Source organism: Oncorhynchus mykiss, chromosome 27 (genome assembly GCF_057628025.1).
Source record: "Oncorhynchus mykiss isolate SJ-2025 chromosome 27, ASM5762802v1, whole genome shotgun sequence".
NCBI lineage: Eukaryota > Metazoa > Chordata > Actinopteri > Salmoniformes > Salmonidae > Oncorhynchus > Oncorhynchus mykiss.
In genome coordinates, this window is record NC_143048.1 from 2,160,579 (window position 1) to 2,227,545 (window position 66,967).

The 66,967-nt window shown below is 42.1% G+C and overlaps 1 protein-coding gene across 2 annotated transcripts; it reads right to left on the reverse strand.

The window, feature by feature from the left end:
• Window positions 1-17,241: 17,241 nt before the first annotated feature.
• ostn (osteocrin) lies at window positions 17,242-57,917 on the reverse strand. Of its 2 annotated transcripts, XM_021587202.3 has the most exons (6): window positions 57,468-57,776; window positions 24,677-24,781; window positions 21,109-21,201; window positions 19,590-19,810; window positions 18,101-18,223; window positions 17,242-17,649 (listed from the first exon to the last, which is right to left on the reverse strand). In XM_021587202.3, exons 1-5 carry the CDS (start codon window positions 57,495-57,497, stop codon window positions 18,139-18,141), a joined length of 534 nt encoding a protein of 177 aa, XP_021442877.1. In that variant the 5' UTR covers window positions 57,498-57,776; the 3' UTR covers window positions 17,242-17,649; window positions 18,101-18,138. The 2 variants fall into 2 exon arrangements, with proteins under 2 accessions (XP_021442877.1, XP_021442878.1); XM_021587203.3 differs by lacking the exon at window positions 24,677-24,781 and having other exon boundaries at window positions 57,468-57,917.
• Window positions 57,918-66,967: the final 9,050 nt, after the last annotated feature.

A 66,967-nucleotide genomic window follows, 5' to 3' on the forward strand; every position in this document is an offset into this window, starting at 1 on the left:
TCGAAACTCACCAAACAAAACAATAAAGCACAAACAAAACATGCCGCTACTAGGCAACTATACATAGACAAGATCCCACAAGTCACAAATGAGGAAATGGCTGCCTAAATATGATGCCCAATCAGAGAAAACGATAAACAGCTGTCTCTGATTGGGAACCATACCAGGCCAACATAGACAAACAAATCACCTAGATGACCCGCCCTCGTCACTATCACTCCCCAACCAACATAGAGAATAAACAGCTTTCTATGGTCAGGGCGTGATAACTAATATAGGTTTACTGTGATGTTGCTTGCACAATCTTTTTGCCATGTTGATAAAATGTCAAAAATCTACAAATACTACATTTTAAGGCGGCGATAACCCTTTATGCTGTATTTATTCTATTTAACATGTGTTCAAAAACACTGCTCTGTGTCTGCTCCACCCACACACAAACATAGGAGACTTTTCAACCTATGAGACAACAATCTTAGTCTCAGTCCATTGAGCAAAATAAATTAAATAGTCATTTTGAAAATCTTTATGAGAGATATGGACAAATACCGGGCTTCTATCAGTCTTCAAGCTTAGTCACTCCAGAAGCTTGTTTTTTTAGGAATTGTGCCTTGGACAACACCCTCTGCCCATTCAGATTCAGAAGAATATTCTGTAGGACTTCAAAAGTGCATTTGAGCTCTTGTGGGTAGCTTAGATTCAAACAGTATATCAGTCCAAATAACAGAGCACAAGCCATCGCAATGTTCCCCAAACCACTTCGGGTATTACACGTTTCTAATTTTGACAGAAAGAGGTTTAATTTCCAGCTAAAGTGTACTGTTAGCTTGCTAGATAATGTTAGCTGGCTGGCTCCCTAGCTAACATTATTGTTTGTTTTCCAGAGCCGTTTGCTTTTCTAGTTAGAGCCTAATGTTAGCTAGCTAGCTAACGTTATGTGACGTGTGTACAACACCTGTTGAATACGGTAAACGTCTGCAAAAAAGCATAATGAGATCGTTGCCAGCAGAGCTGGCTCAGAGTATACGTAACAGGCATAATTAAAAAACTCGACTTCAAATCTGTGTGTGGTTCGCTCACCTTTTTCTTTAAAAAAAACTCAGTTCGAGATGTGGTATCCACTCGGCTCGCTTCCTCTTAGATCAAAGGTTGGTCCATCTGCTTGGTCCAAGCTTAAGAGGGTGTGAATGATGCTGAATGGGTGTAGACAAAGCGGAGCCCTTCCCTAGATACCAAAACATTCAAAGGCGATTTTCTCAAAAGTGAGTTTACAAGTTGATTAACTTTCAAATCAGAATGACTTTCCCATTGTTCCTCAAATGAAGGGTATGATATACAATTTTGTAGCTCTGAGTCTCTACTTTTATCCGATGTATAAAACACCATTTCACATTTTGTTACATACTGTAAGACCAAATCCAGGTGGTGAGTCACATACAGTGGGGCAAAAAAGTATTTAGTCAGCCACCAATTGTGCAAGTTCTCCCACTTAAAAAGATGAGAGAGGCCTTTTCATCATAGGTACACTTCAACTATGACAGACAAAAAAGAAAAAAAATCCAGAAAATCACATTGTAGGATTTTTTATGATTTTATTTGCAAATTATGGTGGAAAATAAGTATTGGGTTCGGGCTAGGCCCCTTAGTTCCAGTGAAGTGAAATTCTAGACAATTCTGTGCTCCAACTTAGTGGCAGCAGTTTGCATTTAGGATTTTTCCTGTTTCAGCATGACAATGCCCCCGTGCACAAAGCGAGGTACAGACAGAAGTGGTTTGTTGAGATTGGTGTTGAAGAACTTGATTGGTCTGCACAAAGCACTGACCTCAACCTCATCGAACACCTTTTGGATGAATTGGAAGGCAGACTGCGAGCCATGCCTAGTCGGCCAACGTCAATTCCCGGCCTCATCAATGCTCTTGTGGCTGAATGGAAGCAAGTCCCCCTGCAATGTTCCAACATCTAGTGGAAAGAGTGGAGGCTGTTATAGTTGCAAAGTGGGGACCAACTCCATATTAATGCAAATGATTTTGGATTGAGATATTTGACGAGCAGGTTGTCGTGGAATAATCAGAATTTGTTGGTAACATATGTAAGATGTTTTACATTCATCATATGTTTGTAAATTACTTCTCATCAAGAATGTTATTTTTGTATAATACTGTGGCAGGGTTGCAGTATCTGTTCTATGTCAAGACTAAGTTGCATGGGCCTCAGAGAGGGGAGAGGTCAAGGGGTCATCATGTGTAAACATATATTTTGCTCCACTGTGTTTGTGTGCCAGTTCACTCCCTACTTTTCCCATCGGGGAAAGGAGGATGGCAGTGTCTGGAATCATTCTATCCTCTCCGTGAGTTTGTCCAGGATTGGTTGTATTTAGAGTTGGTTGTATCTAAATGACAATTTGATATATGCCTGTTGATATGGAGGGTTGGTTTATGGTTCTGGGGTTTGAGTAAGGAGATAAAGCTGAACGATTTATTATGTCTATGCTGTCTGACTATGTGTGTTCTTTGCTATTAAAGGATGGCAGTTGCAATGCAGAGGGGGCTCTCAGGGAATTCATTGATAGACACTGAATTTATCTGAGAGTCACAGGGTTGTGATAGAGCTGATATAATTAAAGATGGACTTTGATAACTAACTCTGACGTGTGTGTGGTTTGCGCTCATGATTTGGTAAATAGAGGAAATTTCCACGACATTTGGCGACGAGGAGGGGATGTGAATCTTCACTCGGTGACCGTTCCTACGATCTAGGTAAATAAATCGTGCACGAGGGATCCCCTAAACTTGGGATCTCAGGGAGAACCACACTTCGGGAACGAAGCAGATGGACCAACCTTTGATCTAAGAGGAAGCGAGCCGAGTGGATACCACATCTCGAACTGAGTTTTTTTTTAAGAAAAAGGTGAGCGAACCACACACAGATTTGAAGTCGAGTTTTTTAATTATGCCTGTTACGTATACTCTGAGCGTGAATTCCTTTGTAAGGAAGGCACCTTGGCGGCGTAAGCAGGGCCGAGTCAGAGGAGAGTAATCTGGGGGTTTTGTGGACTCAAAAGATACTCTGCACTGTCCGGTTGCCAGTGACCAAGAGCCCTCCTGACACTGAATTGACCACAGTGGGGATTTGGTGATAGTCTGTCGGGGTGATGGGCCAGGGGGTCTGTGTGTTCTAGGTGAAACACGGCACTTGGTGAAGCCCTATTGGAAGAAGGACCTCATTCTGTGCGTCTGTGTGATTTGTCTAAGTGTTTCTCAGATGTGGTCAATTCCAATTATTTTAAATGTGCTAGCCAGGTATGCCCTGGGTTACTCTGTGTGAGTATTTTCTTATGGGATCACTAGGTAATAGTTGTCGGACCGTTCTGTGTGAGCGGGGTAGGGTTGACTCTGTGTGGGCAAACCTTTTTTATGATGTTCTGTGTGGACGTCTGACCAGTTCTATGTGAACATCTGACCAATCCTGTGTGGATGATCCTGAAAGTTCTGTGTGAGTACCTAAGATTTCTTAAGTTTTATATGGATTCTGTGAATTATTTGAAATGATGATGAATTGTATGTGTGTATAATCAATTACTAGAAAGTTGATAAAGTAATGCTGAGAATCATTAGATACAATTTAAACCACCCATTCGTAGACGTACGTAGGTTTTGAGTTGGTATCTTAAATGGATAATTTGGTAAAGATGAAGTTTTTAAGCACTATTAAAATAATCTACAAAATCTGGGAAATGAGCTCTAGAAACTGATTAGAGTGTGTCCACTTTTGGTTATCTTACCCTAACGATGTAACTACAGAACGCATATTGGATTATCTCCGTCTGGGTGAAACATTTCAAATGAAACTACCCTTAAGGTCTGAACATGTTATAATTTTTCTTCCCAGTATGAGAGAAGTTGCGGGATTCATTGAATAAACCGTTTTCCATAAAGTTAAAGAGAATTCGAGGGATGCTCGATGTAATTTATAATGTCGTACAAAGCCTAAGGTTTTCCATCAAACTAATTATCATTGCGTGATTAATGTGATGTAGTAAAGTAATTGAAAGACGTTGCATAAGTAAACATAATCTATTTTTGACGTTGCATAAGTAAACCTAATCTATTTTTATTAAAAGGCGCAATATCTGTTTCCTAGTCATTAACTGTCAATTTTATTCTTTGATTGCTAATATATTCATTTGGAATTTGAGAATCATAGCTGGAGTAACGTTTGTACTATTAAAATTGGGCTATTATTATTCTTCTGGGAATTACCGATAGTGACGTGTTTTGATTTTACTTTGTAAATGGGTTTTATATGCGGAGAATCTTAGTTTTTCGCAATAGCATTAGTTGTTCAGTGGTAGAATTCTCGCCTGCAACACGGGAGGCCTGGGGTTCCATTCCCAGTCATGGCGCTAGCTGAATTCTGAGTTTTTGATTGTAAATAATCTATTTGTATGTTTTGCCTGGAAAGTTATGGTCGCTAGTGTTTGTATAGGAGATAAATTGAACGTTTTCAATAGATTGTTTAGGTTAAATTGATAGACTAATTCAACTTAAAATTAATAACGAAGCGAATTCTGATGCAAGACGATGTCTGTTCACTAAATTATCTGCTGGAAAAAATGTATTGAGAATTGGGTCGTATTTAAATTACTGTATCAATAGAGAAGACAGTTACCTAAGTTTAAAGAAATTCTGAATAATAGCGGGGAGAGAATGGCGATGGAAAGTGGTTACCGAAATGTTTTTCATTCTTATAGATTGACTGACGCATGTTATAATTTTGGCGCTGTGTGTTATTTTTAAAGAAATAGGATACATTTCATAAGTGTGGAGAGCAAAGAGTTATACAGTTGGGGTTATAATGTTACGATAGAGGTAAGGAAAAAACGTTGAAATGAGAGGGGTTATATTTTTGCCCAATGAGAAAAAGAAATAGGAAAGATGAGTTGAAAGTATGGAAGAGAGTTAGTTACTGTGTTGACTACTAATTGTCAGGGAAAGTTGCTGGAGGCAGGTAGATTGTTGCAGAATAACGAAAATTTGCGTTATTAGTTTGAATATACAATAACCTTACTCTAATTGTTTTGACCGTTGTTCAGGTACATTTTTTTCTGTATTTCTAGCAGCTGATTCGCTAGGTGGGCATCATAGATTTGTGGGAGACTGGATGTCTGAATCATAAAACATCGTAAGAATAAGATTCTGATGGTTATTGATTCTTGGTTTGATTGTTTAAGTAACACCAGTTAATTTGCACAGGAAAGTTAATGTAGTCTAACATTATAGTATGTTTCCATTATGTGGAACAATGTCAGGTCATTAAAGGTGATTGCTGGATTGAATAGTATGAGAACCTGTTGACAGAAGACTGAATGGGTATGAATGTTGAAAAGCAAGCTTGGGCCAAACTAGTAAGCTAATATGTTAAGTGGGGGAGTATCATAGATTTTAATTATAGTGTTGTTACTGCAATAGTCAAAACAATTTCATGGAATTATCATTAGGTTTGGTTTATAGTTCACGTTTGAGTTTCTGAATTGATGTAGTGTAATGAATACTAAGTGTTTTTGTGTTTTCTCCGGGAAAATTGATATTTCACTGTCTCTCTCTGGAATGTTTCCAGGGACTATACTCTTGGGGAGAGTGAGTGAAATTGAGGCCATAAACTACCACATTGGGATTTTAATTAGTTTTTATTTTCTGACTTTTCATTACACACGCAAATTCTTTTGATAAAGGAATGTTCTGGGAACATGGAAATACAAAAATGTTTGGAACTAGTTGATTATTGTTTGCAAATAATCAAATAATTGTTTTATATAGTGAAAAACACTGCTTTGAAGGGTTTTGTATGGCCTATGACCTTCTGATGACTTTCCGTTGTGGCTTGATCACCCGCATTGGAAAGCCATTTGGATGATAAATGTATGGTCATTTGTAATACTGCTTTCAAAATAATTTGTGTAATTGGTAAATATGTTTCTTATCCATATTTGTAATTTGGACCAGTGTGAAGAGGGAGTAGGGCATTGCTTTTAACTAAGGGTATGCTGCTTTAAGTCTATTTTCCTATGACCATAGGGGTTAAATAATTTTTCTTTGTGGAGTTTTTTTTTCAGTTTAGTGATTTTAATTTGATTAGGTTAGCTGAAATTTTGTTTTACATTACTCTCCTACGGAGAGATGTGTGCAAAACATGGGGGAGGATTCCGTTTTTTGAGGGTTTGAATTTGAATTTGAAGTTATACAACTTAAGTGATATGTGAATGAGTGTATTGTATTGTTGAGTGTATTGTATTGTTGTGTTTGTTTTGTTCTATTCCCGAGGGGTATAGGTCTAATTTCTTGATCCTTGGCTCTGCGATGGAGTTGACAGTGAGATGGGGAGTATAAGCCAATTTGAAAGAATAGTTTCAATAGAATGTTTTGATATTCTCTGTGAAATATGTTTAGATATGTGTGTTAAGAATAATTGGTAAAAGTAATCATTTATCATGTAGTTAATGAACTGAACTAAACTGTTGTTCTGATCTGTTCTTTCAAGGTTATTGTCACGTTCTGACCTTGATTTCCGTTGTTTTGTATTTATTTAGTATGGTCAGGGCGTGAGTTGGGTGGGCAGTCTGTTTGTTTTTCTATGTTTTGGGGCTTTTCTATGTTTCGGCCTAGTATGGTTCTCAATCAGAGGCAGGTGTCATAGGTTGTCTCTGATTGAGAATCATACTTAGGTAGCCTGGGTTTCACTGTGTGTTTGTGGGTGATTGTTCCTGTCTCTGTGTTTGTTGTCACAGGATAGGCTGTATAGGTTTTTCACGTTCCGTTTGTTGTTTTGTAGATTTAAGTTATTTCATGTATCGTTCATTTTCCATTAAAGAACATGAGTAACCACCACGCTGCTTTTTGGTACGCTTCTCCTTCTACAGACGAACGTTGTTACAGTTATCATGAAAAGTGACATCAGACGGTATCTAATGCATGGAAGAGATCATTTGGACCGAATGGTGTGTGTACCTCAAAACCCCCTCTAACTGGCTGAAGAAGAGAGACAAAGGCATTGAAGGAGGCTTTCCAAACCACTTCTACCGAGAGAAAAGAACCAAGCCAGATATTGGTGTACAGCAGGGGTGTCAAAGTCAAATGGACGGAGGGCCAAATAAAAAAATCAGCTACAAGACGAGGGCCGGACTGTTCGAATGTTCATTGAAAAATTTTTAAATTACGCATATAGTCTAGTGAACCTAATTGAACCTACTGAAAACCTAACAAATATATTACAATATGATCAGATAAATAAAGCAATATTTTCTTATGGCTCTGTCAGTAATCTTTAATTTTCAACAGACACAAAAGACAAATTTCCTTTATATAAATATCCCCATAACATGAACATTAAATGAAAGAAACCGGTATTCAAGGCACCATCAGTAGACTATATTTTCTATTTTAGCAAAAGTGGGCTAAATTTACTTCAAAGAAAAAACAATAATAGCAATTTTCTATCATCCACTCAACTGAAATATTTTTAAAATATAATTGGATTGAAATACAAAAAAATAAAGTGCAAAAATCTATTAATCAAAAACAACACTTTGTTTAAGGAGAAGTAACATGCAGTGAAAACAAATATTAAATTTTAACTTTTAAACTTGAACTGAGTAAAAACTCTAAATATGTGATTGCACAGTAATGTTCACTTGTTTGAGGTTGAGGGTGATACTTGGTGGTGTCCCATCTTTTCCACAAGTTCATCAATGTTCGGGGTAAGGCTCTGAGCTGAAGAAATCCTCAGAATTGAGTGGAGGTGTTCAGCAGTAAGTCGACTTCTGTGTGATGTTTTGTTCAGGTTCATCAAAGAAAACAGTTGTTCACACAGGTATGTGCTGCCAAACATAGACAACGTTTGAGCAGCCTGGATGCGCAGCTGGGGCATTGTGCCGGGGAGGAAACGGGCGAACTCCGCAGCACCCACTGCCGCATATTTTGCCCTCAGTGCATCATTGCATTGGAGGTCAATCAACTCCATTTGGAGGTTTGGTGGTGAGCTTTCCACGTCAACAGCAAATGGGTTACCGAGCAGTTCCAACCTGCTTTTTTGTGCTTCAAAGTCAGCAAATCGGCGTCGAAAGTCAGCGGCAAGCATACCTATTTTATCAGCCAACTGTGTGCTCGGGAACGCACTGGTAGAGAGCTTCTCTTTCATGGTCTGGCAGCTGGGAAAGTGGCTCAAATTTTCTTTCCGCATCTGCGTCTCCCACAGAGTCAGTTTGGTTTTAAATGCCTTCACTGTACTGTACATATCAGAGATGACACGATCCCGACCCTGCAGCTGCAAGTTTATTGCATTCAGATGACTCGTAATGTCACACAGAAAAGCCATTTCACACAGAAACATTTCGTCTCGGAGTTGTGTTGTGTCTTTCCCTTTGCTGTCCAAGAACAGACAAATCTCCTCACGAAGCTCGAAACATCTTTGAAGCACCTTTCCCTGGCTTAGCCATCGCACCTCTGTGTGATAAGGCAAATCACCATGCTCCGTTTCTAACTCCGTCAGAAATGCCTTGAACTGGCGGTGATTCAAACCTTTGGCTCTGATAAAGTTAACTGTGCGCGTGATGATGCTCATTACATGCTCCATTTTCAAGGCTTTACCGCACAACGCTTCCTGGTGTATGATACAATGATAAGCTGTCAGCTCACCTGTCGCGTTTTCCTCTTGCATCTTTTCCCGTATCTTCGCCACCAGTCCGCTCCTGTGTCCACACATCGCAGGTGCTCCGTCGGTTGTCAAACCCACGAGTTTTTCCCAAGGCAGCTCCATCTCATTTACACATCTTGACACCTCTTCATACAAATCATGCCCCGTAGTTGTGCCATGCATAGGACGTAAAGCCAAAAACTCCTCTGTCACGCTTAGGTTGGAGTCCACTCCGCGGATGAAAATTGACAACTGGGCAATGTCAGAAATGTCGGTGCTCTCACCCACAGCCAAGGAATATGCAATAAAATCTTTTCCCTTTTTCACAAGCTGCTCTTTTAGATTGATGGACAACTGGTCTACTCTCTCGGCAATGGTGTTTCTGCTCAGACTCACATTTAAAAAGAGTTGCCTTTTTTCTGGGCAAACTTCGTCACAAACTTTAATCATGCAGTTTTTGATGAAATCCCCCTCCGTAAATGGCCGGGCTGATTTAGCGATCTCTTCTGCCAAAATAAAACTGGCCTTGACAGCAGCCTGGCCTTGTGATTTGGCTTTTTTGAACAGAGCCTGTCGAGATTTGAGGCCTCGTTTTAATTCCTCTGCCTTTTGTAGCCTTTGTTCCATGTCCATATTCTTGTTTTTGTCCGCGTGTTTCGTTTCATAATGTCGTCTCAGATTATACTCTTTCAGTACCGCCACACTTTCTCCACACAGAAGACACACAGGTTTTCCAGCTACCTTCGTGAACATATACTCCGACTCCCACCTTGTTTGAAACCCCCGGTTCTCAGTATCCACCTTCCGTTTTGCCATTTTTGATGGGTATCTGAAAGTTAATTTTACTGTGATGCTGACGACTGCTGTGCCAATAAATATTGAAATGAAGCAGCCTACTGCTCGGTGCGTCACCTTTGCATTGTGGGAAATGTAGTATTGGTGCGTGTAAAAGATCTGCGGGCTGCCGGCTTGCTGCGGGCCGGTTCTAATAATAAATCAAGATCATCCCAGGGGCCGTAAAAAACCTTCTTGCGGGCCGGATGTGGCCCGCGGGCCTTGACTCTGACATATGTGGTGTACAGTATCAGATCTAAGCTCTCGTACTGTGAGAGTCCACTTGGAGTGATCTTGGAGAAAGATCTGTTCTAACATTTTCTCATGATGCTGGTATATTGGTTGACGAATGGACAAGACATGAGTGGTAAAGATGAGACATTGAAATTGGGACATTATCATGGGCCGTCCGCTTTGAACTGTAAAGCTATCTGAAGAAAAACGAAGATGCCAGAAGATGCCGTGCCTGAGAGGGGGGGGGGGGGGGGTTTAATCAACTGTGCCATTAAAATTGTTTAGACTTTTGTGGTATCAGGTTGATTGAAGAGGTCTACACCTTGTAAATTGTAGTAATTTAGATTAAGAATGCATTGAGACACTGATCTGTATTATAATCATGATTAAAAAAGTTAATAGTAGAATTATGGGATAATTATACTGTATGTAAATCTGCTAATATTGATGTGTGTTAAATTGAGGTTTTTACTTTGAGTGATAAGACAAATTTGAATCACTGAGGAGTGTTATTCTAAATATTGGTTTGATAAATAGTTGGGTTGTTACTTATGATTTGGAATATGAATGATTTCAATGACCTATTCTCTATTCCTAAGTATATTTCTGAGCATGAGTACTTAGAGGGATGTCTGTCCTATATGTTGTGAGGAGGCCTGTGTTTAGTCACTGGTTCTCATGTAACTTAAAGAGCATAAATATGTTATGTTTTTATTTTCCTCAAATTGATTATTCTGTGTTATTAAACATGTGCAAGTTTGTCTTGTAGAATAAAGGTTGTAAACTTAGTTTCAGAAGGGAGAAAGCTTACATATAAGCTAAGGTATTTGACATTTGGACGGGAGATTCCGGCAGCGCCGGACAGGCGGGAGAATCCGGCAGCGCGGGACAGGCGGGAGACTCCGGCAGCGCCGGGCAGGAGGAAGGCTCTGGCAGCTCCTGGCTGACTGACGGCTCTGGCAGCTCCTGGCTGACTGACGGCTCTGGTAGCTCCTGGCTGACTGACGGCTCTGGCAGCTCCTGGCTGACTGACGGCTCAGGACAGACTGACAGCTCTGGCAGCTCAGGACAGACGGGAGACTCTGGCAGCTCAGGACAGACGGGAGACTCTGGCAGCTCAGGACAGACGGGAGACTCTGGCAGCTCAGGACAGACGGGAGACTCTAGCAGTGCTGGACAGGTGGGAGCACCTGTAGGGAGAAGACAGAGAGACAGCCTGGTGCGGGGGGCTGCCACCGGAGGGCTGGTACGTGGAGGTGGCACCGGACAGACCGGACCGTGAAGGCGCACTGGAGCTCTTGGGCACCGAGCCTGCCCAACCTTACCTGGTTGAATGGCCACTCTAGCCCGCCGATACGAGGCGCTGCAATGTACGCCGCACCGGGCTATGCACACACACCGGGGACACCGTGCGCTCCACCGCATAACACGGTGCCTGCCCGACTTTGCCACATTCCCCGGGTGCCTCTCGGGCTTCCAGACACGCTGCCGTGCTGCCTCCTCATACCGCCGCCTCGCCGCTTTCGCTGCCTCCAGCTCAGCCTTGGGGCGACATAGAAACATAGAAAAACAAACAGATTGCCCACCCCAATTCACGCCCTGACCATACTTAAACAAAAACAAACAAAGGAACTAAGGTCAGAACGTGACACACCCCAAAATACAACAAAATACAACATGCCATAAAAAAGTACAGGGTCTAAGCCCAAAACAAACACGTATACAAAAACACAGGAATGTAACCCAAACAAAAGAGCAATGTTAAACCTCTAATAAATACACGGGATGATACCCATAATAACGAGTACACAATATACGCAGCACGAAATCCGAAACAACAAAGTACAGGTACTCACAAGAGCAACGGACATGGGAACAATAACCGACCAGAAAATGGTGAACAGAGGGCACAGAAACTCAGCAAAAAAAGAAACGTCCTCTCACTGTCAACTGCGTATATTTTCAGCAAACTTAACATGTGTAAATATTTGTATGAACATAAGATTCAACAACTGAGACATAAACTGAACAAGTTCCACAGACACGGAACTAACAGAAATTGAATAATGTGTCCCTGAACAAAATAGGGGGTCAAAATCAAAAGTAACAGTCAGTATCTAGTGTGGCCACCAGCTGCATTAAGGATCTGTGTTCCGTCAATTTGCAAGTTGTAAATCATGCAACACGTTATATCAAGATCACAGATTTTAGAGTAACAACAAATGTCGGTACATAGAAGAGTCTTATATCGGCTGAAAGCTTAAATTCTTGTTAATATAACTGCACTGTCCAATTTCCAGTAGCTATTACTGCTAACAACTAACAACAAAACACTTTTTTCAAAGCGATAGGTTTTATAAATTCACCTCTGAAATCTTGTTCTGATTTATCATCCAAATGGTCCCAGAGATAAGATGAAGTGTCGTTTTGTTAGATAATATCCTTTTTCCTATCCTAAAAAGGTCCATATCCTCTCTGAGCGTAAAACTAATTTCCTGAATTTCCGCCTGTCTGATGTGCCCAAAGTAAACTGCCTGTTACTCAGGCCCCGAAGCTAGGATATGCATAGAATTGGTAGAATTGGATAGAAAATTATGTTAAAATAGCAGGCAAAACCACAAAGATCCAGAAAATATTTTTTTTTAGCCCCGAATGGCTTCCAATGCAGTGCTATTGAAATATCTAATTTCCGCCTCCCAGATTGCAGTTCCTATGGCCTCCAGTAGATGTCAACAGTCTTTATACAAGGTCTTAGGCTTGTTTTTTTGAAAAATTAATAAGTATTTGTAGTCTTTCCAAGTTGAGCACCAGGGCAAAAGTGGTATTTTTGCGTGCGTGAAGGTGGGTGCGCTCTTCGTTCTTTTCCTTTGCTATTGAACATAGTAATCTCCGTCTGAAATATTATTGTTTATTTAGATATTAGACAACCTGAGGATTAATGAAAAAAATTGTTTGACTCGTTTGGATGAACTTTGCTCTGAACTTTTTGGAATCCTTTGTATGCATGTTGAAGGACTGGATTATTGAATTCAATGGCGCTAACTAAACTGTGTTTTGGAATATAAAGAATAACTTTATTGAACAAAACATCCATTCATTGTGTAGCTGGGACCCTTGGAATTGCAAACAGAGGAAGATCTTCAAAAGTAAGTGATTTATTTTATCGCTATTTGTTATTTCGTCACGCCTGTGCTGGTTTGGAAAATATGCTAATGTGAGGCGCTGTCCTCAGACAATCAAATGCTATGCTTTCGCCGTAAAGCCTTTTTGAAATCTGACAACGCAGTTCGATTACCAAGATTCTAAGCTAAAGAATCATGCATGACACATGAATGTTTAATATTACGATTTTGTATTTTGAATTTGGCGAGCTCCGATTTCTCCCGAATTTGATCCTGCTAGCGGGAAGAGGATATAGCACGCACAATACATTTTGTATTTCCTCTCATTCAATTTGAAAACAAAGGAATCTGTGAAAATCTCAAACTAAACATTGTTTGAACGAGTCAAATCATGTTTGAATCTATTCCTTAGAGATCCTAGAAGGCAACAAGACTTCACTATTTCATTAGGGGTGTATCCTATAGGACACCATATTTGGTCAGAGAGCAACGCCTTCATGGCACGCCAATGACGTGGGCGGCCATCTCCTGAACGACTGTATCTTTTTCAAATAAGCACCAATTGGTGTCAAACAAAGCTAGCTAGCTAGCCATTGAGCTGGGCTTTACGGGAGTATCCAGAAACCATATATATTAAACAAAATGAAATTTCTAACCTTGTATGACAGCATGTATCTTCATTTTGGACAAAAATAAGAAATATTCAGAGTTATGAAGTTATGAAAACTGGTTATTGTGCAAATGTTGAACTTATAATATGGCTACTAATACTTGGAAAGTTAAATCAAAGTCCAAGTATACAGATTTGACAATAGTCTTGCAGAAAAATGGAATGCGAATGTTTGCTTCACAATTTGCCCAAATGTCCCTGGGGACTTCACACTAAAAGTCCTGTTGTCCACTCATTTTGAAGTTATCCATCTGACACTTTGCACATAAACAGCTGCCATCTTGTGGACACTTTCGGAATTACAACCAGAGTAATGGCTACAACTATGACATTTCTCTTGCATTTCAAAGATTGCAGTAGAAATAGACCGGTTGGTTTTTTCTTTGTGTTTTCTTCTACCAGATCTATTGTGTTATATTCTCCTACATTAAATTCACATTTCCACAAACTTCAAAGTGTTTCCTTTCAAATGGTACCAAGAATATGCATATCCTTGTTTCAGAGTCTGAGCTACAGGCAGTTAGATTTGGGTATGTCATTTAGGCGAAAATTGATTTTTTTTTGGCTATCCCTGCTTTATGGACGGTTTAAAATATTACGATGGATGCAGATTGTGATGGACCTCTGTGCAACTGGTGATTTGAAATAGGCACCTGGTAACCCAAAAGTTAAAATACGGTTCTAAATACATTTACCGGTCATTCTAATATTATAGCCCGCTATGGGAGTACCCTACCCAAACCATCTCCTCCTCATGGACTGCACCAGATTTTCCAGTTCTTGCTGTGAGATGTTACCCCATTCTTCCACCAAGGCACCTGCAAGTTCCCGGAAATTTCTGGGGGGAATGGCACTAGCCCTCACCCTCCGATCCAACAGGTCCCAGACTTGCTCAATGGGATTGGTATCCAGGCTCTTCGCTGGCCATGGCAGAACACTGACAATCCTGTCTTATAGGAAATCACGGACAGAACGAACAGTATGGCTGGTGGCATTGTCATGCTGGAGGGCCATGTCAGGGGTACCACATGAGGGAGGAGGACAAGCCCTCAGTCCAGTCTCTTTCAGCCTATTGTGGACAGTCTGAGCACTGATGGAGGGATTGTGCGTGACCTTAATTGCCTACCGTCTGTAAGCTGTTAGTGTCTTAACGACCGTTCCACGGGTGCATGTTCATTAAACAAGCATGGGAAACAGTGTAAATCCTTTACAATGAAGATCTGTGAAGTTATTTGGATTTAAAAAAATTATCTTTGAAAGACAAGGTCATGAAAAAGGGACGTATCTTTTTTGCTGAGTTTATATACAATTACTAATCAGGGGAAATGGGAACCAGGTGTGCGTAATGAAAGTTCAGTGACGCCTAGAGATCGGTGACATAGACCTCCGGAGCTGGTTCAAGGAATGAGCAGCCGTACCGGGGGAATCCGTGACAGTCAATTATCAAGGCACAAGGCGAGACCCAAATGCAGACACAGGAGGCAGATGGTTGGAGTCTTACAATGTTTATTAATCCAAAGGGGTAGGCAAGAGAATGGTTGTGGACAGGCAAAAAGGTCAAACCAGATCAGAGTCCAGGAGGTACAAAGTGGCAGACAGGCTCGTGGTCAAGGCAGGCAGAATGGTCAGCCAGGCGGGTACAAAGTCCAGCAACAGGTCAGAACCGGGAGGACTAGAAAAGGGAGAATGCGAAAAGCACGAGAATGGGAAAAACGCTGGTTGACTTGGAAACATACAAGACGAACTTGCACAGAGAGACAGGAAACACAGGCATAAATACACTGGGGAAAACTAGCGACACCTGGAGGGGGTGGAGACAATAATGAGGACAGGTGAAACTGATCAGGGTGTGACAGTACCCCCCACTCAAGGGATGCCACCTGGCGTTCTTCCTGGGCGCATTCCTGGTTGACCGGGCTGGGGGCGGTGGAAGTCGGTGATGAGGGCTGGATCCAGGATGTCTCTAGCGGGAACCCAGCACCTCTCCTCCGGGCCGTAACCCTCCCAGTCAACCAGGTACTGGAAAAACCTGCCCCGTGGTGAAAAACCATGAGACGTTTTACCGTGTAGGCCGGACTACTGCCCCGTAGCACTCACTTCCGTCATCATGAAGTGCTTCGAGAGACTAGTCCATAGCACCTCCACTCTACCTGACACCCTAGACTCACCCCAATTTGCTTACCGCCCCAATAGGTCCACAGACAACGCAATCGCAACCACACTGCACCCTGCCCTAACCCATCTGTACAAGAGGAATACCTATGTGAGAATGCTGTTCATCGACTACAGCTCAGCATTTAACACCACAGTACCCTCCAATCCCGTCTCGACCCCGCCCTGTGCAACTGGGTACGGGACTTCCTGACGGGCCTCCCCCAGGTGGTGAGAGTAGGTAACAACATCTCCACCCCGCTGATCATCAACACTGGGGCTCCACAAGGGTGCGTTCTGAGCCCTCTCCTGTACTCCCTGTTCACCCACGACTGAGTGGTCACGCACGCCTTCAACTCAATCATCAAGTTTGCGGACGACACTACAGTGGTAGGCTTGAGTGTGGTGTCAGGAAAATAACCTCACACTCAACGTCAACAAAACGAAGGAGATGATCGTGAACTTCAGAAAACAGCACCCCCCTTTCCACATCGACGGGACAGTAGTGGAGAGGGTAGTAAGTTAAGTTCCTCGGCGTACACATCACGGACAAACTGAATTGGTCCACCCACACAGATAGCGTTGTGAAGAATGTGCAGCAATCGCCTCTTCAACCTCAGGAGGCTGAAGAAATTTGGCTTGTCACCAAAAGCACTCTCAAACTTTTACAGATGCACAATCGAGAGCATCCTGTTGGGCTGTATCACCACCTGGTATGTCAACTGCTCCGCCCACAACCGTAAGGCTCTCCAGAGGGTAGTGAGGTCTGCACAACGCATCACCGGGGGCAAACTACCTGCCCTCCAGGACACCTACACCACCCGATGTCACAGGAAGGCCATAAAGATCATCAAGGACAACAACCACCCAAGCCACTGCCTGTTCACCTCGCTATCATCCAGAAGGCGAGGTCAGTACAGGTGCATCATAGCAGGGACCGAGAGACTGAAAAACAGCTTCTATCTCAAGGCCGTCAGACTGTTAAACAGCCACTACTAACATTGAGTGGCTGCTGCCAACATACTGACTCAACTTCAGACACTTTAATAATGGAAATTGATTTAAAAAAAATTATCACTAGCCACTTTAAACAATGCCACTTAATATAATGTTCACATACCCTACATTACTCATCTCACATGGAAATACTGTTGTTGAATTGTTAGGTTAGATTACTCGTTGGCTACTACTGCATTGTCGGAACTAGAAGCACAAGCATTTCGCTTCACTCGCATTAACATCTGCTAACCATGTGTATGTGACAAATCCATTTGATTTGATTTTTTTATTTGAACACAGGGATAAATACACAGGGGATAACAAGTGACACCTGGAGGGGGTGGAGACAATAATGAGGACAGGTGAAACTGATCAGGGTGTGACAGTCAATGTGCTTTCAACATTGTGAATTCAAATATAATCAATTTAACTTTACTCTGTCTTCTTAAGTATGTGTGTAAACTGTACTGTCAGAAATGAGCAATCACAGTACCAATGCAAAGTTGTACCAATACATGGGAGTAAAACACTTGAGTCAGTTGTTGTCTTATAATCAGTTTTTAATGTCAAGGCCATTGCCACCCAGTCAGCCTTCAGTCAAAGTGAACAGACAGACCATGTGTGCATGTACTACAAACGAGCAAAAAAGGCAAGAGTGCCCACAGGCATTATGGGTAAATAAGTGTGTTGCTATGTTAGTGATGTGCTTTTTAGGACATTGCCACACTGTATCCCCCCACAGTATCACCACTGAGGACGGGGAAAGGAAGTGGGGAGAAAGGGTGGGGGGAGGGTATTTTACTTCACATCAGAACTTTAACGAGGAAGTGATTTGTGCCATGGTGTACTTATGTAGGGTGATGGGGTGAGATGGGGGTTGGTAGGGCAAGAGGAGTTGTCGTGGGGTGTTGATGTGCTTTCCATGCGTCTTCTACCTGTGGTAGAATCCCCTGTGGAAAATTGAGAAAATAGACACAGATTACATTGAGTGGTCTTCATGAAAATTGTTGTAAGAATAAGTTATATCTGGTCTGATCCACTGTAGAGTTACTGTATTTTGTAGCTACGCTATGTATAAGAATGGACATGTTTTTCCTGACCTTGTGACCTGCTTTTCCTTATTGCCCATTATTAGGGCCCAAATTTGTTCCTGGTCAGGTCACAGGGCCCTATGTTATGAGTCATTCATATTACACTGTTGTGTAAAGTATATAATGGTGTGCGGTAAAACTGGGTCTTGTTCATTAGGCACTAAACGGAAGGAAATAGATTGAAACAAAGAGGGACTACCAAGACTTGTCCATTAAGAAACCCTATTTTTTCTGTAACAATACGTTTTAAAACTGTTGCATTCCCTAATGAACATGACCCTGTGTACACCTCTGTGGTCTTGTCCTTTACCTGTCCAAGTAAGGGGATGGGTGGATGGGGGGGGGGGTCTACCCTCGGCTGCTAGGTAGACGGCCCACTCCGATCCGGTCGATAGGAACACTCACTCGCCTCCGTGGCAGTTCAACAACTTTCCTGTTGGGGGATATAAACCGTCACCATTTACCTTTCACTTATCCTATGGGCCTGGTGTTTCCCAGATACAGGTGAACTTAACAAAAAGCTAATTGAATGGAGAATCTCCATTGAGAATGCTTTTCAGTCCTGGAATAAACATATTTGTGTCAACTGTCAATAACTAATTTGTGGTGAAACTGAAGCCAAATGTTCACATTGCGTGGACAATGACGTTCTTTCTAATTCTAATTGAATAATTTAATGCATATGAAAGTGTTGTTTCCCTTGGACATTTAGACTGCCATGCACTGAAATAGGAAGGTTGCTGTCCATTCTGTCCAGGGGTGTTATATCAGTGGTCATAATGCAACCTGTTTCCTCTGTTACGACAACGGCCGTCATCTGACATGGTGGTCTTATAACACCGTCATGTTCATGTCACAGTGAAATGTCAAATAAAGTGGAACTCACTAATACAATATATGCATTTTCAACAAATGTTTTATTTGTAAATGTCCAGGAGGTAAACCTTTCACAGGTCTCAACATTTATCATCGGTACAACTATGACTAAGGCACCAAGTCCATACAAATAATTTCAAACCTTATTTTAAATGCATGACTGATTTGACGGTGAAGCTCTGATAATTCATCATGACTTGGCACTAAATCTCACACAGTTCATTCGCTTGGAAGAAACAGCAAAGCCTTTATTCCACAATGCACTTGCCAATCAAAAGCCTGTTTTGATCTTCAACCAATCAAATCTGCCTGTGTGTAAGCTACAACCAATTAAAGCGGCCAGTGTTTTGATGCTCGTCCAATCGAAATGGCCAGTGTTTGGGCTATGATAGAAAGATAACAATATTATATATTTCATATCTTAAGTAATAAGTAAGAGAGAGAAGAGTGGGACTATTTACATTGACACCCCCCCGTCTCCATTTGTTTTGTACACTACTGCTACTCGCTGTTTATCATCTGTGCATAACTTCACCCCTACCTACATGTACAAATTACCACAACTAACCTGTACCCCCACACACTGACTTGGTATCGGTACCCCCTGTATATAGCCTCGTTATTGTGTTACTTAAATTATTTTTTACTGTGGTTTATTTGGTAAATATTTTCTTAACTCTTCTTGAACTGCACTGTTGGTTAAGGGCTTGTAAGTAAGCATTTCACGTTAAGGTCCACACTTGTTGTATTCGGCTCATGTTACAAATAAAGTTATATTCTGTGTCCCGGGAAACTGCCCCTTTAACTATACGTGTGTAGGTCTATTCATGTATGTGCGTCAGGTTGGAGTACGGAAGTGCTTTACTGATGTCTTAATAAATAGCATCAAAAGTAGTCTCTCTCTCTAAGTGGTTAGTACCTACCTCTGCTTGGAGCCCTTAGGGTCCATGGTGCTGATGGAGAGGCGGTCCAGTGGAGTGTTGGACCCTGGGAAGCTCCTCTTCATCTTGGTCTCGATGACATCGTTCTCCAGGCGGTCCAGGTGGTCAAGTAGTAGTAACTTGGCCGTCAAAGCCCCTGCTGCCTTTTGCTCACTGGACCGGGCCTGCAGGCCTGACTCCTCCAGAACCACCGGGTCCAGGTACTACAACAACAGCAATAGGAAAACACAGAAAGTCAATAAGAACTAATAACACTAGGTTGGAAGTAAAGAATGGGATAACATATTGAGGTCTGAAATAACCTTTACCACAAGGTCAAAATGGATGGTTAATCAAGATAATGCGCTCATTAGCGTTAGCTGTCACACAAAATGTTGTTGCTTTGTGGTATACTTAAAGTGATACTTAAAGATTTTGGCAATGAGGCCCTTTATTTACTTCCCCAAAGTCAGATTAACTTATGGATAACATTTTTGTGTCTCTGAGTGCAGTTTGAAGAAAGTTGCTAACTAGTGCAGACAGACAGACAGACAGACAGAACGTCCCCCGTCCCTCCCTTGTCCCTCTCTGACGTGGCTGTTGTTTCTGCCTCTCCTGGGAACAGCGCTGTGTGGTATTTATAGCTCAGCCCAGGCAGCGCCACAAAAGCGATGACAGACTGTCATCTCGCCATTTCGTTCCACATAATCAGATTGGGGGAGAGAAAATGTTCTGACCATTCCGATGAGAGACAGAATAACACAGCCACCACCGTCCGTGGCCGTGCAGATACAGTACCTTCCCCAACTCCTCTGCCTGGACCTCCCTCACTCTGCGTGCATGCGTGTCCTCAATCACTGACTCACTTACTAACAGCACTTACTCAGCTGGATCCAGGTTGCTCTTTGCACCTTCCCCTTGGCCCTAACCCTTCACCCTTCAGTGTTTGTAGATCGGAAGGGTCTAGATAGTTATAAGCAGTGTAATGATGGAGCTTCCACCATATTACTTCCACCTTACAGATCTGCAAACAATGAAGATCAAGGACTAAGGGGAAGGGGGACGCTCCTCCCCTCAGCCAGTTTACTATCCTGGGGTGGGAACGAGGAGTACACCACAATTGGGTTCCAATAGGATTTGCCTTCTTTCAAATACCTTGATTGTTAGCTTAAGCTTGCATGCCAGATTAATTTAGTTTGCACTTTTGGGACTATTCCATACGTTTCATTGCCCCCAAGCAAGCTCAATGAAGCACAGCTTGATACTATTTGAACACAAGTCTGGACCACACAGGTGTTAGGAGATTTATATAATACTATATATATTATATATAATATATTATATTATTATGTTCAGGGTCAGTGGTTCTTCCTGGTCAGGTCACTTGGCACCAGTCATACAGTAGTTACTGATACATGGAACTCATACGTGACCAGGTGAACCCACACCCACACACACACACACACACACACACACACACACCCACACACACACACACACACACACACTATCCTGATCTCACCTCTGGGCTCTCCTGGGTGAGGCGAAGGCTGTCTACGCTGCAGTGGAACAGAGTCACCGTCAGGAGACACGAGAGAAGCACACACCCCAGCATCTGAAACACACACACACAGATCAGGATCAGACATACACATCTGTACTTTACAGTGTACAGAACATGAAATCAAAGCTATAACGTTGTAACATATTCACGAGTAACAATAATAGTTGTCACATACAATATACACTTTGTCCAAATTTAAGTAGTATAAACCATACATAGTTCTCACTTTGTTTTTTTTAATCGCTTTGGTGCAATTTTCAAAGGTATGTGGTACATTTTTACAAATCTTAGTACAAATCTCAAAACCAATCATCAAAAACGAAGTTGCTTAAAAACTCATTTCAAAACAAACAAAAAGTCAGTCACTTTTTCACCAAACTTAATCAGTGTTCCATTTAGAAATACATGTTTCACATTGCAATACATCTTCATATAAAGTCATTTTTTTGTTAAAACACATTGCAGTATTAATCTGACTGCTCTTAATTGATGATCACTGAATCGTTTGGTAAACCTATAGATTTGACATGTAAACTAATTTGTCTACTACAGATTTTGAGAACTACATATTGAAAATGTAAGTCTTTAAAGTAGAAACCTGAAAAGTACGATATACAGTACCAATCAAGAGCTTGGACACACCTACTCATTCAAGGGTTTTTCTTTATTTTTACTATTTTATACATTGTAGAATAAAAGTGAAGACATCAAAACAATAAAATAACACATATGGGATCATCTATCATCAATGAAAATATATTTTAGATTTTAGATTCCTCAAATAGCCTCGATGACAGCTTTGCACACTCTTGGCATTCTCTCAACCAGCTTCACCTGGAATGCTTTTCTAACAATCTTGAAGGAGTTCCCACATACAGTATGCTGAGCATTTGTTGGTTGCTTTTCCTTCACTCTGCAGTCCAGCTCATCCCAAACAATCTGAAATGGGTTGAAGTCATGTGATTGTGGAGGCCAAGTCATCTTATGCAGCACTCCATCACTCTCCTTCTCGGTCAAATAGTCCTTACACAGCCTGGAGGTGTGTTAGGTCATTGTCCTGTTGAAAAATAAATGATAGTCCCACTAAGTGCAAACCAGATGGGATGGCGTATCGCTGCAGAATGCTGTGGTGGCCATGCTGGTTAAGCGTGCCTTGAATCCTAAATAAATCATAGACCCCTGTGACGAGTCAGGAAGCAAGTTCAGGGAGTGAATAATTTAGTAAATGAACGAAATATGATACAAAACAAGAACCACGAACAACGTACAGGCATGAAACTGAAACAGAAACAATAACACCTGGGGAAGGAACCAAAGGGAGTGACATACATAGGGAAGATAATCAGGGAGGTGATGGAGTCCAGGTGAGTCTGACACGGTGGTGCGCTTAACGATGGTGACAGGTGTGCGCCATAACGAGCAGCCTGGAGACTTAGAGCGCTGGCGAGGGAGTATACGTGAAAACTCTGCCACAATCACACATGGAGAGATCATTCGTTCACCTACTCTGCGTCTCACAAAGACACAGCAGATCGAACCAAAAATCTAAAATATGGACTCAGAAATTGCAGCCCAAATAAAAGCTTCACAGTTAAAATAACAGACACATCTCAACATCAACTGTTCAGAGGAGACTGCTTGAATCAGACCAAAGGACAGATTTCTACCGGTGTAATGTCTTTTGCCCGTGTTTCTTGCCAAGAGTGTGCAAATCTGTCATTAAGGCAAAGGGTGGCTACTTTGAAGAAACTCAAATATAACATATATTTTGATTTGTTTAACACTTTTCTGGTCAGTACATGATGCCACGTGTTTTATTTCATAGTTTTGATGAAACTAGTAAAATAAAGAAAAACCCTTGAATGAGTAGGTGTGTCCAAACTTTTGACTGGTACTGTATACACAAATGTACAGTATTACAATGATGATGACTATTTAGATTTTTTTAAATCTGATATTGACAAGATCCAATGTACTCTAACAAATAAAATCAATGTTTATTGGTCACATGAAACGGATTAGCAGATGTTACAGCAGGTGCAGCGAAATGCAATACCAATACGTACAATGCAATACCAATACGCAAATAATTCAGAAAGCCCAAAACAAGCAAGTAATGCATACCCTGTACAGTAAACATGTATCCAAAATCTTATGAACTGAATCACATACAGGACCACTACAATACATAAGTACAATACAATACTGTAATATACACCAGTGTTCCAGAAGTGGCGGCCAACAGGCCAAATGGGGTTTTATTTGGCCTCCCAAGTACAAAAAAAGTATATATTTTTTTGTTGGATATTCAGCACTGTAAAAAACACCAGGAAATTTTGTGATGGGGGGGGTTCCTCTCTAGGTTTCTTCCTAGGTTCTGGCCTTTCTAGGGAGTTTTTCCTAGCCAACGTGCTTCCACACCTGCATTGCTTACTGGTTGGGGTTTTAGGCTGGGTTTCTGTACAGCACTTTGAGATATCAGCTGATGTAAGAAGGGCTTTAAAAATACATTTCATTTGCTTTGATTTGAAATCAGCTTCAAGTGATTTTAATTTTGGAAATCTGTTCTCACACATAATAGAGTGACGTGATTATATATAAATGTAAGCACAGTTTGAAATCATTATGTTTTCGTCAAATGTTATTTCTGTTTGTGCTTCTTGCGATCAATTTGAAGTCCACAAATGATTTGCAATTATGTTCCCCCCCCAACCATCCATAGTTGATGATCCCTGCAATACACGATTACAATATAGGTGGAAAATTAGCTTTACCACCCTCCTTCAGGCCATGGATGAGGCATGCAATGATTTCAATCCAGGTGCATAAACAATGAGGACATTTACTGCGATTTCGATGAGAACCTATGGGGATGCTCAAGACAGACTTGATGCCAACTAGTGCCTGCTAAAAATAGTTTAGTTCATTTCTTTAATTTGATTACATTGGAAATATGTTTTCAATGATCCCACGTTTGATCAAGGGATAGAAATTGTGGACATTTAATGTTCAGTCAATTTTAATGGGTAGTGCAATTGTGCACTGTAATTTATAGTACTGTATCATATCACATTCAAAGGGCAATTTTGAAAAATCTTACAGTGCTTGTTAAATAACAATTGTATTTTGGTCATTAAACCAATGTAGTTATTACATTTCATTGTTAACTTATATTTTGGATCAATTGTTGTGTGGTGAAATATGTCAGCAAACAAAATGAATGCACAATGAAAGGTTTTGAATATTAGACTAACTACATTACAGGTGTTACCAGTTTGGAGTTTTGTACTAATTTAAAAAAAAATGTCCCACATACTTGTGAAAATAGTACCAAAGCGATAAAAAATACTAACACATTCACACACCAATTACGAAGTCAGTAGTGTTTCTGTGTGTGTGTGTGTGTGTGTGTGTGTGTGTGTGCATACGTGCGTGTGTGTACTGTCTGTGTGTACCCCTCTCCAAGATGTCAGACGCAGAAACACTGGCCGTTTAGGGTTACTGCGATATAGAGCTTGGTATTTACCTTTACGCAGCCTCCATCTGTGAAAATACTGGGAGCTCGGCATGGCTCGCCGCCCTGAATGTGAGAATGGGGTGGATGTGGACCCGGACACACCTCATCCCTTCCCTTTACACAAACACATGACCACAGGATGTAACAGCCAACCCCAGTCTCCCCTAACCCTAGCCTGGATCAGTGACCGGGCTAGTCCCTCAGCTGACTCTACTGTGGAAAGAAGCACATCTTGTTGGGACTATAGGGGAGAGTGGGGACACAAGAAACAAGGGACCTCTGTAACAGGGTATGTACAAATAATCCCTGTTCTCCCCTAGTTCCCTATGGGTGACTTAGTTCCATATACACATGCCTACTGTCTGTCTGTGTCTCACCTATCCTGTATCACTGATATCTTAAGCTATTGGATAACACAGGGGTGGTGTCTCCTGGGACTTACATGGAGGTGGTTCCATCATCGGCCTGTTTGGTTTATTGTGCCCCCTTCTGATTACTATGTGTAATAACACCAGAACCATGATAATGCCACGACAATGCATTTGTGCTCCTGTTGTGAACTTCAGAATAGTTGTACATACGTACCAGGGTCTGGTGTAAATGTTATCTTAATTAAGTCAATTCAAGAAATGAAATTCCTATTGTAAATATGAAGATCATTTTTAATTAGAATTGGAATTTCAGTTTACTTTGTGAATGGACTGACTTCAGATAGAACTGACCAGAGCCTGATACTTAAGTTGTTTTAATAGTCGCTTATCTGTTATCATTTCATACTTCAAACTCTCACTAGAACACTAATTGGCCATGTCCAATTACCTGTACTTGCGTTCAGAGCCATTCCTAGCCTTTTGGGGGCCCAAAGCGAGATTTTCTTGGTAAATTCCTGCATTTCTACAGATTAACCCGCAAGGCACAGACAAAATGTTGTCCTCCGCTTTCTCTCTGTTTGATGCACTGGTGTGTGACTCGGCTGTGTGTTGCTTGTGTATTTGCCATTTCACTGGCTATGCTTGTTTCGGGAGGTGATTTGTGGGCTGTATTTGTGAACTCACTGTAGCTAAAAGCAAACTTTAAGAAAATTAATGTCAAGAAGAGAGACATGTAAGCCCAGCTAGGCAAGCTAGCCTAGCTAGCCTGTAGTTTAAACTGCAGGTCACTAACTAATGTTTTCAACGCTGCAGGAGCTGTGTTTATTTTGCTCTATTCTGGGACGATGTGGACCGTCTTGACATTCAATGCAGCAAATGTTTGCCTGCAGAGGACTACAGGGGCGAAGTGGCTACTCTTAGCAAACAAGTAGCGAACTAACACATGCTACTGGTGAATGCATGCCCACCTACTTTCTCTGTCTCTTCTACTCCAGTATCTGGATGCCGCTCTGAGCTGGTGGGAGTGTATGTGTTTTTATTAGGGATCCCCATTAGCTATTGCCAAGGCAGCAGCTACTATTCCTGGGGTCCAAACACATTAAGGCACTTACATTTCATATAAAACAGAATGTAAAATAGTACATCATATCATGTATGATGCTACAAGCTTGGCAGACCTGTACTGTATTTGGGGAGTTTCTCCCATTCTTCTCTGCAGACCCTCTCAAGCTCTGTCAGGTTGGATGAGGAGCGTTGCTGCATAGCTATTTCCAGGTCTCTCTAGAGATGTCGGAAAAACATCCCCACAGCATATTGCTGCCACCAACATGCTTCACCGCAGGGATGGTGCCAGGTTTCCTCCAGACGTGACGCTTGACATTCAGGCCAAAGAGTTCAATCTTGGGAGCTCTGTCAGAGTGACCATCGGGTTCTTGGTCACCTCCCTGACCAATGCCTAACTCCACCGATTGCTCATTGTGGCTGGGCAGCCAGCTCTAGGGAGAGTCTTGGTGGTTCCAAACTTCTTCCATTTAAGAATCATGGAGGCCACTATGTTCTCGGGGACTTTCAGTGCTACAGAACATTATTGTTACCTTTTCCCAGATCTGTGCCTCGACACAATCCTGTCTCGGAGCTCTACGGTCAATTCCTTCGACCTCATGGCATGGTTTTTGCTCTGACGTGCTCTGTCATCTGTGGGACCTTATATAGACAGGTGTGTGCATTTCCAAGTCATGTCAAATCAATTGAATTTACCACAGGTGGACTCCAGTCAAGTTGTAGAAACATCTCAAGGATGATCAATGGAAACAGGATGCACCTGATCTCAATTTCGAGTCTCATAGCAAAGGGTCCGGAAACTTTATATATATATATATATATATATATATATATATATATATGTGTGTGTGTGTGTGTGTGTATAAATATAAATACATTTCCCCAATTCCAAAAACCTGTTTTTCTTTTGTCATTATGGGGAATTGTGTGTAGATTAATGAGGGGAAAAATATATTTAATACATTTTAGAATAAGGCTGTAACGTAACAAAATGTGGGAAATGTGAGGAGGTCTGAATACTTTGAGTTCCCCATAACATTATTACACCACTACATATCTACAATACAAAGTGTATTTGTATTTAATATGGATCCCCATTAGCTGCTGCCAGGCTAGCAGTTGCTAGTCCTGGGGTCCATCAAAATTAAGGAAGATATCAAATATTTATTTAAACATTACAATATATTCACATTCGATTTCACAACATATTAAGTGTGTTTCTTTAGGTTTCTGTAGTCTGCCACTACATATCTACAACCCAAAATCCATGTTAGCGTGTCTTTGCATGCACGTGTCGGTGCCTGTCTGTGTCTCATAACAGTACCCGCTGTTCCATAATGTGTATTTTTACCTGTTTTAAAAATATGATTCTACTACTTGCATTAGTCACCTGATGTGGAATAGAGTTCCACGTAGTCATGGCTCTACAGCTGAAGTCTGAAGTTTACATTCACCTTAGCCAAATACATTTAAACTCTGTTTTTCACAAATCCTGACATTTAATCGTAGTAAAAATTCCCTGTTTTAGGTAAATTAGGATCATCACTTTATTTTAAGAATGTGAAATGTCAGAATAATAGAAGTGAGAATGATTTATTTCAGCTTTTATTTCTTTCATAACATTCCCAGTGGCTCCGAAGTTTACATACACTCAATTAGTATTTGGTAGCATTGCCTTTAAAATGTTTAACTTGGGTCAAACGTTTTGAGAAGCCTTCCACAAGCTTCCCACAATAAGTTGTGTGAATTTTGGCCCATTCATTCTGACAGAGCTGGTGTAACTGAGTCAGGTTTGTAGGCCTCCTTGCTCGCACAGGCTTTTTAAGTTCTGCTCACACATTTTCTATAGGATTGAGGTCAGGGCATTGTGATGGCCACTCCAATACCTTAACTTTGTTGTCCTTAAGCCATTTTGCTACAACTTTGGAAGTATGCTTGGGGTCATTGTCCATTTGGAAGACCCATTTGCGACCAAGCTTTAACTTCCTGACTGATGTCTTGAGATGTTGCTTCAATATATGCACATAATTTTCCTCCCTCATGATGCCATCTATTTTGTAACGTGCACCAGCCCCTCCTGCAGCAGAGCACCCCCACAACATGATGCTGCCACCCCTGTGCTTCCTCCAAACATAACAATGGTCATTATGGCCAAACAGTTATATTTTTGTTTCATCAGACCAGTGGACATTTCTCCAAAAAGTACCATCTTTGTCCCCATTTGCAAACCATAGTCTGTATTTTCAATGGAGGTTTTGGAAAAATAGCTTCTTTCTTGCTGAGCAGCCTTTCAGGTTATGTCGATATAGGACTCGTTTTACTGTAGATATAGATAATTTTGTACCCGTTTACTCCAGCATCTTCACAAAGTCCTTTGCTGTTGTTCTGGGATTGATTTGCATTTTTCAACCCAGAGTACGTTCATCTCTACGAGACAGAACGCGTCTCCTTCCAGAGCAGTATGACGGCTGCGTGGTCCCATGGTGTTTATACTTGTGTACGATTGTTTGTACAGATGAACGTGGTACCTCCAAGTGTTTGGAAATTGCTTTTCCCATGATGTCAAGCAAAGAGGCCCTGAGTTTGAAGGTAGGCCTTGAAATACATCCACAGGTACACCTCCAAATGACTCAAATTATGTCAATTAGTCCATCAGAAGCATCTAAAGCCATTACATTATTTTCTGGAATTTTTCAAGCTGTTTAAAGGCACAGTCAACTTAGTGTATGTAAACTTTTGACCCACTGGAATTGTGATAAGGTGAATTATAAGTGAAATAATCTGTCTGTAAACAATTGTTGGAAAAATGACTTGTGTCATGCACAAAGTAGATGTCCTAACCGACTTGCCAAAACTATAGTTTGTTAACAAGACATTTTTGGAGTGGTTGAAAAGCGAGTTTTAATGACTCCAACCAACTGTATGTTGTACTGTGTTCCTCTGATAGTCTGGATTGTGAAGAGAACTCTGGTGGCATGTCTTGTGGGGTATGCATGGGTGTCCGAGCTGTTTGCTAGTAGTTTAAACATACATCTAGGTACATTCAGCTTGTCAACACTTCTTACTAAAACAAGTAGTGATGAAGTCAATCTCTCCTCCACTTTGAGCCATGAGAGATTGACATGAATATCATTAATGTTAGCTCCCCGTGTACTTTTAAGGGTGAGCCATGCTGCCCTGTTCTGTGCCAAAAGTCCCTCTTTGTGGCATCTGACCACATGACAGAGCAGTTGTCCATGTGTGACAAAACTAGGGCCTGTAGGACCTGCCTTGTTGATAGTGTTGTTAAGAAGGCAGAGCAGCGCTTTAATATGGAAAGTCTTCTCCCCATTTTAGCTACTGTTGTATTAATATGTTTTGACCATGTCAGTCCAGGGTAACTCCAAGCAGTTTTGTCACCTCAACTTGCTAAATTTCCACATAATTAATTATGAGATGTAGTTGAAATTTAGGGTTTAGTGAATGATTTGTCCCAAATACAATGCTTTTAGTTTTCAAATATTTAGGACTAACTTATTCCTTGCTACCCGTTCCAAAACTAACTGCAGCTCTTTGTTAAATGTTGCAGTCATTTCAGTTGCTGTAGTAGCTGATGTGTATAGTGTTGAGTCATCCGCATACAACAACACACTGGCTTTACTCAAAGCCAGTGGCATGTCATTACTAAAGATTGGAAAAAAGTAAAGGTCCTAAACAGCTACCCTGGGGAATTCCTGATTGTTCCTGGATTATGTTTGAGAGTCTTCCATTAAAGAACACCTCTGTTCTGTTAGACAAGTAACTCTTTATGCACATTATAGCAGGGGGTGTAAAGCCATAACACATGTGTTTTTCCAGCAGCAGACTATGATTGATCATGTCAAAAGCTGCACTAAAGTCTAACAAGACAGCCCCCACAAACATTTTATCATCAATTTCTCTCAGCCAACCATCAGTAATTTGTGTAAGTGCTGTGTTTATTGAGTGTCCTTCCCTATAATTGTGCTGAAAGTCTGTTGTCAATTTGTTTACTGTGAAATAGCATTGTATCTGGTCAAACAAAGTTTACTGAGGGTTGTAACAGGCTGATTGGTTGGCTATTTAAGCCAGTAAAGGGGTTTTTACTATTCTTGGGTAGCGGAATGACTTTAGCCTTCTTCCAGGCTTGAGGGCACACACTTTCTAGTATGGTTAATGTGGCAAATAGGAGTTGCAATATTGTCCACTATTATCCTCAGTAATTTTCCATCCAGATTGTCAGACTCCTGTGACTTGTAATTGTTGATAGACAACAATATTTGTTTACCTCCACACCTACTTCACGGAATTCAAAAGTACAATTATTGTCTTTCATAATTTGGTCAGATATACCTGGGATCTGTAGTGTCAGCGTTTGTTGCTGGCATGTCATACCTAAGTTTGTTTATCTTGCCAATGAAAAAGTAATTCAAGTAGTTGGCAATATCAATGGGTTTTGTGATGAATGAGCCATCTGATTCAATGAATGATGGAGCCATGCAGCCTTTTTTACCAAAATGTAATTTAAGGCGCTCCAAAGCTTTTTATTATCAATCTTTATATAATTTATTTTTGTTTCATAGTATAGTTTATTTTTATTTAGTTTCGTAACAGGATTTCATAATTTGCAGTACATTTGCCAATCATTTGGGTTGCCAGACTTATTTGCCATACCTTTTGCCTCATCCCTCTCAACCATCATTTTTTAAAATTCCTCATCAATCCAAGGGGATTTAACAGTTTTTACAGTCATTTTCTTAATGGGTGCGTGCTTATTAGTAACTGGAATAAGCAATTTCATAAATATGTCAATTGCAGCTTCTGGTTGCTCCTCATTACACACCACATACCAGCAAATAGTCCACTTACGCTAAGTGGGGAAATAGGTATAGCCAGTTACAATTGTAATGGCTTAGTAGATCATTAAAAAATAAGATACATTTTTACCTAGCTAAAAGCAAAATAATATAATATCTAATGTTTACAGGAAACTCATTTTACAAATATAGATGAGGTTTGGTGGAAAAAAGGACTGGAGGGAGAATTATATTTTTGTCATGGGCAAAACAATCTCAAAAGGGGTGATTATACTAATTCATATGCATTTTATCTGATTGTGCAAACTGAGCAAACAGATCCTCAAGGAAGATGGATTCTTTTAAATATTCTATTGGACCAAAAACTGATCTGGCTAATTAATCTACAGTATATGGGCCAAATAATGATAATCCACACTTCTTCCAAAATATGTATAATAATCTATTAAACTCAGATTATAATACGGTTTTAAGCACCTCAATGGATCGTAAAGCAAATCACACTACAAACTATCACCCTCAAGCACTTAAGGAGATCACGAAGATCATGGATACATTAGAACTAGTGGATATATTTAGGCTGAAAAACCATGCCCTAGTGAGATATACATGGAGAAGGCTTAATCAAGCTAGCCGTCTTGATTACTTCCTAGTCTCATTCTTGCTGGCATCAAAAGTTTTTAAAAAGTATTAATTCAGGAAAATGATGTCATGGCTTTAGAAGCTTCTAATAGCCTAATTTACATAATTTGAGTCAATTGGAGGTGTACCTGTGAATGTATTTCAAGGCCTACCTTCAAACTCAGTGCCTCTTTGCTTGACATCATGGGAAAATCTAAAGAAATAAGCCAATACCTCAGAAAATAATTGGAGACCTCCACAAGTCTGGTTCATCCTTGGGAGCAGTTTCCAAACGCCTCAAGATACCACGTTCATCTGTACAAACAATAGTACGCAAGTATAAACACCATGGGACCACGCAGCCATCATACCGCTCAGGAAGGAGACACATTCTGTCTCCTAGAGATGAACGTACTTTGGTGCGAAAAGTGCGAATCAATTACAGAACAACAGCAAAGAACTCTGTGAAGATGCTGGAGGAAACAGGTACAAAAGTATCTTTAGCCACAGTAAATGGAGTCCTATATCGACATAACCTGAAAGGCCACTCAGCAAGGAAGAAGCCACTGCTCCAAAACTGCCATTAAAAAAAGCGAGGCTACGGTTTGCAACTGCACATGAGGACAAAGATTGTACTTTTTGAAGAAATGTCCTCTGGTCTGATGAAACAAAAATAGAACTGTTTGGTCATAATGACCATCGTTATGTTTGGAGGAAAAAGGGGGATGCTTGCAAGTCAAATAACACCATCCCAACCATGAAGCAGCATCATGTTGTGGGGGTTCTTTGCTGCAGGAGGGTCTAGTGCCCTTCACAAAATATGTGATATGTGGATATGTTGAAGCAACATCTCAAGACATCAGTCAGGAAGTTAAAGCTTGGTTGCAAATGGGTCTTCCAAATTGACAATGATCCCAAGCACACTTCCAAAGTTGTGGCAAAATGGCTTAAGGACAACAAAGTCAAAGTATTGGAGTGGCCATCACAAATCCCTGACCTCAATCCCTTAGAAAATGTGTGGGCAGAACTGAAAAAGCTACCCGAAACGTTTGACACAAGTTAAACAATTTAAAGGCAACGCTTCCAAATACTGAGTGTATAAACTTCTGACCCACTGGGAATGTGATGAAATAAATAAAAGCTGAAATAAATCATTCTCTCTACTATTATTCTGACATTTCACATTCTTAAAATAAAGTGGTGATCCTAACTGACCTAAAACAGAGAGTTTTTACTAGGATGAAATGTCAGGAATTGTTAAAAACTGAGTTTAAATGTAGTTGGCTAAGATGTATGTAAACTTCCGACTTCAACTGTAGATGGTACTATAGAGGTACAAAATAGGTTAGATGAAAAACAAAAAGAAATGGAGGTACTTATGCAAGAACGATGAAGTGTAATGTATTAAAAAAATAAAGCGAATTGGATGGAAAATGGTGTTGGAAAATGGTGAAAAGGCACAACATTTTTCTTGAATCTTCAACATAGAAAAGCTACCAAAAGTAATTAACAGAAACTCGTTACAAATGATGGAGTCATCAATGATTCACCAAACTATATTTTGAAAGAGGAAGTAAAATATTTTTAGCATGTTTTCTTTTCAGTCTCCTCCATTTCCACTGAATGATGTTAACTGTGTGAATTTCTTTCCTAAAAAAAAATATAATAATAATATTAATGTAAAATTGACAAATTTACAGAAAGACCTGGGTGAAGGCCAACTTACAGAAGAGGAAGTTTGAGGCAATAAAATATGTTCAGTCTGGAAAAACACCAGTGCTGAAGGTATGCCAGTAGAGGTATATCAGACCTTTTTTTATGTACTCAAAGATTGATTATTAGCATGTTTTAAGTACTCAACAAGAAGGTCTGATTTCATTACTGCTAAAACAGGACCCAGGTGGTAGGTATAAAGATCCAGTCCATTTAAAATATTGGAGGCCTTTTACGCTTCAATGTTGTGATGCGAAAATCCTGGCAAAGTGCATAGCAAATAGAATGAAAAAGGTTTTTCCATATACTCTTCATCCAGATCAGACAGGTTTTTTACATGGACGATATATTAGAGATAATATACGACAATTATTTGAAACAATTGAACATTATGAAACATCAAAGATACCAAGCCTGATCTTCATAGCAGATTTGGAAAAGTTGTTTGATAAAGTACGACTAGAATGTATATATTAATTATTAATTATTCCTGGATAACTTTAATTTCAGTGACTCTCTTATACAATGGGTTAAAGTTATGTACAGCAACCCGAGATGTAAAATAGTAAATAATGGTTACTTCTCAGAAAGTATAGAGCCTTTAAGAGGAGTATAACAAGACTGTCCATTGTCTCCAAATGTATTTGTTATGGCCATTGAAATGCTCGCTATTCAAATTTGATCCAACAAGAACATCACGGGGTTAGAAATCCAGGGCATAAAAACAAAAACAAAAGTATGCCGTTGACTCTAGTTTTTCTTAAGTCCGCAATCTGGATCCCTGCACAGTCTCATTGAAGATCTTGATCACTTTTCTAGCCTCTCTGGACTAAAACCTAATTATGACAAGTGTACCATATTGCGTATTGGATTGTTAATAAAAACATTACCTTGAAGTTTAGCAATAAAATGGGCGGATGGTGAAATAGACATACTTGGTATTCACATCTCAAATAATATAAATGAACTTACCACAATCAATTTCAATAGAAAGTTAGCAAAAACAGATAATATTCTGCAACCATGGAGAGGTAAATACTTGTCTATTTATGGAAAGATCACAGTTTACTTAGCTACTAATGGCACTGCATACTCCAGATGACTCACTTTTTTAAATCATATGAGCAAAAAATATTGAATTTTATTTGGAATGCTAAGCCAGACAAAATTAAACATGCCTATTTATAAAATGCATATGAGTTTGGGGGGCTAAAATAATTAAATATTAAAGCTTTAAACCACTCACTAAAGCTTCACTTATACATAAATTATAATTAATCCCTAAATAGTTCTCAAGTAGATTATTAAGAAAGGCTTGTCCTTTGTTAAAAAATGGACTGTTTTGCCTTTATACAGATTAAAACTTCTAATTTCCGACTAATTGAAAATGAAATGTTGTTTAAAGTATCACCCTTTTTAAACAAGCCATACAAAGCTAGTTACAATTTCAGTTTTATCCTCCAGAAAAGATAGAACAAATATTTTAGCCCCCCCAAACTCATATGCATTGATTAAACTGAAATATACTGATTATTAATAAAAAAAAACATTCTTTATGGAAAAAATATGTAATTTTTTATTATATTTATTAATGATATTAGGAATAGAAACCTATGCAGCTATCAACAATATATGGGAATATTTTTTTTATTTTTTTTATTTCACCTTTATTTAACCAGGTACGCTAGTTGAGAACAAGTTCTCATTTGCAACTGCGACCTGGCCAAGATAAGGCATAGCAGTGTGAACAGACAACACAGAATTACACATGGAGTAAACAATTAACAAGTCAATAACACAGTAGAAAAAAGGGGAGTCTATATATACATTGTGTGCAAAAGGCACGAGAAGGTAGGCAAATAATTACAATTATGCAGATTAACACTGGAGTGATAAATGATCAGATGGTTATGTACAGGTAGAGATATTGGTGTGCAAAAGAGCAGAAAAATAAATAAATAAAAACAGTATGGGGATGAGGTAGGTGAAAATGGGTGGGCTATTTACCAATAGACTATGTACAGCTGCAGCGATCGGTTAGCTGCTCAGATAGCAGATGTTTGAAGTTGGTGAGGGAGATAAAAGTCTCCAACTTCAGCGATTTTTGCAATTCGTTCCAGTCACAGGCAGCAGAGAACTGGAACGAAAGGCGGCCAAATGAGGTGTTGGCTTTAGGGATGATCAGTGAGATACACCTGCTGGAGCGCGTGCTACGGATGGGTGTTGCCATCGTAACCAGTGAACTGAGATAAGGCGGAGCTTTACCTAGCATGGACTTGTAGATGACCTGGAGCCAGTGGGTCTGGCGACGAATATGTAGCGAGGGCCAGCCGACTAGAGCATACAAGTCGCAGTGGTGGGTGGTATAAGGTGCTTTAGTGACAAAACGGATGGCACTGTGATAAACTGCATCCAGTTTGCTGAGTAGAGTGTTGGAAGCAATTTTGTAGATGACATCGCCGAAGTCGAGGATCGGTAGGATAGTCAGTTTTACTAGGCTAAGTTTGGCGGCGTGAGTGAAGGAGGCTTTGTTGCGGAATAGAAAGCCGACTCTTGATTTGATTTTCGATTGGAGATGTTTGATATGGGTCTGGAAGGAGAGTTTAGAGTCTAGCCAGACACCTAGGTACTTATAGATGTCCACATATTCAAGGTCGGAACCATCCAGGGTGGTGATGCTGGTCAGGCGTGCGGGTGCAGGCAGCGAACGGTTGAAAAGCATGCATTTGGTTTTACTAGCGTTTAAGAGCAGTTGGAGGCCACGGAAGGAGTGCTGTATGGCATTGAAGCTCGTTTGGAGGTTAGATAGCACAGTGTCCAAGGACGGGCCGGAAGTATATAGAATGGTGTCGTCTGCGTAGAGGTGGATCAGGGAATCGCCCGCAGCATGAGAAACATCATTGATATATACAGAGAAAAGAGTCGGCCCGAGAATTGAACCCTGTGGCACCCCCATAGAGACTGCCAGAGGACCGGACAGCATGCCCTCCGATTTGACCGATTTGACACACTGAACTCTGCACACTGAATATCTGCTCAATCCCATATTTACAACCAACTGATTGCAGCATTAAGTAGGGAACTTGTTTGCCTGCCATATATTAATAAAGATTGGCTGAAAGGAATTGGCATAAATAGAAAAATATACCAGTTTCATTTGAGGACAAAAATGTTGACTGCTGTGCCATACAGGTTGCAAAATAAATGGGAAGAAATGTTTGATGTACCGATTCCATAGCACATGGTTTATGAACTGGTGCAAATATCAACACTTTATTCAACACTTAGAGTTTTTAAATTGAGATGATTAAATAAAATTATTTCCACCAACAGAATGCTGTATATATGGGGCATACAACAATCTCAGCTCTGTAGATTTTGCTGCAAAGAGACAGAATCACTAGATCATTTATTCTGGTGTTGCCCCTGTGTAGCTTGTTTCTGGTCACAGGTCCAGGGATGGTTAAAAAATCACAACATGCACTTAAAATTAACCTTACAAATAGCAGTTTTGGGCGATTTGGAAAGCCATAGTCAATAAATAACGTAATAATACTCGTAACATATTAATACTCATCTTTAGCTCACAATCTGTGGATACTATAAAAAGTATGTAAAACATCACAGCACAATAAAAAAATATATGGCACATGGAAACCAAACGAGGGTGGTCTATGGTGATAGGTGGGGTGGGCTGAGAGTGGCTGAGGGCTGGGATTAAAGAGCTTATGTTTGATAATGTTATTATTGTTATGTGATTTCTTCGTATAAAAGTACCATGTACAGTATGTAAAAGGTGAATGCAAAATGTGTACGTAAAATGAATGTATATGTAGCAGAAAAGCTGTAAAAAAAAAAGATGTTTGTCCCCCGAAGACAGGGGGGTGTGTCACGCCCTGGTCTTAGTATTTTGTGTTTTCTTTATTATTTTGGTCAGGCCAGGGTGTGACATGGGTTTATTATGTGGTGTGTTTTGTCTTGTTTTTTTTGTAGGTGTTGGGATTGTGGCTTAGTGGGGTTATCTAGTATAGTCTATGGCTGTCTGGAGTGGTTCTTAATCAGAGGCAGGTGTTTATCGTTGTCTCTGATTGGGAACCATATTTAGGCAGCCATATTCTTTGAGTGTTTTGTGGGTGATTGTTCCTGTCTCTGTGTTTGTTTGCACCAGATAGGCTGTTTAGGTATTTTTTTATTAAAAATAAATAAAGAAGTGTAGTTATTCCCTCCGCAAGGCAATCAAACAGGCAAAAGGTCAGTACAGAGACAAAGTGGAGTCGCAGTTCAACGGCTCAGGCACGAAACGTGTGTGGCAGGGTCTACAGACAATTACAGATTACAAAGGGAAAACCAGCCATGTCGCGGACACTGCCGTCTTGCTCCCAGACAAGCTAAACACCACACAACGCCCGCTTTGAGAACAACACAGTGCAACTAACGCGGCCCGCTCCCAAGGAGTATGGGCTCTCGTTCTCCGTGGCCGACATGAGAAAGACATTTAAACGTGTTAACCCTAGCAAGGCTGCTGGCCCAAAAGGTATCCCTAGCCGTCATCAGAGCAAATCAAATGTTATTTGTCACATGCACCAAATACAACAGGTGTAGTAGACCTTACAGTGAAATGCTTACTTACAAGCCCTTAACCAACAATGATTTAAGAAGTTAAGACAACAATTTTAAAAAGTGTTAAGTAAAAAACAGATACATATTTTTACTTATGTGCAGACCAGCTGGCTGAAGTGTGTATGGACATGGTTAATCTCTTCTTATCCCAGCCTGCTGTCCTCATTTTCTTAATAAAGACGTCCACCATTGTTCCTCTATCCAAGAAAGCATTGGTAACTGAACTAAATGACTGTCGCCACGTAGCACTCACTTCTGTCATCATGAAGTGCTTTGAGAGGCTAGTTATTAAGGATCATATCACCTCTACTTAGCTGACACCCTAAACACAATTTGCATACCGCCCCAATAGATCCACAGACAATGCAATCGCACTGCACACTGCCCTATCCCATCTGGTCAAGAGGGATACCTATGTAAGAATGCTGTTCATTGACTATAGCTCAGCCTTCAACACTATAGTACCCTCCAAACCAAAAAGATCATCAAGGACATCAACCACCTGAGCCACGACCTGTTCACCCCGCTACCATCCAGAAGGCGAGATCCAGTACAGGTGCATCAAAGCTTGGACTGAGAGACTGAAACAGCTTCTATCTCAAGGCCATCAGACTGTTAAATAGCCATCACTAGCCGGCTACCACCCGGTTACTCAATGGAACACTAGTCATGTTTTTAATAATGTTTACATACTGCGTTACTCATCTCATATGCATATACTGTATTGTATTCTACTGTAATTTGTACTGTAATAACTGCTTCTCCTAATGTTGATACATTTCTGAAATATGTTATTTTACTTTAGATTTGTGTGTATTGTTGTGAATTGCTAGATATTACTGGACTGTTGGAGCTAGGAACACAAGCATTTCACTACACCACAATAACACCTGCTAAATATGTATATGTGACCAATAAAATTTGATTTGATAATTATGCATTGAAAGTTGATAAACTTGTAACCTCACGTTTGTGAAAATGGCCCTTGAATATTTGGTGAAGGAATTTGTCAAAACACATTCAGCATTGTTCACACTCTCTTAAGCCTTAGCCCCATCTCTTTAAGCATTAACATGTAAGGCCATGTTGGAGTCAGCAGAAATCACATTATAAATATTCCCTTACCTTGAACGATCTTCATCAGAATGCACTCCCAGGAATCCTAGTTCCACAATAAATGCTTGATTTGTTCGATAATGCGCGTTTAGTACACAAATCCAAACGCTCGTGCAGGTCCATCCGAACGTCGGACGAAAACTTCAAAAAGTTATATTACAGGTTGAAGAAACTTGTCAAACTAAGTATAGAATCAATCTTTAGGATGTTGTTATCATAAATCTTCAATAAAGTTCCAACCGGAGAATTCCTATGTCTGTAGAGAAGCCATGGAACGCAGGTCGCCATCATGTGAAATGCGCTTGACCAGGACCTGGCTCTCTGCCAGACCACTGACTAAAAGAGCTCCCATCCGGCTCCACAACACAGTAGAAGCCTCATCAAGTTTCTAAAGACGCTTGACATATAGGTGGAACTTTATCCATATCCCACTGTGTATTCAATAGGGTCTGGGTTGAAAATCGACCAACCTCAGATTTCCCACTTCCTGTTTGGACTTCCTGTTCAGGTTTTTGCCTGCCATATGAGTTCTGTTATACTCACATACATCATTCAAACAGTTTTAGAAACTTCAGAGTGTTTTCTATCCAATACTAATAATATGCATATATTAGCAACTGGGACTGAGGAGCAGGCCGTTGACTCTAGGCACCTCTGGGCACCTTTCATCCAAGCTACTCAATACTGCCCCTGCAGCCATGAGAAGGTCAATTGTTTAACTTGGGTCAAACATTTCAGGTAGCCTTCCACAAGCTTCCTACAATAAATTGGGTGAATTTTGGCCCATTCCTCCTGACAGAGCTGGTGTAACTGAGTCAGGTTTGTAGGCCCCCTTGCTCGCACACGCTTTTTCAGTTCTGCCCACATATTTTCTAAAGGATTGAGGTCAGGGCTTTGTGATGGCCACTCCAATACCTTGACTTGCTGTCCTTAAGCAATTTTGCCACAACTTCGGAAGTATGCTTGGGATCATTGTCCATTTGGAAGACCCATTTGTGACCAAGCTTTAACTTCCTGACTGTTGTCTTGAGATGTTGCTTCAATATATCCACATAATGTTAGTCCCTCATGATGCCGTCTATTTTGTGAAGGGCACCAGACCCTCCTGCAGCAAAGCACCCCCACAACATGCTGCAGCTACCATCGTGCTTCACGGTTGGGATGGTGTTCTTAGGCTTGCAAGCCTCCCCCTTTTTCCTCTAAACATAACGATGGTCATTATGGCCAAACAGAAGACATTTCTCCAAAAAGTACGATCTTTGTCCCCATGTGCAGTTGCAAACCGTAGACTGGCTTTTTTTATGGCGGTTTTGGAGCAGTGGCTTCTTCCTTGCTGAGCGGCCGTTCAGGTCATGTCGATGTAGGACTCGTTTAATGTGGATACGGATGCTTTTGTACCTGTTTCCTCCAGCACCTTCACAAGGTCCTTTGCTGTTGTTCTGGGATTGATTTGCACTTTTCGCACCAAAGTACGTTCATCTCTAGGAGACAGATCGCGTCTCCTTCCTGAGCGGTATGATGGCTGCGTGTTCCCATGGTGTTTATACTTGCATACTATGTTTGCACAGATGAACGTGGTACCTTCAGGCGTTTGGAAATTGCTCCCAAGGATGAACCTTAATTATGTTGAACATAATAAACTGCTCTCTATCCACCGGATGTGTACCAAACTCACTAAAAGTGGCATTCAAGCCTCTCTTGGAAAAGCCAAACCTTGACCCAGAAAATTTAAAAAACATCGGCCTATATCGAATCTTCCATTCCTCTCTAAAATTTTAGAAAAAGGTAGTAAATTACCTTTAAATGGCGTCAGACCGAGGCTCTGCATCTGTCCTCGTGCTCCTAGACCTTAGTGCTGCTTTTGATACCATCGATTACCACATTCTTATGGAGAGATTGGAAACCCAAATTGGTCTACACGGACAAGTTCTTGCCTGGTTTAGATCTTATGTGTCGGAAAGATATCAATTTGTCTCTGTGAATGGTTTGTCCTCTGACAAATCAACTGTAAATTTCGGTGTTCCTCAAGATTCCGTTTTAGGACCACTATTGTTTTATTTTTTACATCTTTGGGGATGTCATTCGAAAACATAATGTTAACTTTCACTGCTATGCGGATGACACACAGCTGTACATTTCAATGAAACATGGTGAAGCCCCAAAATTGCCCTTGCTGGAAGCCTGTTTCAGACATAAGGAAGTGGATGGCTGCAAACTTTCTACTTTCAAACTCGACAAAACTGAGATGCTTGTTCTAGGTCCCAAGAAACAAAGAGATCTTCTGTTGAATCTGACAATTAATCGTGATGGTTGTACAGTCGTCTCAAATAAAACTGTGAAGGGCCTCTGCATTACTCTGGACCCTGATCTCTCTTTTGACGAACAAATCAAGACTGTTTCAAGGACAGCTTTTTTCCATCTACGTAACATTGCAAAAATCTGAAATCTTCTGTCCAAAAATGATGCAGAAAATGTATCCATGATTTTGTCACTTCTAGGTTAGACTACTGCAATGCTCTACTTTCCGGCTATCCGGATAAAGCACTAAATAAACTTCAGTTAGTGCTAAATACGGCTGCTAGAATCCTGACTAGAACCATCAAATGTGATCATATTACTGGCTTCCTGTTAAGGCAAGGGCTGATTTCAAGGTTTTACTGCTAACCTACCAAGCATTACATGGGCTTGCTCCTACCTATCTTTCCGATTTGGTCCTGCCGTACATACCTACGCGTACGCTACGGTCACAAGACGCAGGTCTCCTTATTGTCCCTAGAATTTCTAAGCAAACAGCTGAATGCAGGGCTTTCTCCTATAGAGCTCCATGTTAATGGAATGGTTTGCCTACCCATGTGAGAGATGCAGACTCGGTCTCAACCTTTAAGTCTTTACTGACCTCTCTTCAGTAGGTCCTATGATTGAGTGTAGTCTGGCCCAGGTGAAGGTGAACGGAAAGGCCCTGCCTGGCCGGTTCCCCTCTCTCCACTGGGATTCTCTGCCTAACCGTATTACAGGGGCTGAGTCACGGGCTTACTGGTGCTCTTCCATGCCGTCCCTAGGAGGGGTGCGTCACTTGACTGGGTTGAATCACTGATGTGGTCTTCCTGTCTGGGTTGGCGCCCCCCCTTGGGTTGTGCCGTGGCGGAGATCTTTGTGGGCTATACTCAGCCTTGTCTCAGGATGGTAAGTTGGTGGTTGAAGATATCCCTCTAGTGGTGTGGGGGCTGTGCTTTGGCAAAGTGGGTGGGGTTATATCCTGCCTGTTTGGCCCTGTCCGGGGGTATCATCGGATGGGACCACAGTGTCTTCTGACCCCTCCTGTCTCAGCCTCCAGTATTTATGCTACAGTAGTTTATGTGTCGGGGGGCTAGGGTCAGTTTGTTATATCTGGAGTACTTCTCCTGTCTTATCCGGTGTCCTGTGTGAATTAAAGTATGCTCTCTCTAATTCTCTCTTTCTTTCTCTCTTTCGGAGGACCTGAGCCCTAGGACCATGCCTCAGGACTACCTGGCATGATGACTCCTTGCTGTCCCCAGTCCACCTGGCCGTGCTGCTGCTCCAGTTTCAACTGTTCTGCCTGCGGCTATGGAACCCTGACCTGTTCACCGGACGTGCTACCTGTCCCAAACCTGCTGTTCTCAACTCTCTAGAGACAGCAGGAGCGGTATAGATACTCTCAATGATCAGCTATGATTAGCCAACTGACATTTACTCCTGAGGTGCTAACTTGTTGCAGCATCGACAACTACTGTGATTATTGTTATTTGACCATGCTGGTCATTTATGAACATTTGAACATCTTGGCCATGTTCTGTTATAATCTCCACCTGGCACAGCCAGAAGGGGACAGGCCAACCCTCATAGCCTGGTTCCTCTCTATGTTTCTTCGTAGGTTTTGGCCTTTCTGGGGAGTTTTTTCTAGCCACCATGCTTCTACACCTTCATTGCTTGCTGTTTGGGGTTTTAGGCTGGATTTCTGTACAGCACTTTGATATATCAGCTGATGTAAGAAGGCCTATATAAATACATTTGATTTACTTGTGGAGGTCTTGGCTGATTTCTTTAGATTTTCCCATGATGTCAAGCAAAGAGGCACTGAGTTTGAAGGTAGGCCTTGAAACACATCCACAGGTACACCTCCAATTGACTCAAATGATGTCAATTGGCCTATCAGAAGTTTCTAAAGCCATGACATCATTTTCTGGAATTTTCCAAGCTGTTTAAAGGCACAGTCAAATTAGTGTATGTAAACTTCTTACCCACTGCAATTGTTATACAATGAATTATAAGTTAAATAATCTGTCTGTAAACAATTGTTGGAAAAATTACTTGTGTCATGCACAAAGTAGATGTCCTAACCGACTTGCCAAAACTATAGTTTTTGAACAAGAAATTTGTGGAGTGGTTGAAAAACTAGTTTTAATGACTCCAACCTAAGTGCATGTAAACTTCCGACTTCAACTGTATATACTGTATTGTATTCTACTGTATTTTAGTCAACGCCACTTCGACATTGCTCGTCCTAGTATTTATTCATATATTTCTTTATATGTGTATTGTTGTGTACTGTTGGAGCTAGGAACACAATGTAAACTTCCAACTTCAACTGTACATGTCAATCTCTCTTGGTTCAAAGTAGAGGAGAGATTGATTTCATCACTACTTGTATTTGTGAGAAGTATTGACATGTTAAATTCACTGAGCTGTCTGTTTAAACTACTAGCACACAGCTCAGTCACCCATGCCTACCCCCACAAGACATGCCACCAAAGGTCCTATCACAGTCCAGAACAGAGTTTGCGAGGCGCATAGTACTACATAGAGCCATGACTATATGGCTCTCTATTCCACATAGAGTAACTCATGCAAGCAGTAAAATCAGATTTTAAAAAACATAAAAATACACAATATGGAACAGTGGAGATTGTGAAGAGACAAGCACACAGGCATAGACACACATATCCACACGTTAACATACAGAGTATTGGCCTGGGGGCACCCACTTAATGTGTTGTGAAATCTGTTGTGAATGTATAGATTTAGAAAAAAACATGGTACATAACTACCTTAATTTTGTTGGACCCCGGGAAAAGTATCTGCCGCCTTGGCATCCCTAATAGGGTTCCATAATAAATACAAAAACAAATATTAGGTTTGGCTGCTTTAGTTTGATATGCTACGTTAGGTTAGGGGTTAAGGGGTTAAGGTAAGGGTTAAAGGGTTACAGTTAGGGTTAGGGGAAAGGTTAGCTAACAGTGGTATAGATAAACGGAGTAAGTAGTTGCAAAGTTGCCGATTAGCTAAAACCTTCCATGATGAGATTCGAACGGGCAACCTTTGGGATGCTAGACGTTCGTGTTATACGACTGCCAATCCACCCTGACGGTTTGGATTACAAACTAATATGCCACTGTAGAAAGGGGAGACTCTCACAAATACGATGGTGTTCTACGTTTTGCACTACGACCCCCACAAGTATCGTGGGACTCCTCTGAAGCTAACGCATACAAAGGAATGGAAGTATGGAGGTAATTTTGTGCCAACAAAAAATAAGAGGTTAAATAAGTGTCCTCACCCCACCCGGCTTTTAGAGTCATACCAAATATAACATACAGTATCATACTGTACTGTACTGTATCATATATCTGTATATTTCAGTGTCCCGAATTTACGTATGTCATTTAAATGTAACCTAACGTAAAGTAACATATCATACTAAAAGGCGTGGCACGGATTTTAGTTAAATATAATATGTTTTGCTCTGAGACCAGGCTGAAAGATGGGGAAAAACACTTGCGCATTAGATGATGTCTTTGCAGTATGTACACTACCAAGGTTTTTCTTTTTCTGAAATAATGCATCATGCAGTAACCAAAAAAGTGTTCAATAAATCAAAATATATTTGAGATTTGAGATTCTTCAAATAGCCACCCTTTGCCTTGATGACAGCTTTGCACACTCTTGGCATTTTCCCAAGCAGCTTCATGAGGTAGTCACCTGGAATGCATTTCAATTAATAGGTGTGCCTTGTTAAAAGTTAATTGGTGGCATTTCTTTCCTTCTTAATGTGTTTGAGCCAATCAGTTGTGTTGTGACAAGGTAGGGGGATATACAGAAGATAGCCCTATTTGGTAAAAGACCAAGTTCATATTATGGCAAGAACAGCTCAAATCAGCAAAGAGAAACGACAGTCCATAATTACTTTAAGACATGAAGGTCAGCCAATAAGGAACATTTCAATAACTTTTAAAGTTGAAATGAAACTGGCTCTCATGAGGACCGACACAGTAAAGGAAGACCCAGAGTTACCTCTGCTGCAGAGGACAAGTTCATTAGAGTTACCAGTCTCAGAAATTGCAGCCCAAATAAATGCTTTAAGGAGTTCAAGTGACAGACACATCTCAACATCAAAAGTTCAGAGGAGACTGCATGAATCAGGCCTTTCATGGTTGAATCGCTGCAAAGAAACCACTAGTAAAGGACGCCAATAAGAAGAAGAGACTTGCTTGGGCCAAGGAACATGAGCAATAGACATTAGACCGGTGGAAATGTAACTTTTGGTCTGGGGTCCAAATTGGAGATTTTTGGTTCCAACCAGCATGTCTTTGTGAGACGCAGAGTAGGTGAACAGATGACCTCTGCATGTGTGGTTCCCACTGTAAAGCATGGAGGAGGAGATGTTATGGTGTGGGGTGCTTTGCAGGTGACACTATCTATGATTTATTTAGAATTCAAGGCACACTTAACCAGCATGGCTACCACAGCATTCTGCAGCGATACGCAATCCCATCTGATTTGGGCTTAGTGGGACTATCATTTGTTTTTCAACAGGACAATGACCCAACACACTTACAGGCTGTGTAAGGGCTATTTTACCAAGAAGGAGAGTGATAGAGTGCTGCATCAGATGACCTGGCCTCCACAATCACCCGACCTCAACCAAATTGAAATGGTTTGGTATAAGTCAGGCCGCGGAGTGAAGGAAAAGCAGCCAACAAGTGCTTAGCATAAGTGGGAACTCCTTTTTGGAAAAGCATTCCAAGTGAAGCTGGTTGAGAGAATGCCAAGAGTGTGCAAAGCTGTCATCAATGCAAAGAGTGGCTATTTGAACAATCTGAAATATAAAATATATTTTGATTTGTTTAAAACTTTTTGGGTGACTAGATGATTCCATATGTGTTATTTCATAGTTTTGATGTCTTCTCTGTTATTCTACAATATAGAAAATAGTACAAATAAAGAAAAACCCTTGAAATAGTAGGTGTTCTAAAACTTTGGACCGGTGGTGTATGTATGTATGTTGTATACGTTTTTAATAAACGTTACATTCTAAATGGTATGAAGTACAATTACTACACATGTAGGTTTAGTAAAATCCAATTGATTTACATAGGCCTTCTTACATCAGCTGATATCTCAAAGTGATGTACAGAAACCCCGCCTAAAACCCCAAACAGCAAGCAATGCAGGTGTAGAAGCATGGTGGCTAGGAAAAACTACCTAGAAAGGCCAAAACCTAGGAAGAAACCTAGAGAGGAACCAGGCTATCCTTGTCATGTACTGTCATGTTGTGTCTTGTCTCTGTCCTTTCCCTTCACCCTGTCTCCCTCTGCTGGTCGTTGTTAGGTTACCTTTTCTCCCCCGCTTTCCCCCAGCTGTTCCTTGTCTCCTCTTGACTACCTCGTCACCCCTTCTCCCACCTGTTCCCCTTTTCCCTCTGATTAGTCCCCTATATCTCTCTCTGTTTTTGTTCCTGTCCTTGTCGGATTCTTGTTTGTTGTGTTTCATGCCTGAACCAGACTGTCGTCATGTTTGCTGTAACCTTGTCTTGTCCTGTCGGAATCTGCCGGTCCGTCTGAGCCTACCTATGTTTGGTAATTAAAGAAGCTCTGTTTAAGTTCATTCGCTTTTGGGTCCTCATTCACGCACCGTAACAGAGGAATCCGACCAAGAATGGACCCAGCGACTTCGGATCCTCTCCACTCAGCCGTCGGGATCCAGGGAGCGATGCTAGGCAGACACGAGCAGGAAGTGTCTGCTGCTCGACATGCCGTTGAGACCCTGGCCACCCAAGTCTCCAACCTCACAGAACAGGTTCACCATCTCCGCCTCGATCCACCGGCCACTTCCAGGGCTTTCGAATCTCCGGAGCCCAGAATCAATAACCCGCCGTGTTACTCTGGGGAGCCCACTGAATGCCGCTCGTTCCTCACCCAGTGTGATATTGTGTTTTCTCTCCAGCCCAACACTTACTCCAGGAGCACTGCTCGTGTCGCCTACGTCATATCTCTCCTTATTGGACGGGCTCGTGAGTGGGGCACGGCAATCTGGGAGGCAAGGGCTGAGTGTACTAACCAGTATCAGGACTTTAAGGAGGAGATGATACGGGTTTTTGATCGATCTGTTTTTGGGGAGGAGGCTTCCAGGGCCCTGTCTTCCCTATGTCAAGGCAATCAATCCATAACAGACTACTCTATTGAGTTTCGCACTCTTGCTGTCTCCAGTGGCTGGAACGAGCCGGCCTTGCTCGCTCGTCTTCTGGAGGGTCTCCGCGCAGAGGTAAAGGATGAGATTCTCTCCCGGGAGGTTCCTTCCAGCGTGGATTCCTTGATTGAACTCGCTATTCGCATTGAGCGACGGGTTGATCTTCGTCACCGAGCTCGTGGAAAGGAGCTCGCGCTCTCCGTCGCTCCCCTCTCCGCATCACTACCATCTTCCTCTGCCGGCTCGGGTGCTGAGCCCATGCAGCTGGGAGGTATCCGCATCTCGACTAAGGAGAGGGAACGGAGAATCACCAACCGCCTCTGTCTCTATTGCGGTTCCGCTGGTCATTTTGTCACTTCATGTCCAGTAAAAGGCCAGAGCTCGTCAGTAAGCGGAGGGCTACTGGTGAGCGCTACTACTCCTGTCTCTCCTTCAAGATCCTGCACTACCTTGTCGGTCCATCTACGCTGGACCGGTTCGTCAGCTTCCTGCAGTGCCTTAATAGACTCTGGGGCGGAGGGCTGTTTTATGGACGAGACCTGGGCTCGGGAACATGACATTCCTCTCAGACAGTTAAAGGAGCCCACGGCCTTGTTCGCCCTGGATGGTAGTCCTCTCCCCAGGATTCAGCGTGAGACGCTACCTTTAACCCTCACTGTTTCTGGTAATCATAGTGAAACCATTTCTTTTTTAATTTTTCGTTCACCTTTTACACCTGTTGTTTTGGGCCATCCCTGGCTAGTTTGTCATAATCCTTCCATTAATTGGTCTAGTAATTCTATCCTCTCCTGGAACGTCTCTTGTCATGTGAAATGTTTAATGTCTGCTATCCCTCCTGTTTCCTCTGTCTCTTCTTCACAGGAGGAGCCTGGTGATTTGACAGGGGTGCCGGAGGAATATCACGATCTGCGCACGGTGTTCAGTCGGTCCAGGGCCACCTCTCTTCCTCCACACCGGTCGTATGATTGTAGTATTGATCTCCTTCCGGGAACCACCCCCCCCCGGGGTAGACTATACTCTCTGTCGGCCCCCGAACGTAAGGCTCTCGAAGATTATTTGTCTGTAGCTCTTGACGCCGGTACCATAGTCCCCTCCTCCTCTCCCGCCGGAGCGGGGTTTTTTTTTGTCAAGAAGAAGGACGGGTCTCTGCGCCCCTGCATAGATTATCGAGGGCTGAATGACATAACAGTGAAGAATCGTTATCCGCTTCCTCTTATGTCTTCAGCCTTCGAGATCCTGCAGGGAGCCAGGTTTTTCACTAAGTTGGACCTTCGTAACGCTTACCATCTCGTGCGCATCAGGGAGGGGGACGAGTGGAAGACGGCGTTTAACACTCCGTTAGGGCACTTTGAATACCGGGTCCTTCCTTTCGGCCTCGCTAACGCTCCAGCTGTCTTTCAGGCATTAGTCAATGATGTCCTGAGAGACATGCTGAACATCTTTGTTTTCGTTTACCTTGACGATATCCTGATTTTTTCACCGTCACTCCAGATTCATGTTCAGCACGTTCGACGTGTCCTCCAGCGCCTTTTAGAGAATTGTCTTTTTGTGAAGGCTGAGAAGTGCACTTTTCATGCCTCCTCCGTCACATTTATCGGTTCTGTTATTTCCGCTGAAGGCATTAAGATGGATCCCGCTAAGGTCCAAGCTGTCATTGATTGGCCCGTCCCTAAGTCACGCGTCGAGCTGCAGCGCTTTCTCGGCTTCGCGAACTTCTATCGTCGTTTCATCCGTAATTTCGGTCAGGTGGCAGCTCCTCTCACAGCCCTTACTTCTGTCAAGACGTGCTTTAAGTGGTCCGTTTCCGCCCAGGGAGCTTTTGATCTCCTCAAGAATCGTTTTACATCCGCTCCTATCCTTGTTACACCTGACGTCTCTAGACAGTTCGTTGTCGAGGTTGACGCGTCAGAGGTGGGCGTGGGAGCCATTCTTTCTCAGCGCTCCCTCTCTGACGACAAGGTCCACCCATGCGCGTATTTTTCTCATCGCCTGTCGCCGTCGGAACGTAACTATGATGTGGGTAACCGCGAACTGCTCGCCATCCGGTTAGCCCTAGGCGAATGGCGACAGTGGTTGGAGGGGGCGACCGTTCCTTTTGTCGTTTGGACTGACCATAGGAACCTTGAGTACATCCGTTCTGCCAAACGACTTAATGCGCGTCAGGCGCGTTGGGCGCTGTTTTTCGCTCGTTTCGAGTTCGTGATTTCTTATCGTCCGGGCTCTAAGAACACCAAGCCTGATGCTTTGTCTCGTCTCTTCAGTTCTTCAGTAGCCTCCACTGACCCCGAGGGGATTCTCCCTGAGGGGCGTGTTGTCGGGTTGACTGTCTGGGGAATTGAGAGGCAGGTAAAACAAGCGCTCACTCACACTCCGTCGCCGCGCGCTTGTCCTAGGAACCTTCTTTTTGTTCCCGTTCCTACTCGTCTGGCCGTTCTTCAGTGGGCTCACTCTGCCAAGTTAGCCGGCCACCCTGGCGTTCGGGGTACGCTTGCTTCCATTCGCCAGCGTTTTTGGTGGCCCACCCGGGAGCATGACACGCGTCGTTTCGTGGCTGCTTGTTCGGTCTGCGCGCAGACTAAGTCCGGTAACTCTCCTCCTGCCGGCCGTCTCAGGCCGCTTCCTATTCCCTCTCGACCGTGGTCTCACATCGCCTTAGATTTTGTCACCGGACTGCCTTCGTCAGCGGGGAAGACTGTTATTCTTACGGTTGTCGATAGGTTCTCTAAGGCGGCTCATTTCATTCCCCTTGCTAAGCTTCCTTCTGCTAAAGAGACGGCACAAATCATCATCGAGAATGTTTTCAGAATTCATGGCCTTCCGTCAGACGTCGTTTCGGACAGAGGTCCGCAATTCACGTCTCAATTTTGGAGGGAGTTTTGCCGTTTGATTGGGGCTTCCGTCAGTCTCTCTTCCGGCTTTCACCCCCAGTCTAACGGTCAAGCAGAACGGGCCAATCAGACTATTGGTCGCATCTTACGCAGTCTTTCTTTTCGTAACCCTGCGTCTTGGTCAGAACAGCTCCCCTGGGCAGAATACGCCCACAACTCGCTTCCTTCGTCTGCGACCGGGCTATCTCCTTTTCAGAGTAGCCTCGGGTACCAGCCTCCGCTGTTCTCATCTCAGTTCGCCGAGTCCAGCGTCCCCTCCGCTCAGGCTTTTGTCCAACGTTGCGAGCGCACCTGGAAGAGGGTCAGGTCTGCACTTTGCCGTTATAGGACGCAGACTGTGAGGGCTGCTAATAAGCGTAGAACTAAGAGTCCTAGATATTGTCGCGGTCAGAGAGTTTGGCTCTCCACTCAGAACCTTCCCCTTAAGACGGCTTCTCGCAAGTTGACCCCGCGGTTCATTGGTCCGTTCCGTATTTCTCGGGTCATTAATCCTGTCGCAGTTCGACTTCTTCTTCCGCGATACCTTCGTCGCGTCCACCCGGTCTTCCATGTCTCCTGCATCAAGCCCGTCCTTCGCGCCCCCGCTCGTCTTCCCCCCCCCCCCCCATCCTTGTCGAGGGCGCACCCATCTACAGGGTCCGTAGAATTTTGGACATGCGTCCCCGGGGCCGTGGTCACCAGTACCTCGTAGATTGGGAGGGGTACGGTCCTGAGGAGAGGAGTTGGGTTCCCTCTCGGGACGTGCTGGACCGTGCGCTGATCGAGGATTTCCTCCGTTGCCGCCAGGTTTCCTCCTCGAGTGCGCCAGGAGGCGCTCGGTGAGTGGGGGGGTACTGTCATGTACTGTCATGTTGTGTCTTGTCTCTGTCCTTTCCCTTCACCCTGTCTCCCTCTGCTGGTCGTTGTTAGGTTACCTTTTCTCCCCCGCTTTCCCCCAGCTGTTCCTTGTCTCCTCTTGACTACCTCGTCACCCCTTCTCCCACCTGTTCCCCTTTTCCCTCTGATTAGTCCCCTATATCTCTCTCTGTTTTTGTTCCTGTCCTTGTCGGATTCTTGTTTGTTGTGTTTCATGCCTGAACCAGACTGTCGTCATGTTTGCTGTAACCTTGTCTTGTCCTGTCGGAATCTGCCGGTCCGTCTGAGCCTACCTATGTTTGGTAATTAAAGAAGCTCTGTTTAAGTTAATTCGCTTTTGGGTCCTCATTCACGCACCGTAACAATCCTGGTGGCCTGTCCTCTTCTGTCTGTGCCTGGAGGAGATTATAACAGAACATGGCCAAGATGTTCAAATGTTCATAAATGACCAGCATGGTCAAATAATAATAATCACAGTAGTTGTCGAGGGTGTAACAAGTCAGCACCTCAGGAGTAAATGTCAGTTGGCTTTTCAAAATGTCAGTTGGCTTTTCAAAATGTCTCTCGACCTGTGCACCTACATTGTAAACTTTCATTCATAGGCTAGGTTGTAGCAATCTCATGTTGTGTATAGGGAAAATGTGAGTATCATGTAGTAGCCTGAACCTATCGATGTTACATTGAGCTGGGGGATTGGAATATGACTGACAGTCATCCAGTATGCTGTAATAGAAGTAAGGCCATGATCATAAAATAAATAATTGTCCTCCCTCATCTTAAATGGCACTGACCGGCAAACACACACATACACTTTCACACTTTTCAACACACTGCTGCTACTTTGTTTATTATCGATACTGATTGCCTTGTCACTTTTACTCCTACCTACATGAACACAGAAATGGCTTCTAGAACGTGAACTTTCATAAGCCTTAAAGTGTATGCAATCTGTAAATATAAATTAAATTGTTAAATTACAAGCCTAGTTTGTTTGGCCACAAAAACAGACAGCAACCTTCCCGCTAGCCATGATTGGCTGAGATAATGAGGGGGCTGGACACGCTGAGAGATCGAGTTTTGAAATCAGTGGAATTAAAGTATGATAGCTAAGGAGATGGAGAAATCGTCTGTCTCCGGATTACATATTCAAACTAAGGGCATCCGTGACAGAGAGGGAGAAGCGTCCATCCATGTACAGTATACTGGTAAGATAGTCTAGCTAGCCACATTTTCAGATATTGCACGTTTCTAATTTTAATTTCAAGTAAAGTGTACAGTTAGTTAGCTAGCTAACGTTAGCTGGCTGGCTCGCTAGCTAACCTTACATGTATGATCTGTGTAGTAATATTATTTGTGTCTCGGAGCCATTTGCTTTGCTAGTTATAATCTAATGTTTGTATTTGTATGTATTATGTAACTCCATTAGCTGCTGCCAAGAATAAAACTTCTTACCGTCCCACCTGGCCAACATCCGGTGAAAATGCAGAGTGTGAAATTCAAACTACAGAATTATAAAAATTTAACTTTCATAAAATCACAAGTGTAATACATCAAAATAAAGCTTAACTTCTTGTTAATCCAGTGTCAGATTTCAAAAAGGCTTTACGGCGAAAGCACTCCATGCAATTATCTGAGGACAGTGGCCCGCTTACAAAAGCATGAAAAACATATTTCAACCAAGCAGGTGCGTCACGGAAGTCAGAAATTGCAATATAACCTTATAAGCCTTACCTTTGATGATCTTCTTCTGTTGGCACTCCAAAAGGTCCCAGACATATCACAAATGGTTATTTTGTTTGATAATGTCCTTCTTTATATCCATAAAAACTCAGTTTAGCTGGCGCGCTTCAGTCAATAATCCACCCAGTTTCCCTCTGTCAAAATGCATACAAAATGAATCCCAAACGTTACTAATAAACTTTTCGAAACAAGCCAAACAACGTTTATAATCAAACCTTAGGTACCCTAATACGAAATAAATGATAACATTTAAGACGGAGAATCGTTATTGTCTTTACCGGAGAAAGATACCAATACCGCTCTCTTCCAAGCACTTGAAAACAGTTAAGCCAAAATGGGAGCCACCTAGAAAAACTACAATTTCTGGCTAATTTTTCCAAAAACCAGCATGAAACTCTTTCTAAAGACTGTTGACATCTACTGGAAGCCCTAGGAACTGCAATCTGGGAGTATTTCGCCTTATAATAAGAGTAACAGCCATTGAAAACAGTGGTAGGCTGAAATTGTTTGGGGGGGATGGTTTGTCCTCGGGGTTTCGCCTGCCATATCAGTTCTGTTATACTCACAGACATAATTTTAGCAGTTATAGAAACTTCTATCCAAATCTATACAGACAGCTCAGTACCTTCAGCTTGTCAACACCTCTTACAAAAACAAGTAATGAGGATGTCAATCTCTCTTCCACTTTGAGCCATGAGAGATTGACATGCAATGTCATTAATGTTAGCTCTCCGTGTACTTTTAAAGGCCAGCTGTGCTGCCCTGTTCTTTTATCGTTGTTCTTTTTTCTTTCACCTTTATTTATCCAGGTAGGCTAGTTGAGAACAAGTTCTCATTTACAACTGCGACCTGGCCAAGATAAAGCAAAGTAGTGCAACACAAATAACAACACAGAGTTACACATGGAATAAACAGGCGTACAGTCAATAACACAATAGAAAAAAAGAAAGTCTATATACAGTGTGTGCAAATGGTGTGAGGAGGTAAAGCAATAAATTGGCCATAGTAGTGAAGTAATTACAATTTAGCAAATTAACACTGGAGTGATAGATGTGCAGATGATGATGTGCAAGTAGAAATACTGGTGTGCAAAAGAGCAGAAAAGTAAATAAAAACAATATGGGGATGAGGTAGGTAGATTGGATGGGCTATTGACAGATGCGCTATGTACAGCTGCAGCGATCGGTTAGCTGCTCAGATAGCTGATGTTTTAAGTTAGTGAGGAAAATATAAGTCTCCAGCTTCAGGGATTTTTGCAATTCATTCCGGTCAACTGCAATTCTCCCAAGTCCCTCTTTGTGGCACCTGACCACACGACTGAACAGTAGTCCAGGTGCAACAAAACCAGGGCCTGTAGGACCCTAGTGTTGTTAAGAAGGCAGAGCAGCACATTATTATTGACCGACTTCTCCCCATCTTAGCTGCTGTTGTATCAATATGTTTTGACCATGACAGTTCAACAGTCCAACTTGTTCAATTTCCACATTATTCATTACCAGACGTAGTTGAGGTTTAGAGTTTAGTGAATGATCTGGACTAACTTATTCCTTGCTATCCATTCCAAAACTAACTGCAGTCATTTCAGTCCCTGGAGTAGCTAATGTGTATAGTGTTGTGTCATCCGCATACAACGACATACTGGCTTTACTCAAAGTCAGTGGCATGTCGTTAGTAATGATTGAAAAAAGCAATGGGCCTCAACAGCTACCCTGGGGAATTCCTGCTTCTACCTGGATTATGTTTGAGTAGAAATGCTGGTGTTCTGTTAGACAAGTAACTCTTTATCCACATTATAGTAGGGGGTGTAAAGCCATAACACATACTTTTTTCCAGCAGCAGACTGTGATCGATAATGTCAAAAGCTGCACTGAAGGCTAGCTAACATTGAACCTGGTTGGTTTGAGACCTGCAGAGTCATGCAGGGTAGTAACATTATGAGTTTGGATTATGGTTCTTTGTTTAGCTAGCTACATGTCTTAACAATAGACTTCACTATGAAAGTAACCATTTCAATAGAATGTTCAAGATGTCAATTCAACAACTGTTGATAGACGTAGCTGGTAAATACGCTCTGGCTATCTACTCCGATTTCAGAGCACTCTCGTCCGAGTGTGCACAAAATAACTGATGAATTTACGAATGCTCAACACCCTTTGAATACGGCCAGTGTCAGTAAACGTTGGCTAAAAAAAATAATAATAAATTGTTGCCAGCAGCACAGTTGCAGTCACCAATGCTTTGGATAACATAAAAACAGCCTAACCTGTTCTGCTAGGGCAAGTAAAATGGTCAATATTTAAAAATAAATAGTTTCACCATATAGAAAAAAAGAGTTCAGTTCACTTAAATGAATCACTAACCACATTAAATAAATAATAATCTTTAGAAATTACTTTGTCAAAGCAACACACTAACTAGGGCAGAAATGTTGGGGTTAAGTGGGTTAAAACGTCCTAGAAGTGACACGGTTGATGGAGGGACACGTCAAAATGTGGAAGTTTGGCACTTTAGCAAGTATTTACTCATATCAGATTTATTGAATTCCCCATGTGGTTGGTTTATATTAAAGGGCACTATAGTATAGTATACCATTGTTCCTCATTCTCCCCTACACACACTTGGCAACGTACTATTACTACTCAGGCTTTCTGAACACTGTCTGGATACACATACAGTATGTACACACACACTGCTCTACCCATTCTCACTTAATACTCCACACTCTAGCCTGGTTTATACCTGGTGCTAACATGCGTCCTTTGTCCAACACTTATTACTCAACACAAGCTATTAGACCCCGTCTCAGGGATGGATAACTCTGGAGATCCTTTCGATCTCCACTGAGTTAGGTAAATCTGCTTCTAGTTTTTTTGCGGCCATTATGTGAAACAATTTACAGAGTTGGAATAATCCTCAATGCTCTCTAAATTTGGAAGAGTTGGCGCCTCCAGGGATATTCAGAAGGCTGATTAAGGAATTTATTTTATGAAGAATGAGTTTGTTTTATATTATTTTGTGTATGAATGTGTATATTGATGTGTATAGTGTATATTAATGTGTATGCATGATACAGGTCTCAGCATTACTCCCTGTCAGAATAAAGATTAAATAAAATAATTAATAAAATAAAAACACTGTAGAATTCAAAGGACTATATCCTATTCTCTAATACCAATAGGGTATTAAAACTCCTTCACAGCGTTTTTACCATACATGTAGTATTCCAATCCCTATCACTCTACAAGGGTCCAACTAATACCCCAAAACAACCCAAAATTACCCCAAATTACTCAAAACAGCTACCCAAAACAGTAGGACCTCTCTACAACAAACACTCTGCTGCTGTCCCAACTTTCAACACCCTTCACTCGCTTCCAATAGCTGTAACCAACCTTTGGCACCTACGAGAGAAACATTTGATGGTCCAATTTAGCAATGGAATATACCCACATGATGTGTGGGATTTGAGCAATTAAACACATGATTTGAGCAATTATACACTCTCATCATTAAATGTACAAAAACACAGTTCCACACATGGATATCTAATCTTTATCTAGTCTATATCTATCTATACCAAGTGTATCAGTCTACCCCGAGAGCACTTGCATTCTGGTCCAAATGACCGAGCAGTAAATCAACCGAAAAGCTGGTAAAAATAACTAAATGTCTCTATTGCTCCATAGAATACCTTTTGGAACACCTTTCTCAAACTGTAAAATCATGCGGTCCTGTTTGAAACCATGCCGTGTTCAATTCCCCCAAGGTTTTCACAGTGTATGTTTTAGACTTGACTGGCAAAGGGTATTGTCTAGCAACATCAGCTAATTTTAGCATTTTCCATTCCCGAAAATAAACACCTCCACCCATCACATGCACTCTCCCCAATGTACGTACACCAACATTCTCTCAAAGACACACTCACACTCTCCATACGTCACAAACATTCTTTACGCACACACAAAGACACTCAAATTCTTCCATTCACAAAAATACAGATACAATTCAAAGATCAAACAAATGTTCTCACAAATTGTGAACTTAGGCAAGGTCTACAACCACCACTTAACAAAACTGTCACTCATCATTCACTCATCTTTCTTCTACTGTATTCTATATTGCACACATAAACAACATCTCTCAAGAACACCTGCACACATACACATAGGTGTGATGAACATACACTCTTAGAAAAAAGGGTTCCAATAGGGTTCTGGGGCTGTCCATACAGGAGAACACTTTTTGGTTCCATGCAAAACCCTCTGTGGAAAATGTTCTACATGGAACTCAAAATTGTTCTATCTGGAACCAAAAGGGGTTCTTCGAAGGGTTCTCCTATGGGGACAGCCAAAGAACCATTTTTGGTTCAAGATAGCACCTTGTTTTTCTAAGAGTGTACACACCTGCGCTACATTCATGCGTTTATGCATACATATATCCATGCATGTCTGAGTACCCACTTGTGCACAGAGAGCCCCATTCGTTCTACTGTACTCGTTCGTTCTATTGTACTCACCTTTGGTTTTAGATAGTCTGGAACACACATTTACACACACACAGGAGAAGAGAGAGGATGTTGAAAAGTTCCTGGAATTTCTCACGTTCCAACTTTTCCCTCCCTTTGCTTGTTCCTGGTGTTGACTTTCCCCGTTTTATAGGCTCTCTTCTGGAATCTCCACTCCAATCGGTGGTCGCGATTCCTCTGACATCATTTCTCCTCGTTTTCCACTGCTCCACTGCTCCTTTCCCTAAACCCTCTCACTCTGACATTTTCATCCTCATCACCCCAGGGCTGGGGTTATTACCTGCTAATGGGAACTCTGGGGAGTAGCTGGGTGGCCGGGGGAGGTGAGGGCTGTTGCCCCCCCTCCCTCTGCTGGGCAACAGAGTCAATGTCCCAGAGATCAGAGGGAAAGGTCAGGTACCGTTGCCTGATGAGGTGCATGCTGTCGGAATGACGGTCCTTAAAGCCACAGAGGCGAGCGGGCGATGTAGGTAGAGAGATCAGGGGAGGAGAGTGTAGGTGACAGGCAAGGTTTATCTTTCCATACCGCCTGCGGATGATCAGATCGCCTGCGGATGATCAGATCGCTCAGCCCAGGCTTGTATCTCCCCTGTCCGAAATAAAGTCATGATAGCTAATCCTTGTCTAAACTAAAGTCAGATCCTCCTGACCTATACACTGACTGTATGCTATGTAGCCTAATATCATGCCCAATGAACCATCTAGGTCTCCATCTAGGGCTCTGTCTGTCTGTCTGTCTGTCTGTCTGATCTAAACCTATGGATCCTGTGTCCCCCTATGCCCAACTCCTGGACCTCCCACTTAACTTGTCTTCAGTACAAACTCACATCTCATGTCGGTTGATCTCAACAATAAATCCAGGCTTGACCAAACCAAAAACCAACCATTGTAAAACTGGTCCATAAGAGTTCTTGCTACCTGTTATACCAAAACTGGTACAAAATTGGTTCAACCTGTTTGAATTCCTTCTGTTTGAATTCTGAATCAATGTTTTCCCAGGTTTAAACAATATAACACAGAGCTAGTGAGAGACACACTCTATAGCCCCTCTGGATCTCTCTCCTTAGACTGAGGGCAACCTGCAGCAAATCCAGCTGACTTATCACACACTATAATTAAATATAAACAGACCACCAATCACTTTTTATTGCCAACAAGTTATATCAAGATCCTCAGAGGGAGCAATGCATAGTAAAAAGGCAATGCTGTTTGGCAACCCACAAAAGCTGAGACACATAGGCAAAAGTGTCACAAGAACAGACGGACAAATCAGTCATGAACAAGTAAACGCGAAGTACCTGGGGATGAAGTTGGACCCACACCTACACTGGACTAAATAAGCCAGCCTGATCACAGTGAAACTGCTGTCTGGGCTTGGCACTCTAAAAATGACAAGAGACTTCATCTCCAAGGACATCCTCCACAGCATGATAACAACTCACCTGGAGTACTGTGCCATCAGTGCAATAAGGTGTGTGTGTGTGTGTGTGTGTGTGTGTGTGTGTGTGTGTGTGTGTGTGTGTGTGTGTGTGTGTGTGTGTGTGTGTGTGTTTGTGTGTGTTTGTGTGTGCGTGCGTGTGTGTGTGTGCGTGTGTGTATGGCGTGTGTGAGAGCAAAGAATTCACCCCAGTCATGACCCCAATGCTACTCTGAAACTCCATTCAGAGCAAAAACTCTATCCACTCGTTGATTCTATTAAAAGCCCTGGGCTGTGTGTGTGTTTTCATTTGTGCGTGTGTGTATGTATGCGCCCGTGTGTAGGTCTGTGTATGAGAGCGAAGAATGACCGCAGTGCTGGGTGCATGGACATCTGTCCATTAGATGCTGAGCGCTGTTGGAAACCTTGAACTGCATCTCCCAGACTATGCTCTTTTAAGCAGAGAACACTGATTCTACCTCAGCCCAAACATCCGCGGCTGGCAGGCTCACAATCAATGATCGCTCCCACTTCAATTGCACCTAATGGCTTTCACAGCAGACATACTGTAGCTTCATTCAACTCTCACACACACACACACACATCACATGCACGTGGTCAGACACACACATGCACATGAACACGGTCAGACACAAGCACACAGGAACGCACGCACTCACTAACATCACTAACTCCTCTTGTTATTCACTCTGTATTTATTCCTTGTGTCACTATTTCAATATTTATTTTATTTTTATCTTTGCATTGTTGGAAATTGACCTGTAAGGAATCGTTTCACTGTTAGTCTACACCTGTTGTCTACAAAGCATGTGACAAATAACATTTTATTTTACTTCGTTTTTCTCTTTTTATGTGTTTTCACATACACACTTGTGCCCTATAACTATGTACAGTGCATTGTTGTTGCAGTGTTGCATTACTTTTAAGCGTGCCATTGAACCCCAGGGTTGTATTCAGCTGACAGTGTTAGAACCCACTGGTGGGGAGATGGAGTGTGTGGAGGGGGCTTCATCACACCAGGCAGGCCCTGCTCTGTCATAAACACACACACACACACACACACACACACACACACACACACACACACACAGCCCACAGCTTTTAATAGAATCAATGAGTGGATAGAGTTTCAGCTCTGAATGGAGTTTGACCTCTCAGCACTTTGCCTGTGCTAATTAAATCATGTAAGCGGCCATATCCTGATCCTCTGCGTGTGTTCGGATTGTGTAAAAATAACGCATGAAAGGGGGATTCTATGCGACGCTATGCTTGACAGGTATCAAGTGTTTGGGATATATGGTTGTTGTGGTTAGCCAAACAGGGACGGCATGTGTGTGTGCGTATGTGTGTATTGGAGGATCTTCTGTTGCCGGCAGCAACACCCTTTCACATCTCCCAGCTGGTTTCTGACAGACTCTATTCAGCAAAGCAGAAGAAGAATTTGGTCATTGAAAAAACACACCTGCGTTAATAATGACACGGTTAATACTCAAATAATGTCGGAAAAAATTACCCTCGCTCCGGATCACACTCCACTTCACCCCCTCCCCTTTTCCCGTTCACTTTCCGCCCCCCGCTCTCCCATCATTAGCGAAGACCTTCTCAGCTCATGATGTCATGCACCTCAACCTGCGGTTGCTATGGAAGGAGGACTGAGAGAGCTAAGGAGATGAGGTCACAGGGTTATGAGGTCACAGCCACTCAGTGACTAGGGGCGACAAGAAGCCAAGTGAAGTAGCCAACCCAGACCATTGACCTATGACCCCCCCACAACAGTCCCAAAGGGAGGGAGACACACACACACGCATGAAAGAAATACACACACACACAATCCCCCACACACATAGAATCCCTGCGCTGGAAAAAGTGACACACAGCCCTGAGGATAATTGCGGATACCTACTGTAAGAGCCGTGTGAGGAAGGCAGGTTGGCGGGCGGGGGGGGGGGGGGGGGACAGAGCTCTGCCCCTTGGCTATTGGCACTGTTGTTTTAGTGGTGCTGATCCTAATCTCCTTTGAAATGTCAATTTTCACGCAATCAAAACACCATCTATATTTAGTTTCCTGATGGCGGGCTATTATGCTTTATGAGTTATGCTTCATATCGCAGCTGAACACACTATCACAGATATAACCACCCTGCTCACTCTAAACCGACTCTGTGCAAGGCCTATCCAGTGCCATTTCAAACACTAACTCTAACTCATCCCATACAATCTGGGTTAAACAACTTAATTTGGTTGTAGATTTTCAACTACAGTGAAATGGATGATTCAACCCAAAAGTCATTGTGAGCAAAAACAACACAGGCAAAATCAACCCTGTCCAACGATCGTTTTCCTATCCAGCTTTGCCGGCCGTCCGGGTGTGTGTTTACCTTGTGTGAGTCGGCCTCGGAGAGTGAGAGGGAAGCCGTGGCCCGCAGCTGTGCAAGCGGACACAGAGGGGGAAACCTGATAGGATGAGAAGCCCGGAGAAAGACTGCTCTTTTGTTTAAGTCTCTTCCCCAGCAGATAGATCGGGATGGTTTTCTCAGGCTGTTGTTTTAGGGTCTGAGAGCAAAACCATGTGTGTGTTTTTCTCTGGCTCCTTGTTACAGCCCCAGTGCTGTAAGCAGTGTGTGTGTGTGTGTGTGTGTGTGTGTGTGTGTGTGTGTGTGTGTGTGTGTGTGTGTGTGTGTGTGTGTGTGTGTGTGTGTGTGTGTGTGTGTGTGTGTGTGTGTGAGCATGTGTCAGAAATGACCCTCTCTCCTCTGCTGACTCCAGATCAGTGCTGGGATGCCCAGCTTGCTCAGAGAGAGAGAGCAAAGTAACAAATAGGCTGGCGTGGTGTGTGGTCAAATAGGATCCTTTCAAAACAGATGGCCTGGTTACAAGATATCAGACAGTGTTATAATGGAAGTTCAGGTTTACATTGGGAAGCCACACATGCTCTAGTGTCCATGCAGAAGATATACTGTATATCAGGATAATAATAACAGAAGCCTATCATGTTCCAGGGGTAGACAGTACAGTGGACTTTTGGCACATGACATCATTTTCTGGTTGGGAAGACGTCACGCAACCAGATTACAACCAATTGGTCTCTGTTGTAACCCTCTAGGCTTTAAGCCATTTTTGCACCATCTCTACTAAACTAACATCTGGAATTGTTGAAGATCGTAACCATCTAGGTATTTTAATTTGTATTTTAGGACCCCTGGGGGTATCAGAAACAAACATATTAAAGCAAATTGATGAAACAATGATTTTGGCCTTACTGCTATTAGCCGTGATCAATAAAATGTCACAATATGGTGCAGAGCAATTCAATTTGGCAGCTGGGGGCAGAGTATGTGAACGGAGTGGAGCTGGAGCAGAGCGAGGAGCGGAGCGATCCCAATCATATCTGGCCCTGTGTCCTCTGAATCGTGGCATTGAACGCTTTAGTCGGATGCTTTCTCTTCACTACTGGCTATGTGATTATTGCAGCTCAATTGGTGTAACTTTTGTTGACAATTTCGATACCTTTTGGAAACAAAACATGTTTTAAAAGTAGGATGGGATCCACCCAAATCATTTGGGTTCCTGGATCCTTTCACAACATTATAAGGCAGCATTGAGACAATGACTTATCATTGATCCAAGCCCAGCTCAGTTAAACCCGACCATTGTGTCGCTGAGTCATCATAATGCTTTAGCAAATGTACATTATCCTCTTAAGGATCCGCCCCTTTTTTTTTCCATTTTCACCTAAAATGAACTGCTCAGGACCTGACGCAAGGATATGCATATTATTGATACCACTTGAAAGGAAACACTTTGAAGTTTGTGGAAATGTGAAATTAATTTAGGAGAATATAACATATTAGATCTGGTAAAAGATAATACACACCCTCTATGTGTGCTGAAAGTCTGTTGCCAATTTGTTTACTGTAAAATAGCATTGTATCTGGTCCCCAATAAAGTCAATGAATAGCATTCTCACATACAGTGGGGCAAAAAAGTATTTAGTCAGCCACCAATTGTGCAAGTTCTCCCACTTAAAAAGATGAGAGAGGCCTGTAATTGTCATCATAGGTACACTTCAACTATGACAGACAAAATGAGAAAATAAATTCCAGAAAATCACATTGTAGGATTTTTAATGAATTTATTTGCAAATTATGGTGGAAAATAAGTATTTGGTCAATAACAAAAGTTTATCTCAATACTTTGTTATATACCCTTTGTTGGCAATGACAGAGGTCAAACGTTTTCTGTAAGTCTTCACAAGGTTTTCACTCACTGTTGCTGGTATTTTGGCCCATTCCTCCATGCAGATCTCCTCTAGAGCAGTGATGTTTTGGTGCTGTTGCTGGGCAACACGGACTTTCAACTCCCTCCAAAGATTTTCTATGGGGTTGAGATCTGGAGACTGGCTAGGCCACTCCAGGACCTTGAAATGCTTCTTACGAAGCCACTCCTTCGTTGCCCGGGCGGTGTGTTTGGGATCATTGTCATGCTGAAAGACCCAGCCACGTTTCATCTTCAATGCCCTTGCTGATGGTAGGCTTTTGACCTCACGGGGTGAGATCATGTGTGGAGCCCCAGATCGAGGGAGATTATCAGTGGTCTTGTATGTCTTCCATTTCCTAATAATTGCTCCCACAGTTGATTTCTTCAAACCAAGCTGCTTACCTATTGTAGATTCAGTCTTCCCAGCCTGGTGCAGGTCTACAATTTTGTTTCTGGTGTCCTTTGACAGCTCTTTGGTCTTGGCCATAGTGGAGTTTGGAGTGTGACTGTTTGAGGTTGTGGACAGGTGTCTTTTATACTGATAACAAGTTCAAACAGGTGCCATTAATACAGGTAACGAGTGGAGGACAGAGGAGCTTCTTAAAGAAGAAGTTACAGGTCTGTGAGAGCCAGAAATCTTGCTTGTTTGTAGGTGACCAAATACTTATTTTCCACCATAATTTGCAAATAAATTCATTAAAAATCCTACAATGTGATTTTCTGGATTTTTTTTCTCATTTTGTCTGTCATAGTTGAAGTGTACCTATGATGAAAATTACAGGCCTCTCTCATCTTTTTAAGTGGGAGAACTTGCACAATTGGTGGCTGACTAAATACTTTTTTTGCCCCACTGTAAGTGTTCCTTTTGTCCAGGTGGGAAAGGGCAGTGTGGAGTGCAATGGAGATTGTATCATCTGTGGCAACCCAGATTTGTTGCAACCCCTATTACCAGTCTGTTCAACCTCTATTTCGTATCGCCTGAGATCCCTAAAGATTGGAAATCTGCCGCAGTCATCCCCCTCTTCAAAGGGGGTGACACTCTGGACCCAAACTGTTATAGACCTATATCCATCCTGCCCTGCCTTTATACAGTCTTCGAAAGCCAAGTTAACAAACAGATCACTGACCATTTCGAATCCCACCGTACCTTCTCCGCTGTGCAATCCGGTTTCCGAGCTGGTCACGGGTGCACCTCAGCCACGCTCAAGGTACTAAACGATATCATAACCGCCATCGATAAAAGACAGTACTGTGCAGCCATCTTCATCGACCTGGCCTTGGCAGCAGCTAATGGGGATCCATAATGAATACAAATACAATAATTTGACTGGAGCACCGAGCTCCAGTAGCGCTCACTTCACGAGCTCAGCATGCATTTGTAGTCTACTTGTGTGCTGCTATTGCCCCTTGCTTTAGTTACTGTCATGGAGTTCGCTAAATATTTTCATGACGAAACTGATAAAACACAGGTGCAAAATCAAGGTGATTTACAAAGATGAGGACTAAGAGCAAGAGAGGGAGTGCAGTGATATAGTGTCCACAACTGATCATTGCGGGATCTGAAAAGACACGATGGTGTACTTACTACATGCACATGCTAAAAGAAAGGAATGAGGTGGGTAGATAGCTCAGTTGTAGCGAAGTATCTATAAACCAAAAATCAGATCTCTTAAATGTTTTATTCATTTTTGTTCTATTATCTATACAATAAGCCATAATTGATATTCGACCAATAGGCATGGCATATTCCCAAGTTCAAGAAGCTTTCTGTTTTGATTGGGTTATTTTGCCTAAAAACCTATAGTCCTACCTTTAGAAAAGAAGAAAAAAAACTCTGCATCTCTGCCCAGCCTGTCAAGAATGGCCAAAACGATGTTTAGCATCCCCAGTGGATCTGCAAGTGTGAAGAGGATATTCTCCCCTGCTGGCCTGCTCTCTAGACACCATTGCATGAGCCTGAAGCCACAGACTGGCCAAACTAATTTTTTCAGTTAATTTGTATTTAATTTGTATTTAATTCTAAGTAAGTCACAGCCTATATGCAACATGTATAGGTTATGTAATACAACAAAATGTTGTTTAAATGCTGAGCCAATATTGAGATATTGTATCTGAAATTACATGATCAATTGACATTTACTGATCATGAAAAGCATGCAGTTGCTTTCTGTATAACTCTGACGATAGAGATACATGTGCACAATTGTTTTGCACGGAATAATCTGGCATTTCTTGTTCTGACTATGCTCTTCAAGAGTTGACAATATTACAACCAAACATTTAACAGATATTTAACAATCCCTTGAAAATGGCTAGCAGTTGTCCATGGTTTTAGCAGAGCTGAGGGTCTCCTTGCCCCCAAGCAGGTAAGTCTCCTTGCCCCTCTGCACCTTATTCTGACGGTTTATTGATAATGACCTATTAGCCCATATAAACGCACAGAATAACACACAAATACATAACAAATAAAATAGAACAAAATATCAGAAGGAAGTATGGTTTGAAGTGTCTGAAATATATCAAAGAGCTCCGGAAACCAGGTAAAGATGTCTTCTTCTTTCTTTACAAGATATAGACAAAACGTCCTTATACAACTAGTATACAACCTGACCATGACATCCCAAAATACCTCATAATCACATAAATTCAACCAATTTTGCCCACTCAGATGACCCTTTGAAGACACTGCTCCTTACCCACTTATTTCTTACCCTCTTAGCAACAAGCCCATACTGTACTTGACACTATGACAAACCTATGCCTGTCTTACTGATTGCCTGACTCACGGTCATACTGCTTTAGTCTGAATCGGTCTGACCTGCTCGAAGCACAAAGGAATGTGTTTTAAGTAGATTGGGGAGGCAGCACCTGCCATTTCCTGGGGCCGCAGCATCACTTTCTCCACTGTGGGAGTGAGATGAACATTATACACATTCTTTCCTAATTTTTTACCGGTAAATGCTCCTCTCGCTCTTGGCGCATGTGTCAGGGGTGGGGGATGGAGAGGGAGTATGGAGAGACAGAGAGGAGAGAGGAGAAATCAAATCCCTCTCCCTATATTTTACTCTATTTCTTTTCATCCCTATCTTTTTCTCTGTCCCTGTATCTCACTCTTTCTTTTTCAGCTTCTCTCTCTGTCCTTCTCTCCCAGGAAGGGGAGACCAGAAGGAAATTGGGTTCTGTGCTTACAACCGGCCAAAATGTAAAGTTTCCCCAAATGTAGACCTTGTGATTCAGTCAGCCTGCTGGTCAGGTCGGGTTACAGCAGCTCCATGGTGGGGCTGGGCCAGGCTGGGCCCTCATGCGACGGTACCTCCGGGAACCCACTGAGGCGTGTGATTGCACTCATTACTGGGTAAACAAGCTGGGGACACAGTCAGACAAAGAAAACAAGCCCTCTTCCTCTTTCCCAGCAAACGCCGGGAGCCTCCTAAGTAACCGATGCATGCACACTGCCAGATGTGAGACTACTATCGAGGATTCCCATCATCTGTCTGACTGACAACACAGGTGGCGGAGTGAAGATTATTGTCACGCCCTGACCTTAGAGAGCCGTTTATTTCTCTATTTGGTGAGGTCAGGGTGTGATGTGGGGTGGGCATTATATTTCTTTGTGTTTGGCCGAGTGTGGTTCCCAATCAGAGGCAGCTGTCTATCGTTGTCTCTGATTGGGAATCACACTTAGGTAGCCTTTTTCCCACCTATGTTGTGGGATCTTGTTTTGTACAGCGCTTGTAGCCTATGGAACTGAACGTTCGTTTTGGTTTCACTTTGTTGTTTTGTTACAGGTTCTCAT

Coding starts and splice junctions, on each gene's coding strand:
- ostn (XM_021587202.3), bottom strand. CDS start 57,497: ATGTGTGTTCCAGACTATCTAAAACCAAAG. Junction 24,782..57,467: donor CAGACTATCTAAAACCAAAG/GTGAGTACAATA, acceptor GTTTGTGTAAAG/GGAAGGGATGAGGTGTGTCC. Junction 21,202..24,676: donor CAGATGGAGGCTGCGTAAAG/GTAAATACCAAG, acceptor TGTGTGTTTCAG/ATGCTGGGGTGTGTGCTTCT.